This window comes from Denticeps clupeoides, chromosome 15 (genome assembly GCF_900700375.1).
Source record: "Denticeps clupeoides chromosome 15, fDenClu1.1, whole genome shotgun sequence".
In the NCBI taxonomy this organism is placed as follows: Eukaryota; Metazoa; Chordata; class Actinopteri; order Clupeiformes; family Denticipitidae; genus Denticeps; species Denticeps clupeoides.
Genome location: NC_041721.1, coordinates 9,607,257 through 9,678,676, shown reverse-complemented (window position 1 = coordinate 9,678,676; position 71,420 = coordinate 9,607,257). Strand labels below are relative to the sequence as shown.

Below are 71,420 nucleotides of genomic sequence, written 5' to 3'. Positions count from 1 at the left end.
TAAACACGTCAAAATGCATCAATCTGTTTTTTGTCAACAGGGTTTATTCAAATAGGTGAATAACATATTGAGCTATAAAACAAAGTTTTTCATCTGTTTTTTAATCATTTAATTAAACCAAAATAACAGTATAGTAGGATGAATAACATATTGAGCTATAAAAACACAGGTTTTCATCAGTTTATTTTAATCATTTAATGAAACCAAAATAACAGCTGAAATATTGAGATTGACAAGAACTGATTGGTATAAATTGGCATTTCAAAAGCATCAAAAGCATGGTGCATTTACAAAACTAGCTATCACCAGATTCTCATGACCTCATTTCATTTAAAAAGTTGTTGAGCACACAGATGGATGCAGCAAGTCGACAACATCACTTGAGGCCCTGCATGATCCATCTGAACGAGGCCTCACAGAAAGCCAACTGACACACCCCATCACCGTCTCTTTCAACTCCCCTTCCCTTGTTCTGTGCGGAGACGGCAGGTCCCTGGGTGAGAATGCAGGGGAGGAAGGAGAAGGTTGTCCCAGATGTCTACATAGACATCATTGTCTGTGATGTCGGATGGACTGTGCCGCCTAGGGAGCATCCCAAAATCTCCTCTGACTGCCATGAAATCAGGACACAGGAGAAAGTTGTCTGATAACTGGCAACATTCTCTTCTTTTTTACAATTATTTTTCATGAAGGATCTATCTGTATATTACCGGACATTATACAGATCCTGGGAATCCAAGTGTAAAAAAGACTATTTGGCTACCTGCCAAGAGGCCTTATTAATTATTTATAATAATAAAATAAGAAAACAAGGTACAAAAAAATTGAAACAGTAGCATATGTGGCCAAGGGGAATAATCAAGGCAGTCAAAGTTATCTAAAATATATTTAAATTATCCCAAAAAAAAAAAAAGATTTCACACAGAACAATGTGTGATGTAAGTCATAACTTAAACCATGGCTTCAAGTATTTGAATACTTTATTAACAACAGCCTTAAAATAAGATGAATTAAAACTTTTCAGTTGTAAACTTCAATTAGTAATGACTAATTGGAGTTTATAAGTGTTGACAGTCACTTTTTTCTTCCAAACTGGCAGGCCACCACAGATAATGTTCGCAGACAAACTTTGCAATTCATTTCCCCTGAATCCTCCAAGTCCTTTTGCAACCGGATTGACGTTTCTTATTGACTGTCCACCCTCACAGACTCATGGACTCTGATTCAGATTTGGCTAGATCCTGCATGTCTTTATCCAGTCATTTAGTGCCTCGGACCCCAAAAAATGAATCCATCAACGTAGAAAATACAGGACTTACTGGGTATTTAAAGGGACTTGAATTAATGTGTTTCTAATTTAATGTCATAGGTTCTTATATTCTTATATAAATCATAGATACCCTAGATGCCACAGTGAAATTGAAGAGATTGTCTTCGTGATACACAGCATATGGTGCACACAATGAAATGTGTCCTCTGCTTTTAACCCAGCACCCTTGGTGAGCAGGGGGCAGCCATGAAAGGCACTCAGGGGGACGGTACTTTGTGTTCAGTGACGATGTGTGGGGACGGTACATTGTTTAGTGGCACCTTGGCGATTCGGGAATCAAGCCGGCAACCTTCTGATTACGGGTTCGTTTCCTTACCCACTAGACCATGACTGCCCCATTCAGCCCCATTCAGCTCATTCAACCACGCTTCTCTGACAGTACGAGCAAAGATGCTGGACTTTTGCAAAGAGTCAATGCATAACATTTCTTAGGTAAGATTTTATTTTATCATCTTGTGTGTTACAAAATTTTGTGTTCAACAAATAACGTTAGACAGAGCATGCCCCCCCGTCCCCCACCCACCACCCCATAGGTTGCTAATGTTGCTAATATACACCTGTATATTATGCAGTTCATTGTCTATAGTTCTTTACAAAATGTCTCTGTATAAGGACTTGCCCTCTCTATAGTTTTAATTAATTAATTCAATTGCTTGTATGAAAAATTTATTTTGTATAGTTTTTGTCTAGAATTCTCTACAAATTCGCACAATTACATTCTTGTTTCTTTGGATAAAAGTGTAAATATAAATGTATGAGAGGTAACGCTACCCATTCAACGCGTTGTTTATATTTCTGTCTAATCTAGCGATTCAATTTATGCTATGCTTCTTCAAAGCAGAAGATCTAATCTGTGTTGAAAGGTCATCTTTTTGGTCCTTTTTCTTAAGGAGCTGCATGAGACACTGGCCTCACCCATGGACTGTTTCAACAGCCTTCATCTTCCTGCTCTGCTGGAGTCAAAATAGCCTGTGGGCAGAGAGAAGGCATCCTTAACCAATAATCTCTAACATTTCTGTGTGTGTTTGTGTGATCTGGGATCTGTTCGCTGCCCACAGAATGAGAGTCCCCTTCCATTCCATTCTGAAATGAGAAAAAATAAATAATCTGAAACCCTTTACGTGATGAACACCTCAGCCCACAACATGTACCATTCGTCCATCCAGTCGTGTAGTATAATGAGAGGCGAGGTGATGCCATGCTTGATGCTTTAGTGCTCTGCAATAAATACCTGGAGTCTTATCTTATCTTATCTAACTGGTCGATTTGACGTTTGCTTCAGCCCCGCACCTGTTTTGACCTCGAAGTACATCAGCATTCATCTCTGGGCACCAACCATAAAAATGCTAATGGCAGCAGAGAAAGACCAATGATGAACCAGCAGCAGGCAACAAATGGCAGGAAGGCGTGACAAATTGATGGCTCACAGGAAATGCCACCAATACCAGGGCACATTTTCCTTCTCACAGTGACATTTACACTGGAAAACATTTTCCAATAATGCTGCTAATGCCAATGTTAACTATCAAATACTATTATATGCTAGTACTAAGCATCAGTAATGTGAATCAGTAAAATGATGCTGCTAGTCTGATCTCTCAGGTAATGAGCGATCAGATCAAGAACAAAAAATTATTGATATTGATAATCTGCCCATACAAACAGAAGATTCAACTTTTCATTTATTCCAAAATAAATGACTTTTGCTTTGCTTTGTTTACGGCCCACTAAAACAGAATGGCATACATTTTAACCCAGATCTTGAATAATGAGGTCAGGGTAGTAGAGTCCGTTTCGTGTGGAAAATCAGATTTCAGGGAGTTTCCAGTTTAATTTGAACACACCGTGACCCAAGTATATTACATGAATTCCATAGGGAGGTATGCCGTGACTTGCAAAGTAATAAGACCATCAAACAATAAAAAGGTCAGAAATTCTGTAAAACTTTGCAGAAAACATGTATTTTAAGGCCATTGACGTTTAACTGGAACAAACCTCAAAATTGTTGGTCAGTTAATCACACAAACACCAGGGCCAATTTAGCAAACCAGCAGGTTTTGGGCTATGCGTGGAAACCCAGGAAAACAGGAAGAGAACTGTGGTTTGAAAATATCTTCAAATCTGTGATTCAGTAAAAAGAAAAAAAAAATAGATTTAGGGTCTGAAGGCTTTTTGCACGCTATTGCACCATTCCTTCCATGCCATGAGAGTCCCTTTGTCAGGTATAAATGATATTCTACTGATCAAATCAGCATTTCTACTTTATCTTTCGCTCAGGCTGAGTGGAGTGAAGACAGTTGAGGTACTGGGGTCTTATCATTTTTAGCATCATAACTTGTCTCTTCGACATTAGGGGAACATCGCCATTTGTCATTGTTTGTCAGGACTTGATCACTGTCAGAAATGAGCCGTGCACTCACCAGTGCCACCCAGCAAAAGCTTCATTCCAGTCCGTCACCACACATTACTCTTTAGTTTTATTACTTAATCTACTTTCATTACTTTATGTCCCCCACCACAGGAAGTCATCTGAAGGTCTTCTTTAAATCTCTCTGCTTCATTACCTAGTTCCCACGCATGGGTCCATCACTCGATAGATCATTATTAACACTGATAGTGCACCTTACAGCATTTATTACACACTTTGTTCCACTGAATGGGTCCTGCAATCCCACCATTTTGCCGCAAAGCCCAGAAACCATGATGCAAGGGAAACATCTGTGAACCAGACAGACCTGTTGAAGCACCAAGAATGATCAGCGTCCATTGGTGAAATGACCTTGACTTTGAGCACCACAACCACAGATTCTGGAGGCTTACATTTTGTGTGTATTGTGATGAATTGTGCATTGTTTGTCAGTGTTAAGGCTGTGTTTTTTATCATAAATACAAATCCTAAATACCAAAAGTTTTGTGAAACGACTCTTTACACTTGCTTTAGGCAACATGTGAATCAGAACATATATAAAAATATTTTACTATTTATTAGATTTTAATGTCAGGTTTATTATTTGTGTATTTTTAGTGTCCGCGTGTATTATCCTATTATAAGTTTTAGCTTTTAAAACTACCTGTGGACAGGATTAGTTCTATAAATTTAAATGCATGCTATTATATAGAATTCAGTATTTACCTGTATGTATTTTTAAAATGTGCGCAATGGAATACTGCAGTACATCTTACTGAGGTCAACTTGCTTAGCACATTGTTTAATAAATGTAATAAATGTTGAATAAATTGACTATTTGAATGTCCGGCTTGCAATTGTCAGTGCTGTCATGACTCTGCCTGTGAAGTAGACTCAACATTCTTGGCGTCCCACTGAAATGACAATACGTTCCTTCATTAGATGCTTTTATCATAGTTTTGCACCTCACATCCACGTTCTATGCGATTATCAATGCTGTCCACGTGGGAACCAGCTGCAGCGACTGGCGAGAAACATCAATAAACACAAAAGTCTCGGTTCAGGTCTTTTAATCAGCACCGTGCAGACAAAGCCTCATGCCGAGGACTGCAAACAGAGACAAGCTCGGGGCTTTTTGAACACCCCACGCCAGCCTTGTACAGTGAGCACACAGGCTGTGACAGTGCCATCTTCCACTGTACCCTCAAAATGACTCAAACAATTAGGAGCATCTTGCTGGCAGCCCTAGCGTCTGCTGAAATATAAATGGAAACCAACCCCCCCCCCCCCCCCCCCCCCCCCTTTTTTTTTCCCTTGTGTGGCCCAAAGTTTACAAGAACTTCTTTGCCGCTGATGTTTGAAATGTCAGTTCGAAAGGAACAGAGGAAAGGGAATGTAACTGGCTGAATTGAATCCTTGGTTGCTGTGCCCATCTTAGAAACACATCTAGATAAGATTTCAGATTTATGAATTATGATGACAACCTTAATTGTGAAATCATTAAAAAATTCATTGTGATATAAATCAGTGTAATGGGTTTTGAAACAGATGAGAAGTGATACAGAAAAGGTTTCACAGTAATTATAAGTCATTAGCCTGACAAAAATGGCATTAAAAAGGGATGTGGATGGAGGATTAAAAAGCTTGCAAGGCAACGATTCTAAAGCAATTCAGATGACAATGTTATGACGTGTTTAAAATTATTGTTTTATATCAGCTGTTTGAAGCTAAGCCTTTGAGGCAAACCTAAAAGGCTAAAATAAAGACATCCTTTCCAATCACATGATAAGATTTCCATACAAATTTATACACCTTTTAATTCTGTCCCTGCATTGTAATGCAAAATAAATAGAGGTTGATCTGGCATCATTTAGAAACCCCTGCCACTTCACCCCTTCCCCTGGTATGGCCACCAACCATTTCAGTTTTTACTCCTTCACCTACAGCTGTGTTGTTATCCAGGTCACAGCCCAGAGCTCCGCAAGAGTGTCGAGGCAGCCCGAGACATGTGATCTGAGTGGCATTAGTTCCGTTCTGTAGGACAGCGTTGGGAGCAGCCAGCCAGAGGGCAGGAGGTGGCTGCAGCCTGTCAGAGTGCCCCAATATTCAGGCTTGGCTGCTCATCCCACAGAGACACAACTGTCACCCCTGAGAGAGGATAAAAGACCAACGGAGACCTGACCTGTCCTGCCAGCCAAAAAGGCCCTAGAATAGATCATGAGCAAATAGGCAGCCTGACTTTACACTTTTATCCTGGGGTGATGAACCAGATTTGTCATTAGCATGCTTATATCATTTATTTTTAATGTGGGGCATGTTTGTATAAAAATAATAAATACTCGCATATGAGTTGCATATTAGTTCATCCTTTTGTGTGATTTAAATGGCCTCACAGATTAACTGTGAGGGATTAGAGACACACTTCATGACACAAAAATGGGTAATACATGACTGAAATTTTCTTCCATCAATAACAGTTAAGACTGATTACGGCAGCTGGTTTCCATAGCAACGGCAGTCAGAGTAATAAAAAGAATACCAGTCTGTCTGGATGACTTTTTTAAATTTCATTTCTGAAACCTCACTCCTGAATGAAAAAATATATATAATATATAAATATATATAAAATAAAAAATGTAAAAAAATAGTACCACAAACATAAAAGTAGCATGGTGATTATTAATGTAGCATCAGATCTCTAAGGTTGTGAGTTTGAATCCCAAATCGGGCCTTGTTGGTGCGGTTGTCTTGGTCTTCTGGTTTCTCTCACCATCAAAAGGCATGTACACTAGGTGACTCGGTAACTCTGAATTTACCATACCTGCCCCGGGAGAGTCCCCATCCTGTTACATTAAGTGAATTAATATTTTTTTTATTTTTTAAGGTGGTCTAAGATGGACAAAATGTGTCATGCAGATCTGATTCGGAGTAATATGTCAGCCCGTGTTGATGTGTGGGTTGTGAGATATTTCAGACAGCAGCTGTCAGCTCTGTGGTGACAACTTTTCACTTGTGCAGTAATGGCACACTGATACTGCCAAAGTTGGTGGCGACGACATACGTTTCAGTATGATGTGGCCATGGTAACATAGAAATTAAGGCGCAGACACCTTGTAAAATCAAACTGACAATCTGCTGGAATGAAGGACTAGATAGTGGTGGCCTTAGTGCATAAGGAAGTGGACCTGTAATCAAAGGATTGTGCATTCAAATCCCAAACCCCCAATGTGCCACTGAGGTCCCCTTGATCAAGGTACCGTCCCCACACTGCTACCCAGGTGCCTTTCAGTGCTGCTTACTGCTCCCTCATTTTACTGTGTGCATTCTAGGATTCTGTAGGATGCTGCGCTGTGCTGTGCTGTGGTGTGGTGTGTCACATATGGAACTTTATATATACTCTGGATTTGTTTGTCCAGGGTCACCCTGACCACCCGATAGCTATCTTTTTAATTGTATTAATTGGGAACTTTTGTATTTAATTGGGAACTAGGTAATGAAGCAGAGAGATTTAAAGAAGACCTCCAGATGACTTCCTGTGGTGGGGGACTTAAAGTAATGAAAGTAGATTAAGTAATAAAACTAAAGAGTAGGGTGGTAGAAGCCCAGTGGGTAACACACTCGCCTATGAACCAGAAGACCCAGGTTCAAATCTCACTTACTACCAGTCTGTCCCTGAGCAAGACACTTAACCCTAAGTTGCTCCAGGGGGGGACTGTCCCTGTAACTACTAATTGTAAGTCGCTCTGGATAAGGGCATCTGATAAATGCTCTAAATGTAAATTAAATGTAAATGTAATGTGTGGTGACGGGCAGGAATGAAGCTTTTGCTGGGTGGCACTGGTGAGTGCACGGCTCATTTCTGACAGTGATCAAGTCCTGACAAACAATGACAAATGGCGATGTTCCCCTAATGTCGAAGAGACAAGTTATGATGCTAAAAATGATACCAGTACCTCTGTTTTTAATGTGTCACGTTTGTGTTCTGTCATTGATGTTTTTACCACTGCACTGTCCCTGTGTTCACTGTTCCCTGTAAATCCCTTGTTTTGTTAGTTGTGCATTTGCATCCTTTTTTCCTGTTTCCAGTGTTCAGTTTAATAAATAAAATGAATGAATGTATTTGGTTAAAAAAATTAATAACAGTTACTGAAATCTGTTTTATGCATTGTTTAAGCCACCCTGGTGTTTCATTTCAGCAGCAGCCACTGAAAAACCCATCATTGTCTTAATTCCTCTGCTCCCGTTAGGGGTCACCACAGCGGATCAGCCGGTCTGGTTGTTCGCACAATTGAACAATTGTGGCAGAAGTTTAATGTGGCAATGGTGGCAAAAGTTTAATGCCGGATGCCCTTTCTGATGCATTCACCCGGGCTTATACACTGTCCCATTTGTCCCCAGTGGCTGGGTTCTATACTGGCTGAACACAAATGTACTTTATCAGCTGGAACAGTAGATGCGGAGCACTGGTGATGGGTTTCATAGTAATTCCATTTCCATGTGTGCTTTTGGTTGCTCAACCCCTGAAGATAATTTCTGCATATTCTCACAGCAGGAATGCACTCCATCCATTAATGAGTCCAATATTGGAAAATATTTTCTCTCTCATGTAATGACCAAGGTCCATCTGCCTCAAGGCACTAACGTTCCAGTTCTTCGTTTGCTTCAAGTCCCATTCAGGGCGTACTGTTGAGATCTTTATCATAAGGAACTGTGCCATTCTGCTGGACTTTTCCTTTCATAAGCAGGTGCTATTCCACACCATTATTAGACAAATATGCAAATGTAATCACCACTTGCTCTCTCCAATAGCAGAGTTAAAAGCTGTCGTGCATGGTAATAATTATGTGATCATTCTGTCAGCGATGTTCTGTTGAAATTGTACTGTAACATCCGAGGTCTTGGCAAATTACAGAGATTCCCCGCCGGCACCATGAACACACAAACAAAAGGAGTTTCAGGGGCAGACGAACAAAAATTTGACTCAAATATGGGGAGCTGCCTCTGTGATAATATACAGATTTTTCTGCTCTACATCTACAACTGTATGTACAGCATCAGGTCAATGCTCTCATTAACTAAGCTTCCTAAACACTACTGCTGGTGATAATGATGGACATGAAGGATGAGCGTATATTCTCATCTAGACCTACGATATTCAGCCGCAAGTTTAGCTCTCCAGCAGGTTGGATGTAGTACGTCCTTTAGCTCCACCCGTTCACATGTTGTCACGACCGCGAGCTGGCGGGGGAGGGAAGCGCAGAGGCGGGACATTATGGGAAAGGGGTTTTATTATAAAATAAACAATAAACAAAAATGAACATCAGCACGAGGGCTGTAAACATGGAAATAACAAGGGGACAACGTAAACAAACCCGCAGGCATGTGGCGATTGCCAGAAGTCAAAAATACACGTTTAACAAAACCAGGTCAAGTGTCGGAGCTCCAGAAGGGGCGGAGCTCCGGATTTGGCACAGGTGATAAGACCAGGTGCTCTCAATTCTGACACATGTATTTTAATGAGAAGAATTTAGATTTGGGAATTTGGAGGTAATTTGTTTTTGCAAATAACATTTATATATGAGCTATAAAAATTAAGCCACCAAATGTTTACATTTTAGGTATCAGCCACAGCCACTCTAAAACATTCTCAGGGTGTACTTTTTTCTATTTGTCATTTGTTTGTTTGTTTGTTTGTTTTAACATTTCTGAAACAAAATTTGAGATTTTCTGTCATTCTTTGTCAAGTTGTCTGTGTTTTACAAATTAGTTTATGCCTGTAATTAGTTTATATTACTTAAGTTGTAGTGGCCTGTTAGGTAAGACCCCTAGGAATTTTGCAGGTTTGATCCCAACATACGATCTATGTGTCCCAAGTCAGATAAATATCATCCCTTCTATAAGTGGTCAAATTCACTGATAAAATGCATTGATACCTTGTAATAAAACAGAAAGCATTTTTCCACTGGATTAAGCGGTTAAACATGAGGTGCACTTTGTTCTCAGGTCTAGGCTACCAGATGAGTAGACATTAACATTCACTCCTCTGAGTGGACAGGACAGGCTCTGGCTCCAAAATTGCACAATACGGGGGAGGTATTTTTGATTCATTAGTAAACTGTAAGGCAACAGTCTCTTCTCATTATAATTTGCATGCAAAAATATTTTACACCAGGTGTAACATTCATATGTTCATTTCAGTCCAAAAGTCTGCACACTTTCCACCACAGTCATATCGTGGTGGTCCACCGCCACAGAAAGGCAGAAACAACCTGGTGAAGAGAAGCAAGAATGAGAGGTTAAAAAAGAGAAAAGCTCTTTAGATGCTGCCCTTTGTAGTCTAGCCTGGAGTAAAGCGGTCAGTTATCGACTCCATTACTCGCTGCTGCTGGGTAGTGTGTCCCCCAGGGGAAGAGTGTGGGGTCTTCTCAGACAGAACAATCCGGATTCACATTCCCAGAAAATGGATCTGTCACAAAGTCAGCGTTACCCGCCTCAAGCTTGGTGCAGATAAAGGCAGTTCACCAAATCATAAACTGATCAGTTCGTGAATTTTGATCTGCCTAATAATAAAATAATAGTTTTGTTATTAATGTAAATACATGTACATTTACTTCTGAATGCAATTAATGGTGGTGGGGGGCTTATGGGTATCATGATGCACCGAATTCAGATTTCAGTCCAGAAGAAATCAGTGCTTCAAACAATGTGCGTTAGATTTTTGTTTGAAATATTACATAAACACAAATATAAGCAAATCTTATGTATAATGCTGTATATAATGTAATAAAATAACAGCATTATGCAGAATGCATTTAACTTAAATTATCTTATAATTGTAGTAATGAGGCAAATCATTACATGATTAGATTTTGCCCAAATTCTAACTAAGAATTACACATTTTTCCCCTCACTGAATCATCCAGACCCTCTCAGGCTCCTGTGTTAAACTGTCATGGTTTTCAAGCCCATCTCACTGGGCGCCGATGTAGATTGAAAATGTGTCTGCGGATCACCCTGCATGATTTGGATAAATGAATCCAGAAATGCTGTAATGATGTCAGGCGGCATCTCCCCTCAGGCATTTTGTGCCTTAATTACAAGCAACAGTGGCTCCTCATTACTGTCTGCTTTTATGAGGATGGAACTGATGGTCATCTGTGAGTCTGTTCGTCATGTTCTAGCGGCCCTAATATTTCCTCCCGAGGTTCCCTTTAATTGTCTCAGCTAACTGTGGTGTCCTGATTCATGGAGGAAATCATTGGTTTTGTAAATCATTAATTCTTTTCATCAGCTTCATTTGAGAACAGGAAATGATATATTGTTTATACTATATTCATATAATGAGACATCACCCACCTATGTTTAAGCTTTTCTGGGGGTCTGTCCTCCTTTGAGTAAGCGAAACTGTAGATGACAAGCTCAATTCCTGAATCTGACCGCATACACAGGTAGACGGGGGAAAATGTTTGGGTTGGTGCGATGGCAAGATGACGATGAGGAAGACATGAACTGTACCCCGGGGACCTAGAACATGAGCAGGGGATCAGGCAGAAGTTCAAAGGCCTCGACACTGTAACGTCTGATGCATACCGAAGCAGAAGTGGTTTAAGCTTTTTCTAATCAACAGAAATTAGAAGCTAAATATATAGTTGCTCAAGACATTAGTGGTGTGCTGTGTGGCAAATTTTGCCACTGACAATAGAAACCCTATCAGCACATAACCATAATGCAAAAAGTCTTACGTATAACACACCTGCGATGAAGAATAGCTGATCTAAAATGAACAGGTTTGCAGTAAAATTCACATGGCAAAATGATGTATGCTAAAAAAGACAACACTCAAGTAACAAGGCACAACAGGCACTACATCTGAGGTGCAAACAAGAGAAACAGACATGATCCCATGATTCTAATTCACAATGTAGCTTGCTGGGGTTAAAATAGGTCATTTTCGATTTCAAAACTTTGTGTCATTTGTGTTGATGAGCTATGGTCTATATTCATATTTACATGTTCAGCATGTTTACTCTACATCCTACAAACTGCAGTATTCAGTATTCTCTAATATAATGTTAATGACAGCCCAAAGGCCAAAGACAAGAATTCCTGAACTTAATCGCTGACTTTATTCACCTGCAACGCTTTTTAATCATCACTGTACTGAAAATGGTTCACGGACAGAAAGGCAAAGACTAAGAAGATGAGATTAATTTCACCGAAACCGCTCAAGGACACCCAGCTATCTCAGAGTTGAGCTCACCAGAGGCTAGAAATTATGTCGTCTGTCTTCAAAAAATAAGGGAAATTTAGGAGACCCCATACAAATCAGAAGTATCAACATGTCTTTGTTTCTTTGGTAAGATGTCCCCTGAAAACACAGGTTTAACTTTCTAATGCATGCTTAGTAGGGATGAATAGTACATAATTAAATAAAATTGAAAAAGGAATCCCTCTTTCTTATAGTCATATTTCTATTTTATTTTTTTATTCTATTTAAGGCTAGAAGGATTTCTGTTCTGCATTTTTGTTCACGCCATAAGCATGAAATAGATCATTAATTTGCAATCCATACTAAAGAGTTTTTAAAAATATCAAGAAAATGATAATGTTTACATTTCTTAATTTCATTCTGACAGAAAATGTACAGTAGTTCTGTAACATGACACGGTAAACTCTCTCACTCACTCACTTTCCGTTACCACTTAGTCGTGTTACTCAGGGTCTCGGCCCATCCCAGGACACTCACCCAGGATGGGGCACCAGCCCACCGCGGGGTGCGGACCGGCACAATTACTCACCCACTCAATTCAGAGACAATTCAGAGTAGTCAATCTACCCAGCGTACATCTACCTAAGATTATAATGAATGACGAGCAAAACCTGTCAAATAAAAATGATGGATCTGAAATGGATCTGCATTTTTAACTTAAATAAATAAATATTAACTCTCTGGTTCCAAAATGGTGCTATTTTGTTTCTCACCGTGCCCACTTGACTACAATCCTTACACTTATTTCTTGTTCGTTGGCTACCTTTACCTTAAATCTTACACTTGCACAGCTAACGTTTGCACTTTATGTGGCCTGGTTTGTCTGTGTCACACACACGTGCACTTTACGTCATTTTCTTGAACTTGAACATTTACTGTATGTTATAATTTGCAATATAAATGTAAACCTTTCGGGCATGTGAGGTATTGTCAGCTGTGGGTATCGGACAAGATCGAATTTCCCATATGGCTGCAGCTCCTGCTGGTCTGGTGTGTTTCATGTTGTAACACCTGCCCGAGGATATATTTGGAAGGTTGTCTGTGCGCTCATTTATGTCATATATATTTTATGGCAGTGACCTTTTCGAAGGTCATCAATACTATCTCTACTTCTGTCATCCCCGATGTCACCTCTGTTTCAAGTGATGAGTCAGTATTTATTTCCATCATCGCCCTGCTGCTCGCCCCTGTCTGGGGTTACGCGTCTCCTTCCGCTCCCCTTTACGCCAACTGCCCCTCTGTGCAAGTTTTTGTGGTGACGATGGCAATAATGCCGACACAGAGGTCCTGAGACCGCAATGCCTGTGTGACACTTTTAAGGGAAGGAGACAAGATAGAATTCTATCTGCTGGGTCACAGGGTTCAGACGAATCTTCAACTGGAAAAGTCTCTTAATCTATTAATTTATCATCTGCAGACTTGTACTAAAAATAAATTGTCTCGGGTTCAAACCCCAATTACTACCATTGTGTCCCTGAGCAAGTTGCTCTGGGGGTCTGAAAAAGGACGTCAGCTAAATGCCATAAACATAAGGACTGAGGTGTTACCTCCAACATGACGGTTGCATTGTGTGGTGCACAATGATTATTTCACGACAGGACAAGGCAGGGTGGAGCTATCTTGCCAGTGTGCTCACACTCACTCACTTTCCATACCACTCACTTTTCCACTTTCCAGTCCTAGGGGTGACAGATTGCTTCAGTTCTTTTTTAAATTGAGACATTTTTTTTCAGTGTAGAAAGCACAGATATATGTTTTCTTTATAGATTCTTCATGATGGCCAGTCATAATGGCAATTTGAAACTGGGTGGTAGTAGCCTAGTGGGTAACACACTTGCCTATTAACCAGAAGACCCGGGTTCGAATCCCACTTACTACCATTGTGTCCCTGAGCAAGACACTTAACCCTAAGTTGCTCCAGGGAGACTGTCCCTGTTACTGCTGATTGTAAGTCGCTCTGGATAAGGGCGTCTGATAAATGCTGTAAATGTAAATGAAATGACTTTGTATTGTAATTATCTCTACTGGAAACATATGCAGTTGTTCCAGGGCATCTTGCTGAAGGATGACCTGAATATTAGCAGCCACCGTACAGAGCTATCAGTCTACCTTCACGTGGAATGCCTTAACCATGATAATGATGCTTTTTTTATTTCAAGCAAATCTATAGAAAGCACATTTCTTCTCACCTGAAGTAGACAAAGGCAGCACAATCGGCTCATTTTGCTAAAAAAAAAAATATATAAAAAATATATGAAATCATTGTTTATAGCATAATTATTAACCTAATTTGCTAATCAGTATTAAGTGTCATATAAAGAATTGTTGGACTAGCGGTTGAGAAGGTTGCCGGTTTGAATCCCAACCCGCCAAGGTGCCACTGTGATGGTTAAAGGCAGAGGACACATGTGCTGTGCGACAGTGTTTCACAATGACAATCACTTTCACTTAAAGAAGCACCACTAGATGAGCCTGCAAACAAGTGAGCAGGGATTTTTTTTTTTATTGCCCCCCTTGTGGTCTCCAAACACCATTATACCAAATAATAGGGGAATGTTTGCAGTTAGTGTGCACATATTTCGGGATAATGTGCAACTTTACCATTAATGCCATTAATTACTTTGCTACTGATAACTATTAAAATGATCATATATTTACATTTATGACATTTCTCAGATGCCTGATATCCAGAACAACTTACAATCAGTAGTGACAGGGACAGCAACCCTGGAGACACTCAGCATTAAGTGTGTTGCTCAGGGACTGTTGCTTCAGACCGCCTTTAAATTTTTGACAGACAGTCTTTGGAAGCTGAACCAGTGAAAATTGTAGGACAGAATGCTATTACTGAGAGTGAGTTACTAAGCACTCGCCGATAGATTGCCGAGCTACTACTATCTTCGTAGTATAATTGTTTTGGGTGAACATTATATCATATAACAGCTTGAATTGTACAATATTAGCTAAATTTATTAGATGTTACATGTGGTTTTAGGCATTTGAAAAGACTGTAAATATGATCACCTAAATTTTGATCACCTATTTTGACCTGTTAATGCAGCACACGTGAAATATGCGCCTTGCTAAAACTACAGAATCTGTGCGCTTCGCGCAGCGAATTACAGACAGACTTTTGAAAAAAAAAAAAAAGATTATTTATAATCTGTCTGTATGTTTGGTTTGGTGGAGCTGGGTACAAGCACAATTCCACCCCAGTTGCATAAAACTGTGCATAATACTAGATTTGATTTTCCACCATGCAAAGTTAAAATTACGTTTATCAATTTTATTATCACTTTTAATACATCCAAATTAAATTTACCTCTACCTGTTTCCTTAGATTACAATTACATTTACAGTTACTATCCACAAATGTACACAGACTATTTTTCATTCTATCAAAGTGCCATGTATTCAGTGTTGCCCCAAGGAAAGATTTAAAAAGTGTACTTACACTGTTTTGCATTTTCATTAATGAAATTAGTGTTTGAGCTGCCAACAAAGGTTTTGCCACCAAGTACTAAAGCACAGGATTAAATGCTTACTTCATTCATTTTCAGTTGATTTCTAACTATTTTTTTAACACATTCGTATTGTTCTGTTCCTCATTGTACAAATAAAACTTCTATTGAAATTAGAAACTGGAAATTTCTTTGTAAGTGGGCAAACTTACAAAATCAGCAGGGAATCAACTGTATATATGTATATTGAACTAGAACAAAACTGTAGTTTGTAATGCAGACCCAGACACCAGGGCTGCTTCTTTTCTCCCTATCTGTCATTTGTTCAATCTGTTACATTCCACCTTCTGTCCTTGGTCTTATCAGTGGAAGAAGGTGACTCAGAACGCCTTTACCTCGAACAGTCAAGATAAAGAAACTGCTGATGTTACAGCAACATACAAAGCAGGCTGACTCAAACTGAGATGTACCACAACCTCCCAGAGCTCCTTATACACAAGGCAATATGAATACATAACGTAGCGGTCTGTAATTGTTCACCATCTTTTATTGTATTTATATAAGACTTTGTACATGCATCCAGAGTTGCACTATTGCCATAAAGTTTGTGACAGTTCAGTGGGGCCACCTGCTGGTCTTTTGAATGAACTGATTAACCTAATTTATATAGTGATATTTCTTAACTGGCCCATCAGATGCTGGGGGCATATCCCAGTAACAGCAGATGTAGGGGAAAATAAAATTTTTTTAAAAATGTAATGATTGAGGATAAAAAATATATAGATGATATAAAAATATGATTATCATCTCTTTGACCACTTGTAATATTCCAAACCTTTTACTATTATGGATAAAATGAATTTATATTAGATAGACTAAACTACTGAATCTATTGAATGACCAAACAAGCTATATATTTCCGTGAAATAAATGGCACTTAAAGGAACACTGATTGGGACAGCCAGCTTTAGAAAAAAAAAAAAAAAAAATCATACAAAGCAAAAGGATTTTGTTTTTAATTATTTTGCCATGCTACAAAAATAGGGTGTTGGCACTGATGGCATATGTATTTGATGTAAATATCACAAAATACACAATGTTTTTTCTTCCATTGAAAAATACAAACATTTTGGTAAAATAATCAATACCTGAACAATGAAAATATCAAAAATTGCTTTCAATAAAATGTCCATACATTATTGTGGCACGTAACGCCATGAAGAAACCACCCATTCACTGCACAGTCCTTTATGATGTCTGGGAATATAAAAACTATAGGAAAAAATCTGATAGCCCCAAACACACTGAAATCTTTCAAAGACCATACTGATCTAAAAAGGATTTGGCAAATGATCTCCATTTCTTTAACTTTTATTGGCTTAATAAACATTTCTATTAAACTACTTTCATACAATACCTATATTTACGCATTATCTAAAAGTAGGTAGAAAAAAATATATATAATGAGCATCAGAGCATATAATACTTTTTACAGTATGATACAAAAAAAACATTACATACTAGTATCCAGGCTCCTATGTAAGTATTGTAAACACTTTTGTTTATAATCAGGAATGTCATTAAGGACACTTGACCATACTCAAACCAACGGTCCTGGGGTGTCTGTGGGTGCGTGTTTCAGTAAGGTTGGTAATGGTGTGTGTGTTCAAAAGGGCAGTTACTTGAAATATCTATATATTTATAAAGTACACATGCCCAGTCATTTCGAGTACTTTTAGTACAGCCAGCATAAAAGGTAATACAAATTCCAGCTTCTTCTGTGGGTATCTTACTTTGGCGTGTAGTGTACCAGGCTAAAGTGACTAGTGTACCATGTGATCCTTACTCACAGAAAGAGGGGGGAACATTTATAAAAAGGTAGAGTGAAGGAAATTTGGGTTGATTAAAAGACCGCACAGAATCGTACCACAAGAAATAATTAGGAAATTTTGCCAGGTTTGTTTTCAGCCACCATTTGGTGCAAAACAGGAAAGGAACGTACACAGGGAGTAAAACAAGTGTCATCACTCTTTCAAAATGAAAGATCTCAGTAAATGAAGGTCATAAAATAGTGTTCGGTGAAAAGTACCTGGTCTATTCTGTTCCCTTTCAGATAAGCTTTCAGTACACAGTGTAACCCCACAAAGTTTTGAATGTTTAAAGGCTGAAATTTTAAGACAACAAACTGCAGCCATTTGCCTTCAGAAACAAGGATTTCATTCGGTTTTACAAAACATAAAAAGGTGCAACTCGAGACAGTGCTTTACAGGCTCACATCGGCAGGTCAGTACTGTTGTGTCGTGTTTTTCTGGAGGTACCGTCATCGCGTGGCAGTGCTTTTTGCAAGCTGGACATGGCAGCTGTTCGTTCAATGTCTATGACCGCGTACACCTCAGTCCGCCGCGTGGGTGTCTGGGGGAGGGGTGTGGTGGGGGTTTTGGGCGTCTGAGGCCCGCTGGAGTCCGAGCCTTTCTCCATCTCCACCTCGATATAGTTAAGCTGCCTGGGGGACTCGGGCACCCCCACACGCCAGAGGTCAAAGTTAAAGACGGTGGCCTGGGAGCCACAGTCTCGCCGCGGCCGGGCGGAGTCCACTTTGTGTGCGCTTAGGGGTACGGTTACATTCTCTGTGTTGACGTAGTTGTGCGCGGGGTCCAGGCCGTGGTGGAAGTGGGGGAAAAGGGGCGTGTGGAGGGCATGGTGGTGGTAGCCATTTAGCGATGGGGTCTTTGGGGCAAAAGCCTCCTCTTCCTCCTCCTCTGTCTCGGAGTAGGGCTTCCGCATCTCCCAGACAGGCGGCAAGACCGGCAGGTTTTCATAGTTGAGGAGGGCCGTCCGTCGCTGGGCAGAGTTGTTTGCATTCTGGGTGTCGGGAGTAGGGATGGGGGGCCGGGAACGTCTAGGAGCTGGAGCAGGGGCCAAATCGGGGGCCAGGTTCGTACCATTGTGATGCTCGAACGCTGCTTTAGCACCTGACAATGTTGCTGTTGTCTCTTTGCGTTCATCACTATCGTAGCCAGTGTCACAATCTGGGGAGGGGCCCGAGGGGGCCAAACATCCATTGAGGGCCCCACTGGGCTCAGTGTTAACCTCCGATCCTGCAGATTCTCGCTCGACGGCTTCGCGTTGCCTCTGCCGCTGTACGGGGGTGGGAGCCAGCACAAACTTTACACTTGTAGGTTCCAGCAGAACCCGCCCCTCTGATGAGTCACTGGGCGAAGCCGGGACGGCGCTCTCCGGATTGGATAACCGCAGGTCCAGGGGGGCGTGGATGCTGCCACGACTGCGTCGGTCCTCTTGAACACCAGATGTGTTCACGTAAGTGTGTACCTGTGAAATCAATCAAGAAAACAGAACAGGAACAAAACATGGAATTAGATCATTTTTAACATTTTAAATCATATCTTCAATCATGTTACCAACTTCAACCATAACTGAAGAGCATACTTTCCAATACACACAGAGGATAAGTATAACTACTTTTAAACTGCTCAGATATGGAATATGAACGTTGTATTCAACTCGAGGTGGCAGAAAAACATTGTTTCATTACAGAGATCACACAGTCAAACTGTCAGCCTCTCACCGTTTCATCAGCCACCAGAAGAGGGTGTGTGGACTCCTCACCCACAGAGGGCAGACGGGCACTACCAACAGATGGATGCCGACTTGAGGGCCGTGAAGAAGCATCGCCAAATGAAGGGTAACGCCCAATGCCATTGGGTACAGAGGGCACAGAGTAGCCAGGAGCTAAAAGAATCAAGGGAAGAAAATACGCAAGACATGAAGGCAGATATGCTAAAGGGAGAGCCAGGACAAAATTTGGCCCCAGTGGTCTTTAATCATAAAAAGGGGAAGTGGTGGCCTAGCGGCTTAGGAAGCTGACTCTGCTGACCAAGGTGCTACTGAGGTGCCACTAAGCAAAGTATCGTCCCCACACACTGCTCCCCGGGCACCTTCAATGGCTGCCCACTGCTCACTAAGGGTGATGGGTATTTGAAAATAAAATTATAGCTGTCAAAGTTTTTGGTCAAAGCAACCTTGTCATTCTCTGATTAAATAAATAAAACAATTGACAGATTAATCGATTATTAAAATAATCGTTAGCAGCAGCCCTAAAAACCACAGCACTTTTTCCCCCAACTGCCCTCCACCTTTCCTTCCACTCCTCAGTTTTTTTTGCTGATGTTCACAACCCAATTTAACAATTCAGAATGGTCAAACGTGTCTATTGAACTAGTGCTTGGTGTAATATTAACTGTAATGGGCAAGTTCAGTCGGAGCTCACAACTGAAAATGGATGGAGTATTGTATAGTTGTGTGGCGGTGCAGCTGATGTCTTACTGGTAGGGGTTGGAGTATGTGGTGTGCGGGGGACCTCAGTGTCCGTGGGACCAGGATTGGGTTCCAGCACTGGCTCCTCCACCACACTGATACTGTTGTTGTGCATGATGTCCTGCAGCATGTTAAAGATCTCCTCAGCCCGGGCACACTTAAAGGCAAAGATACCTATGAAGTGAGAGAAGAAGAAGAATTCACACCTACTAATCATCCCACAAACATCAAGGTTGAATAAAAAAAAAAGTAGGACAAAACCAAAACTCAAATAGCAACATACACGCATACTCCAACACTATACGGTGCACAGTTTCTACCAAACTAAATGAGGGGAGACACATGTCCACACACAGGGAGGGGGGCGGAGGGACACTTCCGATCTGGTCTACTGAGGACAGCAATACTACGCTCATATGCCGCAATATTGTGTCTGGAAGGGAAACGCAATTGAAAGATGATCTTCCCAGTGGGATAGGCCTGACTTACCAGCCACCAGTCTACACAGCAACCACATCCTTTGGTCAGCATGGAGTTAAAGTGTAAAGGGTGATGTTAACAATGGTGAATGACTGCAGATGTTATCTGTTCATGTTGCGAAGGCCTCAAAGAAGACTGGGGAAATTCATAACTGGGCTAATACCCGATAAAAATAAGTGGAAATAAGAGCAAGATTGCTACGAGATTGCATTGCAAATGCTGAATACTGCAAAGTAAAAGAATCCAACTCAGACATCAATGCAAAAGAAGAAAATAGCTCAAATAAATAATAACCTAAAACATTAAGATAAACAAATGCTATCTGATTTTTTTTTATGACAAAATTATATATATATATACACACACACACACACACACACACACACACACACAGACACACACACACTGTTCATCCAAAAAGTATTCACAGCCCATTACATTTTACATTATTTTATTAAAAATAGAAAAAAAAAAAAAAGAGAGATCACATGTATATTTATTTCACAACCTTTGCTAAATACTTTGTCAATGCACCTTTTATGCAGAAATACTTTGCTCAATACTTTGTCAATGCAGCAATTACAGCCTCTAGTCTAATTGAATATGATGCCAGAAGCTTGGCACACCTTTTCCTTGACCAGTTTGGCCAGTTCCTCTTTGCAGCACCTCTCAAGCACCATCAGGTTGGATGGGAAGCGTTTGTGCAGAGCCATTTTAAACTCTCTCCAGACATGTTCAATCGGATTCAAGTCTGAACTCTGGCTGGGACACTCAAGGACATTCACAGACTTATCCTGAAGCATCCTCTTTGATAACTTGGCTGTGTATTTGTTGTTGTCCTGCTCAAAGACAAACTGTTGCCCCAGTCTGAGTTCAAGAGCGCTCTGGAACAGGTTTTTTTATATACATAAAATTGCTTTATGTATATAATTTCTGTTGTGTATAAGTTGGAGAAAAAGACCTACCCTGGCCTGTTTGGCAGCGCCGGCCGCTCTCGAAGGAGAAGAGGTTGGAGTCGTAGCCGTAGCGGCGCAGGCAGAGGTAGGGCCATTTGACGGCATCACGCTTGCGCGTGTGCAGTATTAGCTCTTCCTCTGTCAGTTCCATCAGACCGGAGCCCAGTTCGTTACCATCATCGTCCACGTTTATGACCTGCACCAGCACAACACACAAACAGATTTGTTTTTTTACTGGTTCCTAAAATTGTTGATTATTTAAAAAAAAAAATAATAATTTTTTTTTTTTTCGTCTAATGAAAGCAGTTTAAAAAAAACAAACAAAAAAAACAATAAAAGACATTTGGAGATTGCCATGTTCCTTGTTTTGCCATGGTGAGTTAATTGTATAACATTTAATAATGATAATAGTTATGTTATATTATGATTAGCATGCGTACTATAGAGCACCTACACAGATGACACCAGTCGAAATTTCAAATGGCAGAACTTTGGTCACAGTAGTATGTGACATTACAGTTTCCTGGCTATAGTAAGAGTGACTTCCAGGCATGCAGCAGGTGGCCCCTGGTACGATCTGTACCACAGTTTCGTTTAATTTTCAGTACGATTAGAGCGTAAAAAGAACAACGTGTTTTTGAAGTGCCACAATATGTCTACTGTCTATCCAAGCATCTTGGAAAGGTTCTGCTGTGCAAGTGCAAAAGTGCAAGAAGGGGTGAGGGCTTGGAGGCACAACAATGGCTGGACATTAAACTGTAAGCGCAAAGCCCTTCTTGAGAGATAATGTAAGTTTATGTCCAATCACTGGACATTTCTGGACTAATTTCAAAATTTATTGCAAAACCGAAACCCTGTGATACCTAATGCCGTATTGGACCATGCAGTTCAATATTTTACTTGGAACTGTTGCACCCCTCCTGACTTCTACTCTTCAGAATAACGGTCTCCTGTTGAGGGCTGTGAGATACAGAAAGAACAGCAGAACCTCACTTAGAACCAAAACAAAAGGAGCTTTATGTTCTACGTTTAGCGAGCAGACTAAGTGGATAATCATTCAGTCCACCCATCTATTAATACATTACACCAATCACATGGCACCCCTTAACTAGCTGCAACAAGTGAAAGCCACACTTGTGCTATCGGAGAGTTCGGGCATAATCCCTTCTCTGTCAAGTGTGCCTGTCACCATAGCCGTTTTAACGAGACTAAAGTTTTTTTTTTAAGAAATCCAAATTCACTAATCCAGGTCAGGTTCATTCTGGGTGGAAGTATAGAGTATATGACACTTATATTGCTTTTTTAACTGGTATTTTCCTTTCAATTTAAAGTTCATCAAATATGTGCTTCTTCTGAATGGACATCTAAATACACCCAGAAAATAATAATTGGCTCATTGTTCAGCCACAAGATGGATTAAATATTTGGTGACTTCTAAAATACTGCTATTTGCCTCTTTAGTTTCAGGCGTCCAAACAATATGTGCACTTTTTAATGCTGCTGCTGCTGTTTTCAACAACACAGTCTAGGTAGAGTTTCTTCATAGTCACGTTGAAGCAGAGACACTAGGCTGCTGGGCCAAGCTGAGCCAAACCACAATAAGCCATTCTTGAGGAAAAACAGCCTCCCGAGAATCAAAACTATGTTTTTGTGAGGCAATAGTGCTTAAAAACACAATGCCACCTAAACTTTAGCAGAAAGACTATTTCTTACTTTATTTCTAACCTAAACCACATTACCAGATGGCACTAAAACATATTCAGCACCTCTTAAAACTGTCCGCTGCTAGCATGAAACAATGCACTGCTCGTTAATAGTGTTGGGTTGGGCAGCAGTTAGCCTCGCTAAAATGCCTTTGAGATTTTAGAAGTGGATTTTTGATCGTCCTTGTTGTATTTTTATTTGTATCTGGAAGGACTATGAGTAAAACACTGAATGTGTATTGTCCTTGTTACAAAAGCAATTTGTAGGCACACAAAACCTTTCAATTCCATAAGAACCTGCTGAGAGACATGGATGTGGGGGGAGGAAGGGATGGATGCGCGCTGTGAGACAGAAGAAATATGAAGGATGAAGACCTACCTTGAATTTGCTTTGATGGTTATCTGGGATGGAATCTTTATCAGGACAGCTACAGCAGCTACCCATGGCTTCTTTAGAAGACCATTTGATCTCTGGAATTGAGAGGAATTATTATTCGAAGTGTAAATGTTCTTAAAATAAATAAATAAACCAGATAAATTGTGGTTAGTAATTTGGATTATTTACACATTTACAGCCAAAGACATGGCGCAAACCCAGATATAAACGGAATTATATTTTAGGATGGACTAAGTTTATACCAGCTTCCTGTTTTTCTGATGGCAGTGCAGATTTTGGCTTTGGAGATAGTTGAGACATACTAGACAATTATTCATGTTGGTGGCATTAATGGACCCAGTGGGGGGTGAAAAAACTCTGATCCAGAGCCTGAAGTCATATTTCATTAACCAGCAGGGGGCAGTCTTACCTAGACGCAGCCATCAACGTTCCTGTTTCCCTCCCCAAACCTCGCCCCCCTCATCCTTCACCATGTCATGATCCACTGGGTTCCCAACCTCAACAGCCTAAAGGGAAAGGAAAAAAAAATGCACAATGAAGGACCCTTCATCTGCAACATGGTCAGAGTTGCTGAGCGCTCAATGATTCTTAAGCTTTTGGGCTCTGCCCTCGCTTGACAAATCAGACCAGTCCTCTCATCAGCACAAAAACAAGGATCCCAACCAGTGGGGAGACAGCGAGGCTGTAATTACAGAAGTGATTTACAACCCGCTGCATTGGCCGGCCCTCTACAGCACCTTCACCACACTCCCACACACTGCAGCCGAAGCAAGGCCACAGAGATCCGAGGCGTAAATATGCACAAACGCATGCACTCCTCAACAAATGTGAAGCAAAACTAAAGGATCTGACGTACCCCAGTGTGTGTTTGTTTACTGGCTAAACCCTAAAGGGGCCCGGCCCCACAAGGTGCAACTGAGAAAAGCACCGTCCCCACACACTGCCACCAGGGTGCCTGTCATGGCTGCCCACTGCTGGTTAAAAAGCAGAGGACACATTTTGTTGTTTCACCGTGTGCTGTTCTGCAGTGTTTCACAGTGACAATCACTTCACTTTCACTTTAAAGAGAAAAGGCTAAGGACAGTGATAGGTAAAGAGCCAGGTATCCTAAAGGATGAGCCAGTAGATGTCACGTGGCAGGTTGCCCCAATCAGACCAAAAGCAAACACAAGACACGGCAGAGGTAAGAGTGAGAGTGTGAAAACAAGAGGAAGTGAGAGAGGGAGGGAATGGTTTAAGGCAATGTCTGCCCACTCAATTTTTCATACTGTGCAGAGAGAGGGAGTGGAAGGGTAAAAAAGAAAAAGCTAAAGAGGCTTCAGTGTAACTCGAACGCAAGGCACAAGAAAACCTACTCCAACAACAGCTAATGCCGGAGAGGGAGAGAGAGAGTCACAGATCTGCAGTCAATATTGTGCCAGATTTAATTATGAATTTATACCAATTTGGGGGATTTGAGTCCTGTAATAGGGTGACTTAGGACTGGGTATCATAAACATCATATTGGAGTTACTCAGTCCAGGACCTTAACGATATTTTTACTAGATGTGGGCCATATCATGTCATTCACAATAATACAGGTAAAAAAAATAATTACACCATATGGTGGAACCATATCGAATCATTCACAATAATACAGGTAAAAATACCGGTGCGTGCGCTGCACTCTACAAAGTGTCTCTGCTACAGAATACTATCTGATTGCTCCTCAACATTATTAATGATGTTAAATGTTAGCGACGTTGACTTACCTGCCTTGAACGTAACTTTTTACGCCGTTACCTTTAAAAATGTGCCATAAACCTGCTGAATATTGGACCTGTTAGTTTGCCATAGTGGAGGGGGAAGCGGAGGTGCATGGCGGTGGCCTCGTAGAAAATTTACACATCATTATTATTATTAATACTTAATAGGCTTCTCTACTCAGGTAAATTTATTTGGTCTTGAAACATTGATAATTGTTCCTTGGTTTGTGGTGTCCTTAACATTTGCCTAGATTGCCTATGTCACAGGCAGGCGCTGCCGTGACCTGCAATGATATGACCTTTTATCCTCCCTCATCTCCAGTACTGGTCATTGAGAAGAAAAAAAAAAAAAAAAAAAAAATCTCCATCTTTGAATGAGTTTTGGGTAATTTACATAATCATGGAAGTGCACCCCGGGCTACTAGCATACATAACATATCTGGGGCAACAACAGCTACAAGCGACAAGCCACAAGCTGCTAGCCAGTTGAAAAATGGGTTTTCTCAACTTGAATGTGATGACAAACACCTATGGTGACGAGCAAATATGCAAAAATGTGGCTCAAAGATCTTACGTAGCAATAATAAATCTAAATACTGGAGGAGATTATCGATACCGCGGTCATTAATAATTTAGCCAGGGGCCTGTTTAATACCAGGTTTTAGAGCACTTGCTAAGTGGGTGTTGGGGGTCCTTTGGTGGCTCTGCCTAGTCCATAAACCCTCCAGGACTACCAGCCCAATCCCACTCAGCCGACTGCAAAATCCACAGTGCCACAAACCCCACCCTACCACTCCCCCGTGTCAGGCCAGTGGGCAGTCACGTCACCTGACTTGCCGCTGCGCGCTCTGGGAAATTCCCAGACTGTGGCAGGGATTGGATTCCAACTCCGTGCCTCCTCTCTTCCTGTCTCTCCATCCTGCGGCTCCCTGCTGTTCCACCTTCCCCCAGATCTAGTGGACGGACCGACCGCAAAAGGTTCTGCGGCCCCTCCACGGTGCCACGGACGCCGAAGAGACAAAACTTCCTAGCTACTGGCGGGCCCACACCCCCCCCGAGCTACTGTACATACTTCCATTATTAATGCAGCCACTGGCAACGCTGCAAGGGGGTGCGTGCACATGCATCCAAACGCAGGCACACACTCGTTATCTATTTTCCACCCGTCCTCCAGCACCATCCAGCATAAACAAGGAGGAGCCTCTCTGTCTGCCACTTCTAAGACATCATGCCGCTCTGGTTTCTTAACCAACAAAGGCAATGGCACTTGTGCTTTCTTCCGACCACGTGTACATCACGACCCAGTGGAGGGCACAGGCTGCGGTGCAGGAGGCGATGGGAAAGGAAGTAGCAGGGTCGATAGCGACGGAGAAAGTGAACGAGGGCGGGGGGGCAGACGTGTGAAGAGGAGCTGATCAGATAAGACCATGCGGTTAGAAGTAGTGGAGGGGGAATTGGGCGAGAGCCAGGGCGGTCTGTGGCAGCGCGCCATCAGACACAAGCGGGCAGCCGAACCGCCGGCTGGCCGGCTGGCGGACCCTCGCCAGCGAAGGATCCTCGCGCCCCTCACATTCCACTCCACATTCCTGGCCTATTCTTAGCCAGGCCCCTGTAGACAAGCCAGCTCCCCTACATCAGATGGGCACTGTGCTTGTGGCCTGATGCCAGCTGCCAGCTGAAGGAGTCGGGGGAGGCCGGAGCCGGGTGGAGACCGGAATGGCCCCTCCCTCTCGGAGTCCGGCGCGGCAGCGAGGCCTGTGGCTGAAAGTGGTGTATTCATGCAACAAGAATTCTCAGAGGAATGCGGACTCTTTCAAACTAGAATTCACAAGCCTGGACCATCACCGGCACTGCAGACTTCATAAACTGCCGGGTCACTTCTCTTTAATGATTTCTCACTACTGCAGGCCTCCTTTCTTCTACAGCAACGAATTAAAAACGATTTTATTCCACATGTAAACAAGGAAACACTGATACCGTAGGACAAAAAAAGATTCTATGTTGTCTGATGTAGTGGGAAAAAAACACAATAAATATGTTAAATGAGCATGTTAAATTAACACACAGATGGGAGGGACTGATTAAGGGACAGATTGCAATTTGGATGTCATGTAGGATAGTCACGGCTAATGTTAACATGTGTGCAAAGTTTATAACACTTCAATGTTGAAATGAGGGGCTTTACTCGGGAGTCTTAAAGATGCTTTGAAGTATTGTTTGAAAGTAAAGTTAAGTGAAAGTGAAGCGATTGTCATTCTGATACACTGCAGCACAGCACACGGTGGACAACGAAATGTGTCCTCTGCTTTTAACCAATCACCTTAGTGTGCAGTGTGTGGGGACAGTACCTTGCTACCCGCAACCTTCAGATTATGAGTCCACTGCCCCACTTGCATACATGCTTAATGATGTATGGAAAATGCGGGTTGCAAACTGCCCTTGAGTTAGCATTCATGTTTTCAGCAATTAGTGGGTCGAGGGGCTGTGTGAAATCGTGTGTCATTTTGACCAGGTGAAGACCGCACTGATGGCATTGATACTGTTGCTAATAAAATAGTAATTGATAATATTGAGTATTTTTTGACTCAATGCGAGTGCTTACATTCATATACATCTGGGAGTCAGCAGACAAACTTCACTTGATCAACAGATGCCTCTGAGATGCAATCTTACTGCTATGAAACACTAGAGTACCTGGGAAAAGGAAATCTGGTATTATGGCACGCATGTTCATTTAAACATGCATTGATTCAGAATACTATACATTTGAAGCATAAAAAAACAGCACAATTATTTTCCACAATTCTACTGAAAGTGATAAAACAGATCAGCGAGAGAGAAGAGTAGAGCGAGCCATACTTGTGATCATTTGGCAAGTCCGGCTGAGATTTGGACCGTACAAAGCAAACCGCCAGAGCAGCCCCAGGACTGGCTGTGTGGTCAGGAACAGTCATGAATATGATTCTGGCTTTAACCAAGGCCTCTGAACAGGCCACACCTTAGCTACTCGCCCACGCACAATCCACACAGATTGGAGGGGAGGGAGGAAAAAAAAAAAAAAAAAAAAAAAAAAAACTGTTGAGGCAAATGTCGACACATCAAGGCGTGCTCAGAAAAACAAATACGTTTCAGCAGAGTGCAAGATCAGAAGAAGGCGCGAGTCAAGAGTTGCCAGGATTATCGGAGCAGCATTTTATCATCTTTACATTCTTGTTAAAAAATATATACCATATATAATAATACAACAATAAAATTCCGTTGCCTGAAGGTCTGAACACTTTAAGCGGACACAAGGGCGCTCAGAAACAGCAAGAAAACCAAATTTCACCAGCGCTGCAGTGTTCCTAGCCACAACTGGGAGATTAATTCATTAAAGCTGTCTCAGTGGATGGTTATAAAAGCATCTGTGTTGACAAAGTGGACTGAAATGGAATACCCAGATCAGGCATAAAAGAAGGGTGAAAAGAACAATATATTCATTTTTTTCAAAAGCTTTTGTTTGAAAAAGACTGGCATTTAAATACCGCCATAAAAAAAAAGTAACATCTTGGCTTGGCACAAACTAAAAAAGCCTCACTCTAATTTAAACAATTCATGCAAGTCTGGGCTAAGCAGACTTTTCTGGTGATTAGGCAAAAATTGCAACACTCCCTTTCCACACACACACACACACACACACACACACACACACACACACACACTCTCTCTCTGAAACACACACAGAGGTAATCTGCAATTAAAAGAAGAGCTGACTCAAGACAGTAAGTTAATTATTAATGTGCATGCCCCTGACACGCTCTCCACATCGCCCACATTAGTGACTTGTCACAGTCCGGTCACAGTGCCCTACGCTGCCGCCGCTGGGGGTGGGAGAGGAAATTACCCACTGCGATGCTGCACTGCACTGTAATACTGTGTGTGTATAATTATCAACTTAGCCATAGAAAGGGTGTGTGTTGAAGCCTCATTAAGACCAATATTGTTCTGAGCTGAATGTATCCACTGTATTCGCTAGTCTCTACTCAGAACTGCCTTTCTTCACTTATGTCTCAGCCCCCATTGGCTACTGCAGAGCTTGTAATAAAAACAGAACACAGAAGATTACTTTTTATAGACAATTTTTTTAATTATACTTCATTTGTTTCATTTAGTTTCGAATTATATGCTAAATAATGTATTTTAGTTGCAGTGTAATAAAATTCTATATGTAGACTAGATCCTGAATGTTAACAATTTATTTCTATTAATATTACCAAGGTATAAATCCCCTTATAGTATTTTGTCTATATCAGTCGATTAGATAAGATATAAGGGTGCGCCATTTTGTCATTGGTTTGCAATGGTGAAGTCTGATGTGACTAAGCGATTCACACCTACTTTTTTACGATGTTCACAATATGCCTGTTTATCTAACAGCATGCTGCTGCATGATCGAGGAAAAACTAGCACTTAATCATGTGACTAATGAATCACCTTCCAGCAAACCCCCATTAGTATCGCTGATTTGGTGTTACGGTGCAACGGCGTCCATTATGTTCACAGTGACAGTGTGTGTCAGGTGATCTCGGCCCCTTCTCCCCATCGTCTGCATTCCAGCAGCCCAGATTCCAACATTTAGATGAACTGATAACCAAAACCTGGGACTAAGGAGCCAACCCTTTGTGCACACACTCACATATAAACAAGTACATACAGACACAGACACTCCCTTCAAGCCACACGAGCAATGTGGAATAGAGGAAGAAACTGTATAGACACACACACACCTCAGGCAGTCCTGAGGTGAGGGAGTTCACCAAAGTAACTTCAGTTGAGAAATACGCTTCAGAGTCTATTGATGAAGTGAGGCTGCGCATGTTAAAGTGGCTCGCATTCATCAGGCCTCGCACATGGTGAATAGAGAGGTAAAGCGACTGGGGTCAAGGGCAGCGGGGGTAAAGTGTATTCTTTTCACCGAGCTATCAATGGTGGAAAATAGAAGTGTCCCTGGGATGAGTGGTTTATCAAGGCATCAGAAGTACAGGAGAGGACCGTCATGGCAGAACTCAGTGGGAACAAAAGACAAAAAAAAAAAAAAAATCAATTAATACATTTATGTGGATTGATTCATTTTCAGGGCTCTTTCATTCATTGATTCATATACATGTACCTCTATCAATGTGTTCTCCCATGAGCTCTTGACTTACCGATCTAGAAGTGCCCTGTGATTAATAGTTATGATGTCCGTGTCTTATTCTGGTTAAGTTGGTAACTTTTTAAGGAGTTGCGTTCTGTCACTTCTGATAATAGTTTATTAGACCTTAAGCAAACCCAGCTGACAGGGAGCATTTGGCACGAGGCTCTGCCTCTAATCGTCTAACAAGTTTAGGAATCTAGAAGGAGGCCAAGGGCACAGAGCAGAATAGGAAAGTAGGGGGGGGTTTCGCAGTGAACGCGTCGAGTGAACAGCCTGAACAGGAGTTCAGCCACGAGGAACAGGCTGGGCGAGATGCTCATTGCACTCCTCCAACTCTCTGCGACTTGCCTCGTCAGTCGGCCTGGCAAAGAAAATGTACTACATTCCCCCGACTCCCCAAAACATGAAACTCTTACGCTGAGAAAATACACCCCTCTTCTACAGCACCTATAATTACTGGTGACTAAAAGCCCTTTTAAAAAATGGCCCAGGTGAGGTCTGTTTGTTTTACCCCACCCCCCTTGCATTTTGAGGGCAGCCACCCAACATTCTGCTTCTATGGCCTGGAGTGCTGCTCACGCTGACAGGCTAGATTAGCCCGTGGCTCTCGTGGATATGAAGTTAAATCCCGAGTGCCGCATACTGAGAGGCTGCTTGCATGTTCGGGCGGTTCCGGGCGAGCGTAACGAAGACAGACGTGACCAGCCTACTTTGTAATAGCTGCAATATGCAGCAGAAAAACCACCAAACTCATCAAGAGGGGGATGATTCAACCTTCCAGAGTCGGGTTGGATTTCTGCACACATTATGAGGAAGAACGAGAAAAAAAAAAAAAGGCAGTCACACGGAATTGCATTGGCTCCTGCAGCCGCTTGACAAGCCAATTAAAATTTCAGATGAAGCAAAATAAGTGAAGAAAATGCAACACACACTGGTTTGGACACAATTGGCTTCTGTAATGTTAATGGAATGGCTCTTTAAAAGTTCAGCCCCAACCTTAAGGCACAGCCAGACATATTGCAGAGAGCCATGTGTCCAGGCCATCGTGGCAACAGGGATTTTTCATACTCTGGGAGACCCAAGCGTCGACTGATCCCAGGCCAGACGTTATCCAGTCGTCACTCATGCCCTGGCCGCCTGGAGTCAGTCTAACAGCGCTGCTTTCATTAATAACGAGCCCTCATTAACAGTGACAGACGAAGGCTAAACAGCCTGAGGAGACGTGGGAGAGAACCAAAGATTGTCAAAAACACAACATAGAACTGCATAGATCAGCGTGGAGTTAAGGCCAAGCTCAGTTTGTATCGATTTCGACATCAATTAGCGCTGAAATCTTGAAATTCCATTTTTGCATCTGGCGGACCACATAATTCTCCAGCAGACTAAGGCAATTTTCAACAGGCATTGCAGCGGGCAGCCCCTCCCCGGCTACCTGGAGGTTGAAAGAAAATGTAAAAAGAAAGACTTTCACTGTCTGAAAGTATTTGGGATATCAACCAGATGAACTGGGAAAGCCAAAAGATGTGGACATGCCCATTTGCAAGAAGTGCTTCAAAGTTGTTGCTATCAAAGCAAGCAGCACAACAAAATTTTGCATTTGAAACATCACGACTCCAGATTATACACGTTTCAAGAGGCCTAACTAGCCCAACCTTTTGCACTAGTTGCACTTTCTTTCTTAGCACCAAATTTTCAATGCCATCGCATTTAACAAAGCAGTTTTAAATGGTTCACTATTTCTCCTTTTTAAAATTGCTGTGCATATAGGCAAAATTAACTTATAAATTCTTTGTAAGTTCTTTGAAGAACAATTCTACAAAAAGGTAACTTTTGGTTTAGGTCCAGACATGTGTGAACCACAGGAAGTTTAGATGTTTTTTTTCCCTTCGAATGGCGGGTCGCACAGGTAGTTTTAGGTCACACTCTAGAGCCCTGAACATGAATATTTTAATTACCACTATCAAGCAAAAACTGCTTAAGTAAATTAACTATAAGAATGACTGCGTCTTCACCTCTCTACACATTGTACAATTATAAATTTTTCACTTTTGCAGCATGAGAAACAGAGTGCTTTTTTTTTGTTTGGCTCAAAGACATTCAAATATATTTCTTTCATTTATTAGTTTATTTATTTATTTGTGTATAAATATTTTTTTGCTGTTTGTCAGTTTATTTATTAATATATTTATGTAGTATATATCTATTTAAACGATCTACCTATATATATGTGTGTGTGTGTGTGTGTGTGTGTGTGTGTGTATTATTTAAAAAATATAACCGTTTTTTCAGTATCATGACAACCCTAACTTCTGTGTGTGTGTGGCGAAGAAGCATAAATCCTCTGATTAGATCAGATATGGTGATTGCTAAGGAAATTATACTGTACTCATGAGATAATAATCTATGGAAAACAATTTGTTTTTGATTTAGAAGATAGTCCTATGCAGATTAATTTAATAATATTGTGGCATAATGCTCTCCAAGTCCCCCTAATAGAACACCACATCTCAGTTGCATGTTAATGCTTGTCTGTCCCAGCCTGCTAACAACCATTACCAATGCACTGAGAGACAGAGTTATTAAGTAAAGCTCCCAGTTGCACAATCACGTTATTACACCTCACCATTTGTATGAACAAAGCAAAAGCCAATTCCAACTGGCTAATTACAAAGCTTTATCAGACCACACACTCTGCTAAAATTATTAATAAAAGAAGCAGTCGTTGCTAAAAGGTATGTGTGTATACCTAGAAGGAAACAGTACAATAAAAAAAATGATCTTCCTCGCTTATTTGCATACTGGGAGTGATGGTGATCACAAGAGGTCACACTAAAACATTACTTTACATGAGAAATGCATATGCATGATATAAATACTCTACTGGAAACAGTGAGTCAACAGTGGGTTTACAATAAAACACTCAAGAGAGCACGGTGCCAATTAGTTAAGTGCTTTAAGGCATCAGAAGCAATTTACTTTAGAGTTTAACTTAACAGAAGTTCAAAACAGTCCAGGTAGGACTGCAAAGCTGATGTACAACAAAGCTGGTATTGCAGATATCATTTCAGGAAGGTTAGAACAATAAAGCTAAATGTGGATTCAAAATCAAAATGGATGCTCAACTAGGAGAAATTTTCTAAACCAAAAATGGTGCAAGTGATCTTTGCATGTTAGCTTGCATTCCCTCTCTTCTAAAAATTATAATCTTATTTCCTCTATTAAATAAATAAATAACTCAGATAATATAGGACTTTAAGAAGAGCCATAATGACTTCATAAGATTAAATGCATTTTGGGTGGCTTGGCGGCTCATGCGTGGCATCTCCAAAAGATTTAAAAATATGAGCAACCTCAACAACTACGTGGAGCCCTAAGGCCAGGATGGCAGGCGACTATCCCTAACCAACATGCAATCAGTATGTAGGCATACACCCACTAATTAGAATAGATTTACTTCAAAATTCACCCGCTGTAATGAACCCTCAGAGCAGATGCAGGAATCTTCACTTTCAGCTGAGCTGGCATATTTGTCTAATATGGAGGAAAATAGGAAAACAAATTTGGTGTATCGATTACAAGCAGGGTCATGTGACTGGACATCCCCCAGAAGAGTGGGCCTGTGAGGCTTAGGACGGGGAAAATTCCATGGAATTCTACATTATTTGCCTGCTGGCATTTACCTCCTCAATTAATTCAAAGTGATCCCCAGACCAAGATGCAGGACTGGGAGCTGGATGACTGCAAGAAAACAGGTCCTGTCGAGGTGGGAGGGGTGTGCCTAGCCCACACAGATCTGTCCTAACACTCACAGTGCTGTATTTATGAAATCAGATTTGTGCCAAAAGATTGAAACAAAAGTTTCCTAATATTAAATCGAAAATTAAAATGTAAAATAATATGTTGGAATTTGGACAACATAAAATTTTGCTTACATTCCGCTCTTTTTCATTTTTGTTTAAAGTTTATGTTTTCGTTAGAAAAGTTTTGTTTCAAAATGTAGGCACACATCTTGATTCCATATGTATTCACCCGTGTCATGCAGGACATTAAAGATAATGTTTATCAGGAGATATGATGTACAGACACAATGGGACACAATTACTTTAATAAATCAGTAAATACATTTCTTTATTATTTAACATAACACTACTGTACGCACACAACTGAAAAGGGTTCCGAAATTCTTTCAATTGTAGCCAGAACTACTGGAACTACTTTATGTTATGCTGTTTTCATTTTTTTATTAACGTGCCACCAAATTATCTTAAGGTTCTTAGATAAAAATCAATAGGTACCACTTTTTTTAAAAAAGTTCTCGACAACTGAGGTCAAGGTTCAGACAAGTCCTTAAGTTTTGAGCTATTTAAGAAAAAAAAAAAATAGCAAAACTATTGAGTAAAGCTAAAAGTGGAATCAGCTGCTTAGTGTGTGTGTGTGTAGATTTGAAAAAAAAAAGAATTTTCATTTGAGCAGGATCTGCACGCTAATACACCATCCTCCCACTACCCCATTCTCTCACACTCACACTGGTTTTCCCTCTTCTCCCAGACAGTTAGTGGTCAGGAGGTCCGTGGTAGGATTGTGCAGCATTCCTCTTCTCTACCCTTGCCCCCACTCTCTCTCTCGCTCTCTCAGCATTCTTCTTCGCACAGGCGCTGTCGCCCAGGCAACACCACTCTCCCATTATGGCCAGCTGGTCTGAACTTTTGTATCACTTCAAACGAGCCAGAGGGAGTTTACTTAAACTCCCACACCATTTTGGGGAGAAGGAAGGGGGGTGATGGGGGTCTGGACCTGGCTGAGTCAAAGCAAGAGAAGCATTCTGCCATGCGACTGCTGCACCGACCGCTGCCCAGGCTCACATTACCGAATGAGAGGTGGACCGATTATTTCAGGTCCTAATATGAGGACCGCCTGAGGACAGATGAATAAGCAACTTACAAATGAAAGCATGTTCTCTGATACACACACACACACACACACACACACATATACATATATATATTCCGTTTTATATATACACATTTCTGAAGTTCAGTGGGAAAAGGCTCCTAAGCTCTTTGATAAGCAAAGAAAGATAATGCACATTATGAAATGTTTCTGGACTGAAGTCAATATAGCCATCACAAAATATTTGGAAAAACAGAATACATATGTGCCAAATGAATCCCTATCACATTTTGTAGGGTGCTATTTATGGACAGGGTGCAGGGTGGATAGACACAGATGTGCTTTATCTCTCCTCATGCTCAGTGGGTGTTTTAATGTGCTTCATTTTTCGTGGGATGTGACAGATCAGAGTCATAAAGGGCAACAGCACAGCTTTTCGCCCACTTACATTTTAGAAATTTTCAGCTATAGAACTGAATTGGAGTGGTAGGCACTGAATTCGTACGCTTAACACACAACACAGATTTGACCAGAAACTGGCTGGCGCAAGGGGAAAAATTATTATATACATTATATACGAATCTGTGTTTTTTTAAAATATATACATATTTTTTCATTTTCAAAGTATGAGCAAGCGATACCCTGATATAAGCCCAATTTGGGGAGCTGTTTGCCAGAGATCGCAATTGCTCATCTACTCCCGGCCAAACACACGGCGGATGTTTATGCTACATGGCCTACATCTCACTCGACACAGGAGACTTCACAGCCCCTCACACAGGGGAGAAAAAAAATAAAAAAAGAGCAAAAGAGTGCAAGGGGAAAGGCGGCAAGGAGGCTATCCATCAATATAAGCAAACATTTAGCCTGTTTTCTGAGGATGACGGACCAACTGGGTCCAAAAAAAAAAAAAAAAAAAAAGACCCCTTCCCTCCACCACCACACATGTTCTCACTTAGAATAAATGTTTGATGCTACCACTGAAATGCTCCTTATTTCAGGACTGGTTGCCCTTGTTTTCTGGCTGCTTTGCTCATTCATTCTGTGTTAATCTCCTACATTCATACATTTTCTATACTTGCCAGGAAATGGCAGACAACATATAGAATAATTAGTCAAAATAGGCAACATTCTGATATGTCCCAGAAAACTGCCACACGTTGCACATTGCTCTTTAGTACTGTAGATTTCTTTGTCATGAAACAGAACTTTGATCTGTTTTGTCGACATGATAACTTTAATATCATAAGAATCTAATGGGCCTTATTGTGGGTGTGTAATTATTGCTAATTGTGACATGATTTGACCTGCATGCTTGTGTCACTCTTAGCACTCTGTTATTGGTATAGTCATCAACAAATTTTTGGATGTTACCCGGTCCTACTCATGATATGACATAAGATAACGCAACAGAGGAGACAAAAGTGTTTGAACTTTTTATTGTTGTGGTGTCCTAACATTCAGCTAAGCTTCAGTATGCCCATCTACACGACATTAATTTATGCAACGTCTTATATGTCGTAAACCACATTTTTACCAATCCAATACACTACTGCAGAGCCATATCCATTCTGATGCACTTTCATGTGGGATCGATCCACTAGCATGCGTGAAAGTGAATAAGCGTGAAGGATGCCATGACATGATTAATGTTTAGGTAGCTCAAAAACACTGTGCAATTCTAAAAGGAAAAAAAAATTGCCAGACCCAAGTACATGACTAGGGAAAAGTGAACCTTTGATAACTTTATGCAAGTCCATCTTGAACATACACACTGCTATAGTCAACATCTCCTCCATCTTGGTTTTAAAGCTGGCTTTGATGCTTAATTTCAAATCAGTTGTGTGACAATATCACAGAGCGTAGAGGTCAGGGTTCAAAACTAAATTCACCTTAGTGTGAGCAGAAGCTTGCGGAATGTCACTTCTGTGCTTCTGCTTGCTGTGCCATTTAAAAAAAATAACGTCATTATTGAGATCAAATCCGATCAGGCCAATCCCCAATAAGAATGCAGACCCCATAGTTAAGTCTACGTTAGGAAACCTCCTTTAGCTCTTAGCATGGCTGCAAACTGCCTCTATAAAATTCAAAACACAGATCAATCAAGTCATAGCCTGGCTGATCCCCCAAGTATGTTCCTGTGGGATACTCGTCACAGCCAGTCCCATATGGTTGGGTGTGATCCCCATTCAAGGCTATGCCTTGAAAATCTCAGCAGACACTCCGGACTACTGACACTCGAGAGCTTCTCTCAGTCGCTCAGGGCCTTAATGAAATCCATGTTTGTGGCATAATGCACAGGAGAACAGGAAAGCTACTGTGTAGCACTGAGACGGAGTAACATACTGAGAATGAATTCATGAAACAAGCTCCTCCCCATCAGACCAAACATACAAGCATAAAGTGAGGCGCAGAAATCTTACATATGAAAATCACAACAAAAATAAAGTCAGTGGCAGAGGTTGTGGAAAAACTACAAAAAGAAAACTACAAGAGAGATTAATCTGCAAAAGAGATGACAAAAGCCACTTAAGCTTGTCAATTGGACATATTTGGTATTTGATTGGGTACAAGTTGTGCATCCAATGCAATTTGTACTGTGTCTGTTGAGTTTTCAAGGTAGCTGAGGCAATACCAAAATGTGAATAACAAAAATCACTTATCGGTGGTCATAGAGAAAATGCTCTTTTTGTGAGTCCATTTATTTTTAAGGAAAAAAATTGAAAACTCAGCAATACAGCGTTTTTGTACAAAATTCATGAAAAATAGTTTGGGTATTGTTCCACTCTAAACTTAGCACTAAGAGTCAAATTCCGTAATTTTCTGAGGACATCGTTGTTCCAGCGAGCCAAGCCTAAATGTTGCGTATGCACGGAACCGATCGGGGAAGTGGTTTGGATTCAACATTCTTCGCCGAATACATGTTTACATTGATTTGGTGTGCGAAAGTCCCGCCTCAAGCGTAAACACACACAGTGAGCTGGCGCGAATTATACACAATTATAATTTGATTAACTGGATTCTGCGATTTTGTCCGCTTTTCCCTGTTTTTGTTACTCTAACAAGACTGTTTTCAGCTTAGAGAAACAGCTTTCAATATATTGGTCTTTAAAGACCTTTCAACAGTACTGACCAAGGTGTGGTCAGTGAGCAAAAAAGATTAAATAATTAACAATTAGCCAATTACATTGAAAACCATTTAGCCGTAAGATGTTCTATGACCTGAGCTGGAGTTTTTGTTCTCTCAGGAGGCAAAGCAGCATGACTCCATCCACAATCTTACAATTCTCCACACGACTCTCCTGAGCACCTGCTACATTTTGACCCAAAGCTGCTTAATACAAAACACATGTTACACAACATGTTGAAGACAAAGTAGTGTAATGGGGGATGTAATGATCATTACATGCAAAGTCAGGGGGTGCTCTGTGTACAGTACAAATACTAAAAAAGGAGGAAGTGCTAATAATGAACTTTTCATGCCCTGGAAGTGAGCACACACTTAACACATAACTGGCACCTGGGCCCATAATAATCCATGGGTATGCTCCTCTGTGACATTTAGTTTTAAAGTAGACCCTTAATTCTTGTGCACATAAATGGACAACATTCAGACCTGAGATGAAAAAAAACACAGTATAAGCCTATATATACACTAACATCTTTGCGCAGAGCACTGCTTTCAACTAGTCACTTACCAGATAGTACAGCCATACCAAGAAGATGGCAATTATGACACCCAGAGAGCTGTCTAAGGAGACTGGGATGAGCGGATCTACAATAGGCAAGCAACTTGCTGAGAAGAGATCTGAAAATGGAAAAATCTCCCCAGACCTGGGCACCACACAAATATGTCTGCTTGTATTGTACAGCACTTTGGTCAGCCTTTTTTGTTTTATAAGTGCTTTATAAATAAAACTGGTAATGTATGGTATTAGTAACACACTATGTTGTCATTAAAATCCTGCAGCTCTAGAAAGGTCCCTCTGCTTAAGCCAGCACATATCCAGGCCAGTCTAAAGTTTGCCAGAGACCATCTGGATGATCCAGAGGATTGGGAGAATGCCATGTGGTCAGATGAGACCAAAATGGAACTTGTGAGCGGAGGGAGAAGTGTCCATCATTAGGACACCCACTGTGGGGTTATGGTGGGTGGTAGTACCCTAGTGGATAACACACTCACCTATGAACCAGAAGACCCAGGTTCAAATTCCACTTAATACCATTGTGTCCCTGAGCAAGAGATTTAACCCTAAGTTGCTGCAGGGGAACTGTCCCTGTGACTACAAATGTTATGTCTCTCTAGATATCAGAGGGATTTGCAGTGGATTTCTAAAGAATTGGGAAGAATCAGAAGGTTGCCGATTCAAATCCCGAACCGATAAGGTACCACCGAGCAATGTCAGGACACAGAAGTGATCTAATGAGGAGAATGTGGAATCCTGGGTATTAACCAGAGGTGGGTCTTTGGTAAATGACTGGCAAAGGTGTTCAATTTTTTTCTTCAGACTTTGCAATAACGTCCTCAGCAATAATTGAGGATTGAGCTTGGAGAATTGGTGGTTTCAGTACAGGAAAAGATTCTGCGTAATTTGAGGGTATCCTTGATGCAAGCGTCCAATTTGTTTTGTTTTTGTAAAAATTGTGATTTCCTCCATTTCCTTTCTGCACCCTATGATTACTACGTTTTGCATTGGAGAGCCAAGGAGTAGGAGAAGTCCTCTTGGGTTTGGATGATAGAGGCGGTCAATTGATGAAGAGATGAGATAAGTGCATCTGTGGCTGATCCAGGCAGTAGGGAGGAGAAAGATTTGGGACAATGGCACACCAATGGCAAAGTGGAGAAACACACTACAAGTAATTACCCACCACTAACAATAAATCTGAGAGAGGTTAGTTGTCTGTTTGGCAAAACGTTGGGCTAAAACGGCAATTTAAAAAACCTGACATGTCTGCAAAATTGCCTAATTGAATAATTATAATAGAAAAAAGCACAGAATGAGAGTACGATTCGAAGACTTGCTTTCTCTCAAAACCAAGAGCCGTCTCCCCCTGCGTTGCTCTAAGAAATCACAGCCTCCATGACTCAGCCCTAATGAAGTCTCCCTGCTTCAGACCCATAACACTGCGACTCTGCAGACCTGTTTGTTTTTTGGGAGGCCAGTATTAGCAAGTAGCGACTATGTCTTCCAATGGAAAGAAACACACACACACACAAAAGTGAAAGAAGGTAGAAGAGCAAATGAAGCGAAGAAAAGAATGTACAGTTGTACCACAAGGAACGTGAAGGGGTTCATTCAATACACTGGGAGAAAAATACATAAAAATAATAAAAACGCCTCCGCACAAAAGAATTCGTACATCTACAAGAGTTTCCTGTTGAGGTGGAAAACACATAACTGCAGTTTTAGAAGCTTGCTGTCGGACTTAAAGCAAAGTTTTGGAACCTCTCATCTAAACAGTTTCTTCCCCCCTCATGCAAAGAAAAACATTTACGGCCAGGTCAAAGAGTCAAAAAATTAAAGCTCTGTGTTCATGGCCTTCTAAAAATGCTTAACAGCCATGCTCCGGGATGCTATCTTGGCTCAGTCGGAGGTGACTATAATACTTAGCTGTTTGACGAAGCCACGTAAACACAATGTGTCAGACAGTGCTACCCTGTGCTGGGAAGGGATCAAATTGTTCGATAAATAAAAGCCCACATTCTCCTCAACTCCTGGGCTGTCTCCAGTTTATGACATTTTAAGCAACCGCCATTCCAGCACTGGGGTGAGGGTGGTGTTGCTGAATCAGATTCAGCATGAATGCACTCTTACTATGAGCCAGTCCATATTGTGTGGGGTATACGCTCAACTCTCTCTCTCTCTCTCTCTCTCTATAAAGGCTCCATCCCTCAGTTACACTCAGCCTGAAAACTGCACACAAACAATACAAACCTCTCAAATCCAACAAAAATAAAGCAGATGTTCAATCAGCATCTGCTGAAAAGACTTTAAAGGTTTTTAATGGTAATTGGCCTAAAAGAATACATAAGAAAAAAAAGGTTTTGCCTTTCAATAGTTCAGTTCCTAATTTTCCTTATGGGGATCTTTCTATCTACGTTTGTAGTAGCAGGTATCCACAGCAATTGTTGACAGCATACTACTGCCTCAATTTAAAGGTCCCCTATTATGAACATTTCACTTTGTGAGATTACATTAGTTCCCCTAGTCTGTCTATGGTCCTGCCAAGTTTTCCATTATAAGCATATTTATTCATGTAAAAACTATGTGATTATGGAATGGGTGGGGGGAAAAATTACCTGCAATATGACAAATCACATTTAATCACTGTTCAACAAAGTTCTTGGGCATTTACTCTTTGCTTGTCTTAACCATTTATGTGTAAATAATATGTGCATATCATGCAAAGAACTATTTCACAATATTACAAATTCTTCCTTCTTTAAAATAAAAGAGCATCACATTTTACCTCAACGTAAAAACGTATCAAATAAATAATCATTAGAGAGACCAGGAATACAAAAAAAAAAAAAAAAAAGTTGTGTCCACTTGCATAATGAACTGGAACCATGATAATAATTTGTTTGCATGAGAGTGACTGGCTCACGCTAGTTTGCTTCTTTTCTCTATTTCTGATACGAGTTGACTAAGTTGTCATCATGTGTTCCGATCCGAGCATAAATGCTGTGTAAGGGGGAAAAAAAATCCTAATAGGTGACCTTTAACAACTGAACCCCTCCTGTTATTAAGCTACAGTGTAGCATATTTCCAGGTAAATTTCACCAAGACAAAAAAAATATATATATATATATATATATATTTTTTTTTTTTCCTTAACCAAATAAACGGAATAAGGGGTGGTAGTAGCATAGTGGGTAACACACTCGCCTATGAACCAGAAGACCCAGGTTCAAATCCCACTTACTACCATTGTTTCCCTGAGCAAGACACTTAAGCCTGAGTGTGTCCGGGGGGACTGTCCCTGTAACTACTGATTGTAAGTTGCTCTGGATAAGGTTGTGTGATAAATGCTGTAAAAGTAAATGAATAATAATTTCATGAAGTACAGAGCTAACTGTGAAATGAAACTGTTGATATGATCAAAAAACAAGATTAAAATAAGGGTAGCAGTGGGATTTGGAGGCTTATCGCAATTCTGTGTTTTGCGACAAAATATTCATGTTAATTTAAAAAAAAATTTAATTTAAAAAAAAATGCGTATGTTGCAGTTAGGGATGCAACTATCGAATATTTTTGGAATCGAGTATTGTCAATTTTTTCCCATCGATTAATCGGATAACCTTTGGGTTACTGGCTCCAGAACTAAGCCCATTTAATCAATCTTTCTGTGAAACATTCATGATGTACATGAAAAAAAGGTTAGCCTATTTGTCCTTAGTTTAATATAAAAAAAGGAAAAAGGGGTGTACCCCCTGCTGTAGCCCATCTGAGAATAAAGAGAAAAAAGTATAAAAGGTACAAAATAGAAAAAAAGAAAATATAAATAAACAATTCAAGTATTACTAATAATCCAACTTAAACAATACAGTTCAGTTTCCAGGTGTATCCAGATGAGGTAGGTAGGTAGAATGTTTGTCTTTGCGCAATGTTATGTGCAAAAGAGAGCGAGAGAGAATTTGTCTTAGTGCATGCGTGTGCAATGCGTGTGCAAGCCTGCGCCACTGTGATGTTCAACAAATGCTTTAAACTCACCCAAAAGTAAATCTATATGCTAATCAATGTAGATTTGTCCATCTGTTGCATTTATTATTACTACCTTCATTATGGGGAAGAGGTGATTTGAGATGTAACCTATCAGTGTGTGCGAGCGGGAAAGATAGATGGGGAGGGATGAATTACATGAGTGAGTTCTCATGCCTCGTCACTATCAACTCATAACACAAATAAATGTACGTTCTAAGAAGCGCTAATGTTAATTGGCAATCATAAAAATACAATACCTTATAGAAGCTCAGAGTCCGCGGTTTACGTGAGGATTTGTTCGGTTCAGGTGCTGTAGCTTTGACAAAGTACTTTTATGGTAAGCCAGGTCCGTTTTACAGTGTGTACACTGCATTACGTTGTCCACGCAGCATAAAATGGTCCCACACTTCAGACATTTTATGCCTTTTACGCACACCGGTATCTTCATTTTCCACCAATAAATCGTGCCTCCTTAAATCTTTGAAATGCGCGTCAGTTAAAACAGTCCGTGTAGAACAATGATACCGGAGCTGCGCAGCTCCACACTGCATAGCTCCGCGGGAGCGATACGATAATAAATGGACTTTGGTGATGAATTAAACTAAACCTCGAGGCAAAGAATTTTCCTCAAATATTTTTGTAATCGAATTATTCGAGTTATTTGAATAATCGTTTCAGCCCTTGTTGCAGTTTGTCTGGTTAACCGACCTTGGCTCTGTATACCGCTATCTCATCAGGCACCAGTCTCACATCACAGCAAAGATGGATGGAGGGTTTTTTTGTGAAGAACACCACAATAACCGCACTGCAAAGAGGCCTATTGAGGCAACAACACAAGAGCTTAACGTGTCCTTGGTGCTGGAGATGTCAGAGGCACAGACAATGGGGGATTTGTGGGGGGTCACGACAGCTTGAACACCACAGAGGTAAATTTTGAGAAAAACATCACGGCTCTGTGCTATGTCAAGGCCAGACAATGTAATAAATAGTGCTGGGTACAACAATACAGCACAGTGGCAAAAATCTGAACCGTATTAGAATACCAGCAAATTGCATAGTGGAATGAAACAAAATGAACAATAACAACATTTCCAAGACTTTTGTTCTTCTGAAGCATCACTGTCGGCTAATACTGATGGACGTAACCATATATCTCTCTCTCAGACAGAGTGAGAAACTGGAAAAGCAACTAAATCTACAGAGATAATATGAAAAAGATGTGAAGACTTGCGATCTGATGCACAGGTGGAGTTCCTTTAGAACATTTCACAACTCAATAAAAGTGGCAATACCTGGAAGAATATCAGCCACAACATTGGCCCACTGCAGTTCACTGGAAGGAGAAGCTACTTCACCTCGTGAGGAGCCCCTCTGAGGAGAGCCTGCTGACGCACATTGAGCACTCCTATTAAACATTAACACAGCTCTGGGAGTACACAAACACACACACACACACAACCTCAACAACCACTGTAACAATATCTTTATTTTACTTGGTGTGCACGGCTGATGCATAACGAAAATGATCAAATGGGAATAAATCTACGGATCGGAGCAAAAGACTACAAAAAGGCAACAATTATGGATTCTGCCTGCAAGAAGTATAAACTGTTTGTAATAAAGGGTACAGCCCTGGATAAGCTGGGAGAGTAACGGAACAAGGATGCAGATGGCGTCAAAGGAGACGTCAGATGCCACACAGCAGCGCTTAGCTGGCTCATAAAGGCTGAACTGACTGACTGGGCAAACGGTAGGACTGAGGTAACTGCCGCACAGCCTAGATTTACCATTCCTCGCTCTTAATTGCAGCGCGAAGATCCAACACGCCCTGTACCAGCCGAATATTACTCATGGTAGGACGGCACTGGGGTAAAAATAAACAGATGAGGTGGGATTTTGGGAGGCTGGGTGTTACTTTGGTCCGTTTTCCTGTGCCAGTGACGAGCTCCCATGTCGGGGGGAAAAATGAGACGCAGCACAAGAGGGACAAGTGCAGCAAGTCAATTAAAATAAGCGACAGGCCCTTGAACTTTAACCATAACGGCCAATAATGACTGGCCTGCCAATACAAATAATAAAGTAAATATTCCCGTCTGTGAATGAGAAAACATTTCCACAACACATGACCGATGCATGTGGTGGTGGGGAAATGTTGCCCATTCACAGTGCACTAGAATGTGGTATAATCAGTACCGTACGTCATAAATTGTTAATAACTTTCTTTATTGCTAGACCAAAAGGTATGTTTGTAGTTTTCTTTTATGTGCCTCGTCATGCACTTGACCTACGCTGCTGTGCTGCACGATGAATAAATATCAGGGGTTGTGACACGTCACTAAACAGAGCTTAGTAATGAACCAGATCTCTAGTTATCTTGTGATCAAATGCTCAAAGAGAACAAATCTTTTGGACGCAGGGTGACTCCGATGCTTGAACTTTGTTCTTGGGAAGCCATGAAGCAAGTCGCAATGGCTCTAAAAACAGGGTTGACGCATTTTCCCGATTACGAGCCAAGATGGTTTTGATGGGACGGTTTAGCAATAAACCATCATGACCCCTGGAATTCTTGTGCACAATATGATCTGTAACTGCCATCAATCTCTGGACATTCCTTGCTTGCAGAGTCATATTTTGCTAAACTCTGATTCAACTTGTTTCCAAGGTTGCAGAGAGAAAATGCGGGGAAAAGCAGCGCCATTTGCTGACCTCACTGTACCTCCGACCAGCAAACAACCAGCCTCGAAATGTCTTCAAGGATCCATTAAATGGACAATTACACGACGATCGGTGTTATTACAACAGAATAAGACGACAACAAAGGGCAGGGCTGTGAGAACGGAGTCGTGTTGTCAGGACGTGAAGGCGGCAGCTGGGAGGTGCCACGGTTCAGGTAATGTTCAAACAGGTATGTTAATGAGTCACTAACTCCAGCATTGAAGCATTTCAAATAAATTCATTCATTCTCTGTGTGGTTTTTTTTTTTTGTTTCGATTCTCCTTGAGATTCTGAAACATCTTGGGTGTCTGAGGAGGGATTAAAATAACGCACAAGATGTTCCACCCACTAAGAACAGCAAAGTAAAGACAGTGTCACAGCGCATCCGTGTCACTTATTCCTGATGACCGGAGAGAGAAGGGGGAGAGAAGAGTAAAAACAAGAGTCTCGGATTATGATCAGAGTAGTTTCATGATAATTCCTCGCAGATTAGCAGAGGAAAGCGGGGGAGCAGATTACCCACACCAAATTAAACCCACATTTCAGATTACCAATTCGGCAATCGTATCAAAAGGGAAATAAGACCCAACTGTCCCAACATCATATATCTGAAAGACCACGAAAAAGACCTCACATGCTCACTAAACTTGCCTAACTGTGTTTGTTGGGTCGCTTTAAAGGCCATAAATATGTTAATATGTTAAAAGCATAAACACACGCATAAAGTGCAACCGTCGCGGACAGACCTACGGCCATCACGCCCACTGTAGGCACCTACAAAACACGCGCATTAAACCCTCTACACGTTCTTATTTTTCACCATTAGACAGCACGCAGGCTGACGCAAGCAGGCAGACCCGTAGTAGTAGTAGTACTGGTACTCGTAGTACTCGTACTACTACTAATACAGAGCGTCGTGGTCTTTGAAGAGTTTTTTTTTTTTTTTTTTTTTTGGTTAAAAGTTCCCGAATTGAAGATCTAAACTCGCTGCGGGACGGGAAAAGTGCAGCTTTTGTCGGGTATCTGCGTGAGTGATGGAACAGGGAGGAAAAGCCTGCGAGGCGACTAGCAACCTCGGCACGTATTTAGCTTCATTAGCTGGGTGGTGATGGTTACAATAATAATAGTAAAAACTACATTTAAAAAGTTTTTTTACACACGGCTACGAAGTACTTACTATGGAGTATCCGCGACGGAAAGTTGAGGTTGAGTAGTAAAAGTATCCCAAATCCACTGTTGCTTTTTTTTTTCGCCACGACTTGATGTTGTTGAAAATTCTCGACCATCAGCCCACACGAAACTCTTCGCTCCGCTCCACGGCGCGAAACGCACACGCGAAAAAAAAAATGAAAACCAAACTTGGGAAAAAACCGGAAAAAGACCCCAAAAAAAGCCCACGGTCCGCCACGCGGCAACCGTGGCTGTTCGTCGCGGCGGCGGCGGCGAGTAAATGTCCGCCAGCGTGCGAGCGGACCAGCGGCGAGCAGGACGAGCCGAAGTCGCTCCGCCACCTCGTCCTGCCTCTCGGCGGGTCCCGCTCCAGCGCGCTGGGCCTCGTTCTGGAGCTGGCCTCGCTCCGACAACCGCTTCCGGGTCGGCGTGCGTCCGCTTTCCCCGATCGCCGGACTGAATCCGGCTGAAATGCACCGAGACGTGTTATATAAGTCAGCGTTCCTCCCAGAGACGAAATATCGATAGGATTTTTTTCGTAGGGCTAGACGGACAATTATAACATTCCAATCCTACTCAATTAATATACTTTTCGTAATGCACCTTTACTTTTACCATTAGACGGCACTTTTATTATCTAATTGGTCTCCTGCGAAACGAGACGATTCGATGTAAAGTTTAGAAGTTTGTGAGAATCTCTTCTAAAACGAGCCAAACGATTCTTCCACCAGGTCCATTGTAAGGGTCTCTCTATGATCTATACTTTTAAGACTCAAGACCTGGCAGAAAAGATGAAGTACGCGCAATTAAAAAAAAAAAAAAAAGACACGTTTCAATAAGCACTGCTAATGGCTCTAGCATAAACATCATACACAAGCGTACACGTAAATATTACTGGCGGAAAACTAAATGATCCCATAAGAATGTTTCCCAGTCGTTTCACCGATTCCATCGAACGTTTCACTTGCACTATTCAATGCGGGTGAAAACGGGTGTAGTCGTCGTTCTTGTTGTTCGTGAGGTTCTTTGGTGACCATGAGGAGGGGGAATAAAAACAACGCTCTATCTACCTCTACTGGTGGAAAGTGGATGGTGCAGCGACTTCAAGACTGGACTGTGGCTTTTGGACGTGAACAGAGAAACCGAAAGCAACGCGTCTTTGTTCCAAGAGGGAGATGGTAACGTTTTTTTTATTATTATTATGATTTGTGTAACAGTTGTTAGTTAAAATAGTTTTCTATCACCGCCAGAGCATGTAATGTTACATGATGTAATGTTATACCTGCACATTATGAATAAACAATTATGAATAAACAAATAGCAAAAACAACAACAAATCAGTAAAATAATTAGTGCAGTTAACTAACTTTCGTTAGTTTTTTTTTAAAAAATCCCTTTAACTAAAACCACTGAGAAAGGGATAGTCTGGAAACTAATGAAATGTACAAAAAGCTGGTGTGGAAATTTTGTTTTTAATACATGCTCATTATAACTCAAGAACTTTGGAACCTCCTACAGGGTAGGTGATTATTCTCAGACTAGGAGTAATTTGTATTTTAAAAGAATTTTATGTAAAAAGTAAAAAAATTCCAATGACAGCATATTCTCACTTGTGGAAATTGCTATATAACGGATTTCAGAAAAAAGGACCTAAATTCAAAACACTGTGTGTGTGGTACATTACTAGTGTGGTTGTTGGGATCTGTCTACTGAAGTCAAAATATGATGTTGGATGTAGACAAATCGGACCATGCGTTCTTCGCATGCATAGCCCGTGGAGTAAAATACACTGCAATCCAAATCTGACCGCTTTTACACACACATACACAGTCCAAATGCCTTCTATTCACATTCCTGAATGTAAAATGACATTACATTTGGACTCAGACTTTCATTCAAAAATTAAGCCTGGTATGAAACGTTTGCATTCTTTCAAAAACTTGCTTTATCCTAACTTAGCGGTTAAATCTACTGGCATCAGTGGTCTTTGACCTGATCCTCTTCTTCAAGCTTTCGGATCTCAACCTTCAGGATGTTAATGGTCTCTCTGCTGGCTTTCAGCTTCTCTTTCAGCTCTGTAATTTCCTGGCTTGTCTTCTTTTTGGCTGCCTCTAACTTCTCCCTCGTCCGGAGTTCCAACTCTACAACTGCATAAAAAGAAAAAGTTACCACAAAACTCCACACATTTTTTTTATTACATAACTGGGGAGTGTCTCAAAACTAGTATAACTTCATCTATTTACAGAAGAAGTAGGGGGAACTGACCGTTTAAATGACCCATATGATAATGACATTGGTGTTAAAATTCACTCAGGGTGATGGGTTAAATGCAGAGGACAAATTTCACTGTGTGCACCGTGTGCTGTGCTGCTGTGTATCACATGTGACAATCACTTCACTTTTCACTTTTAACCCATCACCTTGCCTTTGCTTAGTGCCACCTCAGGGGATCGGGATTCGAACCGGCAACCTTCTGATTACGGGTCCATTTCCTTACCCACTAGGCCACCACTGCCCCAATTTTTTTTATTGTGTCCTACACAACACATCGGCAGCTATGAAAACGTACACTCAGTCTCATGCTTGTACGCCCCCAGGGTGAGCTGGCGGGTTGTGTTGAGCAGCTGCTGCATCATGGCCGTGGGGTCCTGGAAGATCTGTATAGAAAAACAGAGAAAAACATTCTGGCTCAACGAAACAAGCAGAAAAGCTAAAATCCCAATATGATTTAAAGGCTCTGTAACTGCTAAACTATATTGGCCAATGGGCAAGTCAAGGAAAAAAAAAGTTCTGAGACTATCCATTTTTACACAGACAGGATTCTAACCATTTCATCGTAGAATTCAGACACGACCGTCTTTTTTGGCATGGCACTTGAATCAGACTGGAAGAGCTTCAAAAGGTGGTAAAGAGTTACCTGATGAGAAAATAAAACCAACAGCAAACATTTACAAAAACATTTTTAAAAGGCAGAAGCAAATAGGCAGAAGAGTGCCGAACTCACCGGCCTTTCGTTGGGATCGATGAAAAATATTTTGATGATTATTTCAAATTCTCCCCAGCCGGTCTCTGTGATCTCGTATGGTGGCTTAGTGACCACTAAAAGTTAAAGCAAAATTATCTTCAGTTCAGCTATGAACCAGTAACCACCCTTGCCCGTGAGCGAAACATACCTCTCAGAGGGTTTCCATAGCTCTCATGAAGCTTGAACTGTATCTTCTTGACATACGCAGACATATCCTACATACAAACAAAGTCATTTACATCTGTTATAATGTACATAACCAACACAGTTCCTAAAGTTTCTGCAGTGTAGTGGTTATCGCGTTTGCCTGACACGCAAAAGGTTCTCTGTTCGATACCGGTCAGAAACAGGCCCTTTTTGGGGCCCATCTGTGAGGACATACCATGAAACTACTCGGATCATAATCTGAGACTCTTGTTTTTACAGTTCGTTTTGCCCACTGCTCACTAAGGGTGACTGTTAAAAGCAGAGGACACATTTCGTTGTGTCACCGTGTGCTGTGCTGCAGTGTTTCACAATGACAATCACTTCACTTCACCCTGAGAAATTTGGAGAACACACCTCATTTCTATATGGCTTAACATAAACAGTCCACTGGTGAGTGTGTCCATCCTCTTCTCGTTTCTTCCCAAAGTAGCGTGCAACGTTCCCAAAAACGATGGGCTTTACTATAGTCACTCCCTGTGAACACACACACAAAGACAAACACCACAATGTAACTCCGAGTCAATCACACTTCTGTGAAATCAAACCGTCTACTTGGGAAGCAACATTGACCATCAATTTTGCATGCTGTTGGGCAAATGGAATAGACAACAGGTGGAAAGTATAGGCGATTAGCAAGACATCCCCAATAAAGGCGTGGTCCTGCAGGTGGTGACCACAGACCACTTCTCAGTTCCTGTGCTTTCTAGGGGTGTTGAAATTAACCGCATAACCGATGCATCACAATGCAGATGTGGACAATTCTGTCGTTCGGTCTGATTTTCTCCAATGAGCAGAAAGATGATCTGTGGTCAGTCTGTGCTCACTTGATGCCACGGACATCTGAACCAGGCGTTTTTGGCTTCAGGTTCTAATGGGTTTAGGTCGAGCATGCAGAGAAAGGAGGCCCACGGGGAAGGAAGAGAATCTCACGCCGCCGCTGGGGTTTCCATCATGCTCTCTATTTATTATGCTTACAGCACCTCAGTTCTTCGGAAAATGTCAGGATCATTACATGTGCCAAACATTACTGCTTCTATGTAATACAAAATGAAATAATGAAGGGGCCTCAGGAGCTTGGACCAGTCTGCTCGACTCCTCTGCTTGCTGGACAGTTGATCTGCATCAGGAGTGCGGTACATGACTAACCTCGCCCACAGCATTTAAAGGAGTACTACCAGTATAAACGACTGTTACAAGGTGAGTGCGGACTGAACACTGACTTTTTGTTTTTTTTTTTGCTCATTATAGCAAATCAAAGCATTCGAACAACTGTACGAGACCTTAACTCTTGTATTTTGATTTTTGGGATGCAGCCTAATGCACCGATAGCGAAGCATTGATAATCATAACTGAATCGTGAGACCAATTAAGGTTCACACCTCTACTGCTTTCTGGTTGGTTTTTTGGTCACTTTTGAATGATGGCGGTGCTTTAACTCTAGTGGTAGCTAGAGACTGCGTCTACAACCGACAGAAGTGGCTCAGGTATTGCAGCTCATCCAGGATGGCACATCAATGAGAGGTGTGGCAAGAATGTTTGCTGGGTCTGTCTGTGCAGTGTCCAGAGCTTGGCGGTGCTACCAGGAGACAGGCCAGTACATCAGGAGACGTGGAGGAGGCCGTAGGAGGGCAACAACCCAGCAGCAGGACCCACCGCTACCTCCGCCTTTGTACAAGGAGGACCAGGAGGAGCACTGTCAGAACCCTGCACTACGACCTCCAGCAGGCCACAGAAGTGCACGTGTCTGCTAAAACGGTCAGAAACTGACTCCATGAGGGTGTTATGAGGGCCACAGGTGTACGTTGTGCATACAGTCCAATACCGTGCAGCATATTTGGCATTTGCCAGAAAACACCAAGATTAGCAAATTCGCCTCTAGCGCCCTGTGCTCTTCACAGATGAAAGCAGGTTCACATTGAGACGTGACAGAGTTCGCACAGCCCTCCATGTGCTCCTCAGAGGTAGCCTGACTGCCATTAGGTACTGAGATGAGATCCTCAGACCCCTTGTGAGACCATATGTTGGTGCGGTTGGCACATGTGTCTCCGTGTGTGTTTATAGGTAAAATCGCACAATTGAGGTAAGCAATGTTTCATGAAACGCACATGCAAAAATAGAACAAAAACGGGGCTCACGTTAATAAAAGAGATATGTTGTGTTAGCATGTTAGCCTGGTTAGCATTACCTTCACTCTTCCTCCTGAATCTGGACCGAATTCAGCCATCCTCTTGAACATAGTACAGGGATTAACGCGTTAAATCCCAGCACATGCTACAAATCAGTCCAGCTCCGCGGGTTGCGGCCGCGTGGCTGCCATTAAACCAGTAATGTCAAATTCATCCCCTCGCTCAGCGATCAAAACGGCGGGGCTGCCGGAGCGCACTACTTCACTTCCGGGTCATGGTGACGACGGAGCGTTCAAAATACAGGTCGCACCAAAACACGTGCATTCGTTTCATTCATGAAGGGCGTCACACGTTTAGGAGTCAATGATAAAATATGCAAATGACCAAATACTTCATTTTAGACAGCAAAACAACAATAGGGAAACACTGTTTACACTTGTGTTTTCAGTTTTATAGATGCCATATGATTGGTATAGACTTTTTTTTTTACATAAGCCGCTGCTAGTTGAAAATGAATCTATTACCTTGAGCCCTGGTTAACCCGCTATAGACTGTCAAAAGCAGGTCAGTTTCTTCATATCTTTATTAAGTGCTTTCAAAACAGTTTTGAACCATTTTAACAATGACAATATAATTCAAACAACTTCATTAACTCCAAAGCAATTTTATCATTTAGATATACATTTGTATGCTTTCCATATATAAGAATGATATACATGACTTTATTTAAATAACTGAGAAATCTTTCAGAAAAAATAGGAGTAAAGTTTTCAAAACAAACCGAATTAGCAGGGACCCAACATCCTGTACACCGCTCATCATAGTTTTACCGTTCTTCTCTAATATTAATTGTATTGTCGTACAGTATATTTCAGAGTGCAATATTTGGGAAGAGAGAGGCTACTGTGCAATTATCACTAAACATCTTGTAAAGCTTATACTCAGTCAGACTGGGACAGATGGACGAGAGCCCAGCCGGAAGCTCAGATGATGCAGTCCATGATGTGGATCTGCAGGCTGTCCAGATCAGGAAGAACCTCGTTACACTTGGGACATGCATGCTCTGGAATATTTATGTCAACACCTGTGGGGGAATTTTTTTTTTTATTCTAAAACTAACAATGCATATCGGACAATAACATATAATTCTGTAAAAGTGTAATTATTAAATATTATTAAAAACCAAGAAGCAAAAGAATATTTCCTTATCAATATATGGAATTGAATATGCACATAAAACATTTTACAAAAATCACATTGCAAGAATGCAAAAAAAATTTGACCAAAATAATGCAAACATTACCTCTGTTCCCCTGGTAGCTTTGACTTGTGGCGCCTCCTTGTGGTGTGGCTCCACGTGACACATGTCTCCGCTGCATTTCTGAAAGGCTATGTCTACAACACAAATGTCATCAAATGTATCTTTTAAAACATTTTAAAATTAATTAATCTATTTTGCAGCAGACAGACACAACAACAGATATAATGCAGAAAACGTTTTGAACAGGGCAGTGGTGGCCTAGAAGTTAAGGAAGCGGCCTTGTAATCAGAAGGTTGTCTGTTCAAATCACCTTCCCAGTGACTCCATATCTTCCTGTAGTTGGCTGTTCTGCTTCTTCACAAACTCCAGCTGAGCAGCCAAACGCTCCTTCTCCTCGTGGATCTTTTCCCGGGCAGCCCGCTCAGCATAGAAATCTGATGAGTACACCTCCGCCTGAACAAAGAAACACTGGTTACACACTCAAAACATTCCATTGTCAAATGCACAATAAAAAAAAACACACACACACCTGAGCTTTAAACACGCTGATGGTCTCCAGCTCCTTCTCCTTCTGGAAAATCTCTTGTTTCATCTCATCAATATGCTGTTGCTTAGCAGCCAGTGCCTGCTCTGCCATAACCAATCGCGACTGGAGTTCGTTCCGCTCGTCCCGTGACAGGCTAGCCTGAGAAGGTCATATGTTAATGGGAGAATGTTTAAAATAAAATCGAGCCTGACTGGAAATGGTTGGCACGAAAGGACAGACTGTGAGTCTCTCACCATAGCAACATCTCTTTTCCTACGCTCTTCCTTTATCTCATTGTAATCTTCAAACAGCTTAGTGTAGGCATCCTTCAACTGGGCCAGGCTACCCCTTGTTGGTGTGAGGGAGAAAGGATTAGTAAAGTACAAATATAAATGTTCATCTATGAAAAAGATACTAGCGTCTGTGTAAGCGTGCATGTCAGAAAACCCCCACAAAATTTACAGGACCCGTGAGTACGTGTGTAAGAGTGTGAATATGTGTCTAGGGCTAAACAATATATCATTTATATTATACATGTTGCAATTATCCAGAGCAACTTACAATTTGCTTACAGGTTATAATCAATTAAATTGATCAAAATATTGAAATTGGACCGGAATCTGAATAAATGCGTTAATAAAAATGTTTTTTTTTAATCGCAACTGCAATTATTTTGCAACCTCGACTCTGCTCCATCAGAAAATGTCAGGGTTGCTGTGGGAAGATGCATGTGCAGACATGCAGTCAGTGAACAAGAGAGTAGAGCAATGGTGAGCCCCTGGTAGGGATGGACAATATATTGAAAACAAACCAAAATCACGATTTGAATAAATGCCCTGGGGTCTTGTGGAGGCAGGCAGAAGAGATGTAGCTGCAGCGATGTTTATATGAGAAGTGTGTGTTCATGTGTGAAGTAGATGTGTCTATATGTGTTAAGCAATAGATCACATGGGTTGCTATGATATACAGTATACAGTAAATGTGTGTATGTGTCCATGTGATCTCACTTCTCCTCTTGGGCTTTCTTCTGCTCCATCATTTTCTCCGCCTGAAGACTCTCCAGCTGTAGCTTCAGCTTCTCGTTCTCACTCTGCACCTGCTGCCGCTCCCCTAGCTGTACCCGAAGGGTGCCCAACTCCTGCTCCATGTCCCTAGACCTGCACAGAGAGTGGGAGGCAAAAATAATTCCCTTTGACTTTGATGTTCTGATAACAACATTATGTGAAAACACTGACATAATGGCAGTTAGCAGTGTGACCTTAGGGCACAGGGCTGTGAGCTCAAATCTAGATTCCTAATGCTCACTAGGTAGACTGGTGACTCTAAATTGGCCGTAGCTGTGACTGTGTGTGCCCTGCAATGGTTGGTGACCCACCCTGTGCACAGTGCTCTGGTGGCGATTATGGATGGTGGGTGAGTGTCAGTTAGTAAAAATCTGAAGAAACCTCAGCCTGAAAAGGTCCAATTTATTTTCCTCCCCTTTCCTTCTCATTCTCTGCCTCACCTGTCCTGAAGGTTTTTCTTCATGTTTTCTGCTTCATCCAGCTTCTTCTGTGCCTGCTGCAGCTCACTGAACAAAGTTTTCATCTGGGCCTTCAGGTTCTCCACCTCAGAATTTGACTAGGTGAAACACACACACACACACACACACATATAGAAATGTAGTATTTGGACATTAATATTTGGCATGGATAGCTGGCTTTATGTGTCTACACCACCAAAAACAGCCAATGACAGAGGTGTTTTCATAGCCCTGCAGAGACTAAAGCTTTGTACCTTGTCTGTGCTGCTCTGTTTATCCACAACAGATTCCTGCATCTGATGGGATAGAGATGTCTGTGTGCCATTCTCACTTATCATATCTTTCTCTTGAACCTGCAGCTCCAAATACTTCAACCTGTTTAGGGGCAAAAACCAGAAATGGTACTAGGTCCACATCCACATTCTACATTACATCTATGTTTGGTCAGCAGAGGTCATTTGATCATAAACTGACCATTGATGAAAGTGGTAGTTAATAAACCATATGCAATATACTACATGTGCCTAATAATATGGCCACCAAAACTTTCCAATCCTTAAGAGCAGCAAAACAAAATCTGCCCAATGACACCTGTACCTTTCTCTTACACCACTGAGCTCCTGTTCAAGCCTCTCCCCACGTTCAGTCTCCTTCCTCAAAGACTGCAACAGCTGGCTCACAGTCTGTTCCTCTGACTCCATGCGTGGCCTGCTAGTAAAGCAAAAATGCTATCGTAAGTACAATCCTGTGTTGCACAGCAGACCCTTATCTTGCTCATATGCTCAATTCCCAGCATAAACACATCAGATTGCTTACATTTGCGATGCAGAGAGGTCCTTCTGTAGGCAGGGCAGATCCTTCTCCACTTCACCCTCCTATAATGGAGTCAGTAGGTGTCGTATTACATGCTTTGGTTTAATAATCACTTTTACTATTGTAAGTTGTAATCTAACTAATTGAATTGTTCAATATTCACTTTCACTTTATGTCTGCTCAGCAGAAGGCAAGACAAGAGTCTCTGACAATTATTTGCCTACTTGCAACAAGCAGTACAGACATTCGGCTCTTTTAACACTATCACAAAAGCAGATAAGACTCTCTGGAGCCTAACCATTGGAAGTCTCATCATACAAAGTCTGGAAGTTACATCATACAATCTAACAGCAACAGTGCAAAAACAGATATTGTCAGAGAAATCATTCATTTCTCTTTCTTAGTCTGTCTATAGTACTTCTGTTTTCTGTTTCTCTTATGTGGTAACACATAAAGAATTCACAAAGAAGCAAACTGGTTTGGGGAGCTACTCACTGCAAACCTGATCTCTATAAATGAGTCTTCAGGTGAGCCCTGACCCATCTTCAGCTGTAGTTCGGAATTGAGGGCCACCAAGTCATTCTTCTCAGCCTGCAGACGAGCCACGTGAGCCCGCAGGGTCTCCAGCTCACCACCCGGAGTACCCGCCTCTGACTGAATGATAGCACAGCATAAGACTATATAATCAAAATTGATCCTCTGTCCATCTCCACACAGACTTTCATTCATGATATAAAACTCTGTCCTGAATGAAGGTTGCTCACCAATATCCCAAAGCGTTTTTTCAGGGATTCGTTCTCAGTACTCAGGATGCTCATTCGCTGTTTGGCTTCTTCCAACCGTCCCTCCAAGAAGTCTCTTTCTTCTTTTTGTTTCTCCTTCCAGGCAGAAAGTCCCTCAAAACGCTCCTTCATTGAGGTGTTGGTCTGCTTCAAAGCTTCTGTATACATTACAAACCTGAGCATAAGCTAACTAAACAGCCACTTAGGGCTTGAAATATTTCAATTAATATGTTGACTAGACTGACAAGTTGCCACTACTGTTAAATGGGGTGGTGGTGGCCTAACATGTAAGAAAACAGACTTCTAACCGCAATGTTGCAGTTTTCAATACTGAACAGCCAAGGTGCCACTGGTCATGCAAGGTCATGTGTGTGGATGGTACTTTGCTCAGTTCGGGATTCAACACTTCATCATTTTTGCCATTATAAAGCAGCCAAAGTATAATGCACAAATAGTATACATGTACAATGTGGGACCCTAAATCGAATTCTGCTTAAGGCAGCATTAAAACCTTCTGCTATTTGTGTGCAGAATACATATCTGAGGGACCTTTACCCTTTAGCTCTTGGTTCTCCTTGATCAGGATGTTCATCTGCTGAATGGTCTCTTCCAGACTAGCCATCTGCGATGGTCCAGTTCCATTCAGTGGTCCTCGTGTAAGGTCCCCATTCAACATCGGGGTGCCAGAAGCCATGCTGAACGTGAGGTGGGTGTGCATACACCATGCGGTACAGAAAAAAAACAATGCAACCAACTTTACATCACTCAATTAGCCAGTAATATAACAATTATGAACCCTTTTCAAAATTCTTCTATTACCACTGGGGCGGGACTTAACAATGCTACGCACCTACATTTCCTGGTTTAAAGACTTGTGTAGAGGATCTAGGTCTATCTTGGCTTTATTTTTTTTCAAGCAGACAACATGGAATTTTGATAAAAGTCTGTTACATGTTACATGATGATGCAGCGTTGTGGCGCAAGAAGCAACATTCCCACCTATTCCCTAAATAAATAAATAAAAAGTCACATTCCCGTACAGCCCCATGACTCAACAATGACATTTGGATATGTAAACATAATAAAGATAAAACAATATATACATACAAACATACGTGTGTGTAAGTGTGTGTGTGCGCGCGTGTGTGTGTGTGTGTGTATGTATGTGTGTGTATGTGCAAAACATTTTTCTTTTGCTTTCGTTTCTCATGATACGCAGTATCAACCCTATTGTTTTTGATATCCGGACACTTTCAACGCAGAAAACACAGCCAAAAACAATAACGCCGACAACAGAGAAAGCAGAAATGGGTTGATTAGAAAAGTGACAGAAAACTTTAGAATACGTAAACATGACGAGCCGAATACGCTTCTCGGCTGGGTAAAAACAATACGTAGGTTATTTTAATAATAATGACACAAAAATAAAACGTATTAAAATCCCATAAGAATGTGGAAGGGCACTTACAAGTCCCGAGACGTGGGGTTTGTTCTCGGTGCTGCGTTGACACTTTCCACTCCGCTCCTGTGCCGCTTGTTTCCAAGAGCTTCCTGGTAGTGACGTCATGCAGGGCGGCTCATGAGCGCATGCGTAGCGCATCCGCAGACCCGCAACTAATGAAGATGGACGCGGGCCGTGCTGAGGATGCCATCCGTGTGTTTATAAGTCAGATAACGAAGACCGCAGTGTGTATCTGGATGGGGGGAGGCCGGAGGGGGTTTTCCTTGCAGGATGACAGTGCGCTCTGGGGACTGCTGCTCTTTACACAGCAACGCAGTCAGTATCAGAAAACTTTATAAAGGATATTGCTTATGCTACAACTGCGCAGAGGGGAGGATATGCAATGTACATACAATGTACAAGACATACAACAAGTGCACAGAGAGACAGAGACAGACATATGTTTATGAGTATAAATAAAAAAATAAAAATAAGCACTAAAAATAAGTAAACTGTGTGCTGTGCTGCTGTGTATCACATGTGACAATCACTTCACTTTAATTGCACAGTAAAAACAGCAATAGGAGACTGCACTGCAGATGATCATTCATTGTTCTACCCACTTTTTTATTTTTAGACTCATGTTTATACTGATGATTTGCTGATGGAAACATGAATTCCATGAACTTTTACCTCTTTTGTCTTTCTTCATCTCTAAAGAAGCATAAAGCATTTGAGCATACAGATGCAGAAGCATGTAAAACCTGGTGTTAATAAGCGGTTTATGGCGCCAAAACAGAAAAATGCACACAAACACACATTTGGGCTCTGTATGAAGTTTCATTCATAACATCTTTTTATTTTCCAATCCAATTATACAAAACACGGATGAGTTTCTTATTATTACCATATTATTAAATAAAGATAAATACACAAATCCCACCCATATATCCTGAACCATCAAGGAACCACTGAAGTGACACTGAGCAAAGTACCATCCCAACACAGCTCCCCGGGTGCCTATCATGGCTGCCCACTGCTCACCAAGGGTGACGGTTAAAAGCAGAGGACACACTTCATTGTGTCACCATGTGCTGTACTGCAGTGTTCACTTTGCTTTCACTTTAATCTGCAGATTTAGAATTGGCTAACTCTGGTTTATCCAATGGACTTTAGTCCAATGGACTGCACTGAACGGGGAAACGTATCCTTTGGCAGCATTTACCATGCTCACTATGAAATATTTATCTTTTTTTCTGTTCAGATCCACCTGAGATTATTGAGGCTTATCCTGGCACCTGTCAGAGAACTTCACCTGCTATGAATTTCATACTATGTAGGTTACATAAACCTCCTGATGTGTTTAGTCCAAGGCGGTTATATGTGCAGTGATGTAGTGCATAGGGTTGGTTAAGATAATCTGCCAGGAGAGTGCCACCTTAGTTACAATTTACCTTCAAGCCTGTTTGTATAGTATTCCTCCGTTTGAGTTGTGCCATGTCTCATGTCCTCCTTCAAACGTGACACTCACACTGATATTACAGAGTGATTTGCATTGACAGATAGTTTCATTTAGATTACATGTAAAACGTCTCGTAGTATTTTTTCGAATTCAGGACCAGTCCACTCGAAGCTATTTAGGATGGAGGATCATGCACAAACAAAGGTCCAATGAAGAAAGTCAAACAAGAAGGATTGTTGTATCTTTGATTCATGCTGATCAGGACAGTGGGTAAATCCAGGGCAACTCTTGCTCCTCGCATGGTGTTCTTGGGTTCATACTAAGACAAGGTTGATATGGATCACCTGTCTGGTTCCTGTGTACCACCCCTTTGGGCTTGTTAGCTAGAGTTAGAGCTTGAGTTAAAGTAGTATTCTGAACTCAGAAGGGTTGACAGAAATTAATTTAATTAAAAACCGTTGGCTTTCCAATACGGTTCACTAGGTGGCAGTATTTATACATATTTGAATTTATTTTCAGACCAACTTTTCATCTTTGGCTGTTCTCTGCTACACGCACATTTGATTTGGCATATATTATCAACCATGAAAATGCGACCGATATAAAACTATGGATTCGTGGTAATATATGATTAAAATCCCGATACATTCTTATACGTGTGCAGATGTATTTTGTTTATTGCAGCGTGTGAGGATGAAGAGGGCTCCCCATTGGCTGGCGGAACTTTGGCGCGGTCTGATTGGCCGGAGACGGTGATGTTAGGCGGCGATGCTCTTCAGAAGTTTCGAAGGTTAGAGAATGTCCACAGACGGGTCTCCGACTCCGGGACCCCACGGACCCTATTCGTGTAACCCTGTTTTTTTTTAATAAGGTAAATTTACATTTATTTACATTTTACATTTATTTTATTCCGTTTTTTTGCAGTTTAGTATGTTCGTAGTTTCTGGTCGCCCGTTTTGGAACCAAAATTGAAGGGTCGCTCGACACTCGGTCGCACTTGCCGCGTCGCCGCGGGACGCTGCGAGGATGGCGCCTGCGCACTGGGCGACGCTCGGCCTGCTGCTGTGCCACGGCTGCCTGGCGCTGGGCTGCCAGCTGCCCGCCGAGTGGCGCCCGCTGAGCGAGGGCTGCCGCGCCGAGCTGGCGGAGATCATCGTCTACGCCCGGGTGCTGGCCATCCACGAGGAGCCGTACGCGTCGAGCCTCTACAACTACCTGCCCTACCGGTACGAGGAGGAGCGCGCCGCCGACGGGCTCTTCTACGCGGCCGAGGTGGAGCTGCTGTGCGACCAGGCGTGGGGCAGCATGCTGGAGGTGCCCGCCGGCTCCAGGCTGAACCTCACCGGCCTCGGCTACTTCTCCTGCCAGTCGCACACCGTGGTGGAGAACAACTCGTACATTTTCTTCCTGAGGTGAGTTCCACGTGTGGGGGCCTCAGGGGCCACGGGGGCCACAAGTCAGAGCAGGAACACCAAACAAGAGGTGCCGTTTTGGAGATGTCCTTACACGCGTCCTTTGCCAGATAAGGAGGTGCTAGGTCTTTTTTGCTCGTTGTCTGTCTGATTGGTGGAGGTGTACATAATATAAGCAATTTAAATAATTTTGCGCTCAGGATGAACGAAAATTTCAACATCCTCCCACATGGCGTGAACTTCCAGGATGCCATCTTCCCAGACACTCCTGAGAACCGGAGGACTTTCTCCAGCCTCTTCCAGTTTTCCAACTGCTCCCATGACCATCCCCTGCAGAGCTTCAGCCCGGACTGGGAGAGTCAGGAGGACAGCAGGGTAAGACCTTCCCCGGACACCACTGTCTGCGGAATGCCTGGGGGTCAGGACGTTGGACACGTGCCTGTGTGGAATCTGCAGTGGGATGGGTCAGAATTAGTGTTTCAAAAGGACACTGAGCAACCCTCGGTGGTCTTTTAGCCAAGATGTGCAGAACTGTGCAGCAATACTACAAAAACGCTGTCAAAGAAACAGTGATCAAAATTTTACTTTAGAGTTGCAAGAGACCGACCGCCAGTACATCTAGCACATCTCCACATATCAACAGTTTTTTGCTCAAATCAAATAAAACCATTGATTCTTTCACGTTTTAATCATTATTATTGTGTGTTTTACACTTTTAGATGGCGTCTTCCTGAACAATTTCAGGAAGGTTTTTTCCTATTGGGAAAAACCTTTAATTAGTTTCACCGCTGCCTAAAGCACAGTACTGTGTTTGGGGAGGTCATTACAGGCCAGATTAAAGACCCCCTACCTTGAGCTTCTGACCCACCTTACACGCACACCGGCACCTACAAGTCTGTACCATTCATTCTCAACCACGAGACCTGGTGTGAGGGAGGGATGGTGAAAATAGAGGGGGGGACAGGACCGAGATCAAAGGTATGCTGATGGGGGGGTAGGAGGGGGTGTTGCACAGAATGGTTCTGAAAAAGAGCCCTGGCTCCCCAACCCACAGAACGTTGGGGTTTTTTGTTGAGTGTTTTGTACTGAACTCTAAACTCAAAGGTTTTTACACACATATTAATTTATGTGTCTTTCTTTTTCGGAATGTATCTGCTTTATAAAAGTTTGGGAGGTTATGTAAACAAAGAGTTCCTGCTTTTCCTTCACTCACATTAATGAGCATCTCATGAAGCTGCTTATGATGATGCCAACAGCGTTGAAAAGCAGTCATGAAGGTAAAGTGCAGTAACTAGCCACCATCTTTTATATTTATGGAATTTTGCAGACCCAGATGCAGATGTCTTGCTCATGGACACGATGGTAGTAAGTGGGGTTTGAACCTGTGACTGTGTGTGTGCACGTTTACATTAGATCAGTTCCTTGGTGTTACAGTTCCAGTAAAACTTGCCTAAACTGATGATTGATGACAGTCACAGACTTTTACTGCTTCTTCAACTTCCTTCAGCTATTCTTTTTTAAATTGAAAGTGAAGTGATTGTCATTGTGAAACACAATGCAGCACACAGTGCACACCACGAAATGTGTCTTCTGCTTTTAATAGTCACATTTCATCTTCAATGCTTTCATTGATGGATGGAGGGTTTTGCCTAAAATCTCATGATACTTGGCCCCATTCATACTGTCCTTTGCAGAAAATCAACCCAAAAGCATATTGTTTCCACCCCATGCTTCACAGTAGGTGTGGTGTTCTTGGGATGCAGCTCAGTTTTCTTCCCCCTACTAAAGTTCTATTTTGGTCTCATCTGACCACATGACATTCTCCCAATCCTCCTCTGCATCATCCAGATGGTCTCCGGTAAACTTTAGAGGGGCCTGGTCAAGTGCTGGCTTAAGCAAGGGCACCTATCAATCAGGTGATTTACAGTGGTCTTGTGTTTTAAGAGTTGATCTGTTCTCACCAAGCTGCTTGTATTGTAGATTGGTTCATCCCAGTCTCGTGCAGATGTACAATCTTGTCCTTGGTGTCTTTAGACAGCTCTGTGGTCTTGAAGGTGTGGACAGGTGTCTTTTATACAGATAACCAGTTGAAACAGGTGCCATTAATACAAGTAATGAGTGAGGGATAGAAGAGGTTCTTAACGAAGTGAGGTCCAGAATTCTTGCTTGTTTGTAGGTGCTTATTTTCTGCACCATTATACAAATAAATTCTTTTAAAAAACATACAATGTTTTTTTTTTTTTTGTGTACCTGTGATAAAAATGACAGATGTCTCAATTTTTTTCAATCAATGTCTGTCAAATACTTTTCTTGCCCCACTGTATATTGTAAATGTCATTTTTTGTCACGACCGGCACTGAGGTTTGAAACAACAAAAGGGGTTTATTGAAAATAAATGCACTAAAAGAAACCCCCATGCCAAGCGCTGAACAAGTCCCCAGTTCTGGGACGGTACTCCGTCTGTGGACGCCACCGATGCATGTCCCTTTTTAGTCTTCCACTCGAGCTCGTTCCAGCCTGTATGAGGGTTCACAAAAAATACAATGAACAAACAAGACCTTCCAGAACCCACAACCCAGTAGTGAGGGAATGGTTACTTCCAAGTGCTCACTAAGGAATTTGGACTTACCGGGCCATTGGTAGCCACAGACCCTAATAATCAGGGGAGGGGGGTGGTGCCGGCGTGGGTGTGTCAACTGTGTTAATAAAATGTAGTTACTGGATAAGAATGACGATATGACTACGGTCATGATTTATATAATGAAATACAAATCAATTTAGCACTTTCTTGATATTTTACTTTGTCTTAATTCTCCCTTCCTTTTTTTTTTGATTGACAATTGGCAGTAACCAATATTGCCCATGACAATTTGTTTACACCCATCCATTAGACACAACCTTCACACTGTCTCACCTTCATCTGTATCTTCCTGCATTCTTTCACATCTCCCAACCTCTGACTCATTCTTCTCCTTACCACTAGAGACCGCTACTAACTCTCTCCTCACCTCACTTTCCCTTTCCATTGATCAACTCTGTCCTCTATCAACAAAACCCAAAAGGACTTCTCCCCCTGCACCCTGGCTCTCTGATACATTGCACAGCAATCGAAGAGTACTTCAAGCAGCGGAGACAAAATACAAGAAATCTCAACTTGACTCAGACCTACTGTATTACCAGAATCTTCTGTGCAAATTTTCCACTAACCTCACTGCTGCTAAAACTGCTTTCTACAAAGCAAAACTAGAAACCTCTGCCCACAACCCTCAAAAACTCCACAACATTTTCTTATCCCTACTCAACCCTCCGACTCCCCCTGCCCCAACTTCCTTAACAGCTGATGATTTTGCCAACTTCTTCACAGGGAAGATTGAAAAAATCTGTGAGACATTCTCCACCACTAATCCTACTCTTCCTTCTGAAAATTCTACAACTACTCTAAATCAATTTTCTAAGATCACATCTGATGAAATCATTCAGATTATATCTACAGGCAACCCAACCACCTGTCCACTAGATCCAATACCTTCTGCAATGTTTCAAACCATCTCCCCTGACCTCATCCCTTTCATTTCTTATATCATAAACAGCTCAATCTCATCTGGCCATGTACCATTCGCCTTTAAAACAGCCAGGGTTCTTCCAATCCTAAAGAAACCCACTGCTGATCCTACAGACATTAACAATTACAGACCAGTTTCCCTCCTCTCATTTCTATCCAAAATCCTTGAGCACTGTGTCTACAACTAGCTATCACTCCATCTATCACAGAACAACCTCCTGGATCCTAACCAGTCTGGCTTCAGAACAGCTCATTCCACCGAGACTGCCCTTTTGGTGGTTACCGAGCAGCTACATGCAGCCAGATTGGCAAAACTGTCATCGGTTCTTATTCTACTCGACCTATCTGCAGCATTTGACACCGTTAACCACAAGACTCTCTTGTCAATCCTGAAGAGGCTTGGAATTCGGGGCTCAGTGGTTTGCAGTGGTTTGCTTCCTACCTTGATGAGCGATCTTACCAAGTGACTTGGAAAGGATTCACCTCTACCTCACGTAGACTCTCCACTGGTGTCCCTCAAGGCTCGGTGCTAGGTCCTCTCCTTTTCTCCCTCTACACGAGATCACTTGGTGAGGTCATTTCCTCACATGGATTATCCTACCACTGCTATGCTGACAACACACAACTCCTCTTCTCCTTTCCTCCCTCAGATCTACATGCTGCTTCCAAAATCTCTGCATGTCTAACCGACATCTCATATTGGATGGCAGCCCATCACCTCCAACTCAATCCCACCAAAACTGAACTAATATTCATTCCAGCAGATCCTTCACCACATCAGGATCTTGCTATTTACCTAGACAACTCGCACCTCTCTCCTTCTGCAACAGCCTGCAACCTTGGCGTAACAGTAGACAACCAACTCTCCTTCTCAACTCACATCAGCAATCTTTCCCGCTCATGTAGATTCCTTCTCTACAATATCAGATGAATCCGCCCTTATCTGTCAACCCAGGCCACCCAACTACTGGTTCAGTCCTTAGTAATCTCAAGACTGGACTACTGTAACTCCCTTCTAGCTGGTCTACCACTATGTACCATCCGACCTCTACAACTAATACAAAATGCAGCAGCACGACTAATCTACGTTCCCTTCACTGGCTCCCAGTAGCTGCACGCATCAGGTTCAGAATACTGATGCTGGCCTACAAAGCCAAACATGGAGTAGCACCATCCTACCTCACAGCCCTTATTACACCTCGCACTGCACCTCGTATACTCCGAGCCTCCAGTACTGCTCGCCAGTACTGCTTTAACATCTCTGAAGGTAAAAGGAAAACATTCATCTAGACTCTTCTCTGTCTTGGCCCCTCGGTGGTGGAATGAACTTCCCCACGAGCTCAGTCACTGAGCACCTTCAAAGGACAGCTCAAGACCTTCCTCTTAAAATAATATTTAGATTCAATTGTAATTTTCTTGTTGTCGAACTTGTGTACAGAAACTACAACAGAGTGAATAAAATAGATGTATTCATTGTTGGGGTCCTAGTGAACCAGAATTGATCTCTTCATCGATGGTAAATGCCGTAAATGTAAATGGGACTGAAGCGTTTGTGGTTTTGCTGAGGTTTCCATTAATGAATATGAAATTATACCCTGCTCAATTTCATATCTTTGAGTGGAAGTATATGGATAATGGCATAGCTTCTCAACACTACATTTGCATAGTTTCCCAACATTGCATCACTGTCAGTCCCACCCAAATAATGAGGAGCTGTTGCGCATCTTACCCCTGGGGAGACGTACCTTAAGCAAAGATGTGTGTTGCCCATGGCACCCAATCACAACTGCTCCCTTTATGTGGTAGTTTCTCCCTCACCCACTTGTTCTGCCTTGTTGTGGATGTGTACATGTACAGGTACATGACTTAGTATTTTGGGCCATCAATTTCCTGTTAATTAAAATATCACAATGTGTTTTTTTTCCTGAACAAACCTCTATTCAAAATCCACATTTCAAAGTGTGTTGGAAGGTGTGTTTGTGTGTGTGTGTGTGTGTGTGTGTGTGTGTTTGAGAGCAAACTGTCAACTATGTTCAGGTCAGGTCAGAGGTCAGGTCCTTTTCCGCTGTAACAGGTGTTTCGCAGTCTGAACAGATGTCATCGCCAGAGAAAATGTTTGAACACACACACACCTGTACACACACACACACTCACAGGTAATAAATAAACAGATGCTTTCTCAGACAAATAAAAAATACTCACCCTGACATGCACAGTGAAATCACAAAGAGAGATATCGTCCAGCATCCTTTAACTCGGAGAACCCACCGCAGAGTGGAATAAACCTGCCCACAGCCCCCTCGGCTCAGACCATTGCACAAACAAATATATCTGAAGTATTAAAAACATAAAAACTGCTTTTCAGCACTGGGTTTCAACTGCTGTGGTCTGATTACAGTGGTGGTGGGTGTGGAGGTCAATTTATATCCCTCTTCGGTCAAACTCCAGTAAAACTGCACAGGGGTAGCGAGGAAGATACCAGTCATACATATGCATACATACAAAGACACACACAAACAAACACACACAATGACAAAGGCAGACATGAACAGTCAGTTATAAAACTACTCACCGATCTGTATTGGGGGTCCACCGACCTGTAAGCACACACAGCCCTAAATATGCACACACCTAGCTGAACGTAGCTTGCAGCATTTAGTTGTTTTCTTCCTGTAATTTCCCTGAGGTACCAACAGACAAAACCGCTGAGGAAAATCTGAGGAAGATGAGCAGTTGTTATGGGTGTGTGTGTGTGTGTTTTGTTTATATCATAGCAAGGACTAAATGACCTTAGATTTAAGAACATTTAAGTTTAGGTTAAGTAGGTCCCCTATTCAGAGTTTTTTTGCTTTTGTATCAGTCTTAAAGGTCCCCTAATGCTGTATCTGAAGTCTCTTTTAGAAATTTGTCCTCTTTGACCCCAGGATGCGCCGTTTCAGTGTCTGTAGCTTTAAATGATAATGAGGATTGAAGTGAGCAGGCATTCGTGTACATAACATCATCAACACCATTCACCAACCACAATGTTGGGCGCAGACAGGAAGTCGTGTCTGCATTTTTCCCGAAAAACAATTAACCCACTGGCCGTCTGAAAAATGCCGTAAATGAAAATGTATTGCAACTTTTAGCCACTGCAGGACCATAGACAATCTAGGGGAACTCGGATTAATGTTAAATAATCTCACAAAGTGAAATTTTCATTATAGGGGACCTTTAAACTTTTGGATCACACTTCAGGTTACTGATCCTTTGCAGGACTTGCAGGAACATGGAATAATGTACAGTTTAAATGCATGTAAAAATATGAAGCGCTTGTATGTAACGTGCACATGTGCACATGCTATGACCAGAATAAAGTGGCGGTGACATAATGAGCACCCCTTCAAAATACATAGCATGTATAACAACGTAACAATGTATATTATTTAACATATTCACAATATGAACTATACATGGTTATCAAATATACATGGGTATAGTTATGATTCCAAATGTAGAATTTTCCTTGGAATCACTGAACCAGTGCTTTAGTGTTTTCTTGACGTTTTGTGAAGTGGTTCTTTTTCATATTGAATCAAATCAAATTTCAGTTTAATCAAATCCAAGTTATTAAATAAAATACACACAGCTCAGAATCATACACACAAATGGTTTAGGCACACACGCACACAGACCCTCATTACATGGATGGGGCTACAGGCAGGGGGTTCAGAGAAGAAAAGAATCACTGGAGGAGAAGTGATGGAGTTGGCGGGAAATGATGTCAGTAAGGAGCGTATTGACCCGCATTCCTGCAGATTAACAGTAGTGCAACTCAGCCATCACCCAATTATTGAACATGGCTGGAGCTCTGCTTCTTTCTCTTTTTCTTTTTCCCCCTGTGCCATTTTCCGTCCCATCGTATTCGTAAGTCCACCCTAGGTCTCCATTTATGGTGAGGTGAAAATAAAGTTCGCTTTGGCTTTTGACTCACTTTTCCACTTCTGATCCACTTTTGTCTAAATTCACCTCATTTACATTTACATTTACAGCATTTATCAGACGCCCTTATCCAGAGCGACTTACAATCAGTATTTACAGGGACAGTCTCCCTGGAGCTACTCAGGGTTAAGTGTCTTGCTCAGGGACACAATGGTAGTAAGTGGGCTTTAAACCTGGGTCTTCTGGTTCATAGGCGAGCGTGTTACCCACTAGGCTACTACCACCTCCTAGTTAGAAGAGCTTTCATTAATGACTCGGTTGCTTTGTTTAAGCAGTACTACCTATGAGAAAGTTCTACACTACTGCTAGTATCGCATGAGTGTATCATTGTGATGAGTCTACAGTTTATGGCAGATGCGATGATATAAAACTGTGAAACCAGCTTTTGGTTGTGTCGCTAAGTAACGTCATTAAAGAGCCATCTTGATGCTGTGATTTAACTCCTTGGAATGATGTCTCAGAGCGCCATATCACCAATAAAGTAGGATTTCTTTCATTCCATCAAATAGGGCTTGGAGGGGTGCCATGGAGATATGTTGATAGCAATGGACATAACTACTCCCTCTACTCAATCTTTATCTTATTTGTATCTTCTGGTGCAATGTTGGTACGACCAGTAAGTAGTATGGATGGTAGTAGCTTAGTGAGTAACTTGCCTATGGACCAGAAGACCCAGGTTCAAACCCCACTTTACTACCATCGTGTCCCTGAGCAAGACACTTAACCCTGAGTGTCTCCAGGGTGACTGTCCCTGTCACTACTGATAAATGGTGTAAATATTGCATTTTTTATGATGCCGTATCAATTTACAGTGTTCTCTGTCTCAGTTGCTGTGCTCGTCGGTGCAGCAGGTGCTGTTCGAGGAAGAGGAGCGCGTCCGTTCCCTGCAGCGGCGCGTGGCGGAGCTGGAGCACAGGAACGCGCAACTAAAGCAGCGCGTGCGGAAGCTGAAGGGCTCGCTGCGCCACGGCCGCAAAGCCTCCCGGCAGGCGGAGCGAGAGAGGCAGCGGCTGCAGGAGTGCCTGAGCGCCACCCAGAGGCGGACGGGGTCACCAGAGCCCAGCGGCGTCTCACAGCCACCCAACCCGGGCGGGGCGCTCGCACATAGAGAGACACACCGCCGCAAGTACAGAGAGGGACAGTGAGCACACACACACATACACACAACATCAGACATCAGTGGCACTCACAAGTTGACTGCTGGGCAGTCTGTCCGATCCCTTCAGTGTTAAACTGTGCGCATTTGAATCCTAGTTACTCACGTCCCTGCGACTACAAGAACTTCAATCACATCCATTAATGAATGAATGAGTGAATGAATGAATGAATGAGTGCGTTTTATATAAACTTATGTGGGCTTTGTTAAACTATTATAAAAAACATGTATTAAAATAAAAAGATTAGTTTGTTTGTGTGAGTGTGTATGATCTTGTCCTTCACTGGAATATGTTCAACTTCAGAGTGGTTCTGTCCGGGATTCTTTCAGAGCCAGGTACAGTCAAGATGACCGCTTGAAGTCTGACCGCATGAAACGGAACAAATAAGAACTTTGCTACGGTTTGCATCACAGGGTAGCCTGTCAGTTTTCGGATCTAAAGTACACACACACACACACATTGTTTAATTATCAATCACACTGTTTCCCAGTTTATGTAACACGTTTTAACAGCTGGTTAAACTAATGAAAAAAGCAGCTTTTAAAATCTGACCCCTAAATCCATCCCTTTTCGCACAAACACACCAAGAGGTTTATGGTTGCTTTTATCTGTTATTAATAAGATTGTAAATGTAAATTACACCTTGTTTGGATTGCTATTTAAGGGCATTTTTTCAGACACTACTACACAGTGTCCATGTGGGGTCTGTAAGGGGACTGTGTGTATTAACTACTAACCAGGAGGGCACACTTGCCTTTTCTGGACGGTGGGGCTGTGTCGGTATGAAGACATTTGAAAAACATATATTTTTCAAACTTGATTGGTGCACAGACCCTATGGGGAGCCTTGAAGGAAATGGATGACAACTTGAAGGAAAACGTCTTTGTTTCTGTGCCTGAATGATGCCTCCTTCTATGAGATATGAGCTTTGCTAAATGGTTGATGAGTATGAGAAGGGTATGACCTTCAGACACCAGCTTTTGACCAGATTGGATCAACATCCAAACAAAATGACTGGTAAAAATTATGAATGATGTCTCCAGAAGACTAACAGAGACTGGAGCACACCGTGATGTCCTAAAGCGAGCCAATCTTTTGTTGTTTTTCCTCCCTTTAATTTGTCACCCCCTGTCCGGTGTATGTGTATGCCTATGCATCTCAGTCAACCCCTATCTTGACTGTGGCCTCTAATTTGCAGGTTTATCACACACAGCCCCAAGCACATTTATAAATGTGATTGGTGCTGTGAGCTGCGATGAATTAGTCATGAGCTTCGATTTACTATTTGCCACACAGGCATACATTTGTGAAAACCTACTCAGTCTCAATTGGATAGTATTTATAGCTTGTGGAATTCAGCAGAAGATTGCATAATGAGATTTGCCTCATCTTTGAGACTTAGC

General features: G+C 41.8%; 4 protein-coding genes and 1 long non-coding RNA gene across 7 annotated transcripts; 1 reads left to right on the top strand and 4 right to left on the bottom strand.

Annotated features, from left to right (window-relative positions):
- Positions 1-16,459: 16,459 nt before the first annotated feature.
- frs2a (fibroblast growth factor receptor substrate 2a) lies at positions 16,460-47,183 on the bottom strand. Of its 2 annotated transcripts, XM_028954636.1 has the most exons (7): positions 46,748-47,183; positions 23,748-23,844; positions 23,321-23,412; positions 21,248-21,434; positions 19,812-19,976; positions 19,054-19,217; positions 16,460-18,797 (listed from the first exon to the last, which is right to left on the bottom strand). In XM_028954636.1, the coding sequence occupies exons 3-7, from the start codon at positions 23,384-23,386 to the stop codon at positions 17,739-17,741; spliced, it is 1,641 nt and encodes a 546-aa protein (XP_028810469.1). In that variant the 5' UTR covers positions 23,387-23,412; positions 23,748-23,844; positions 46,748-47,183; the 3' UTR covers positions 16,460-17,738. The 2 variants fall into 2 exon arrangements, with proteins under 2 accessions (XP_028810469.1, XP_028810470.1); XM_028954637.1 differs by lacking the exons at positions 23,748-23,844; positions 46,748-47,183 and adding an exon at positions 20,292-20,320.
- A 1,010-nt stretch (positions 47,184-48,193) lies between these two features.
- Positions 48,194-52,370, bottom strand: yeats4 (YEATS domain containing 4). The gene is made up of 7 exons (XM_028955003.1): positions 52,158-52,370; positions 50,327-50,446; positions 49,914-49,980; positions 49,745-49,839; positions 49,568-49,657; positions 49,310-49,397; positions 48,194-48,887 (listed from the first exon to the last, which is right to left on the bottom strand). Exons 1-7 carry the CDS (start codon positions 52,206-52,208, stop codon positions 48,718-48,720), a joined length of 681 nt encoding a protein of 226 aa, XP_028810836.1. The 5' UTR covers positions 52,209-52,370; the 3' UTR covers positions 48,194-48,717.
- A 293-nt stretch (positions 52,371-52,663) lies between these two features.
- optn (optineurin) lies at positions 52,664-58,582 on the bottom strand. Of its 2 annotated transcripts, none has more exons than XM_028954869.1 (14): positions 58,471-58,582; positions 57,558-57,697; positions 56,985-57,160; positions 56,716-56,874; positions 56,224-56,282; positions 56,005-56,118; positions 55,662-55,782; positions 55,390-55,505; positions 54,893-55,042; positions 54,140-54,233; positions 53,889-54,044; positions 53,670-53,812; positions 53,402-53,493; positions 52,664-53,182 (listed from the first exon to the last, which is right to left on the bottom strand). In XM_028954869.1, the coding sequence occupies exons 2-14, from the start codon at positions 57,694-57,696 to the stop codon at positions 53,082-53,084; spliced, it is 1,620 nt and encodes a 539-aa protein (XP_028810702.1). In that variant the 5' UTR covers position 57,697; positions 58,471-58,582; the 3' UTR covers positions 52,664-53,081. The 2 variants fall into 2 exon arrangements, with proteins under 2 accessions (XP_028810702.1, XP_028810703.1); XM_028954870.1 differs by having other exon boundaries at positions 56,005-56,115.
- Positions 58,583-60,700: 2,118 nt separating this feature from the next.
- Positions 60,701-70,277, top strand: ccdc3a (coiled-coil domain containing 3a). The gene is made up of 4 exons (XM_028953707.1): positions 60,701-60,752; positions 60,830-61,317; positions 61,518-61,692; positions 69,688-70,277. The coding sequence occupies exons 2-4, from the start codon at positions 60,932-60,934 to the stop codon at positions 70,003-70,005; spliced, it is 879 nt and encodes a 292-aa protein (XP_028809540.1). The 5' UTR covers positions 60,701-60,752; positions 60,830-60,931; the 3' UTR covers positions 70,006-70,277.
- Positions 63,589-67,701, bottom strand: LOC114764249 (uncharacterized). Its single transcript, XR_003742485.1, has 3 exons — positions 67,452-67,701; positions 66,625-67,210; positions 63,589-63,834 (listed from the first exon to the last, which is right to left on the bottom strand). It is a non-coding gene; the product is annotated as an uncharacterized LOC114764249 (long non-coding RNA).
- Positions 70,278-71,420: the final 1,143 nt, after the last annotated feature.

Excerpts from the sequence above, each read along its gene's own strand:
- yeats4 (XM_028955003.1), bottom strand. The coding sequence starts at position 52,208 with ATGTTCAAGAGGATGGCTGAATTCGGTCCAGATTCAGGAGGAAGAGTG. Across the intron at positions 50,447-52,157 it reads ATTCAGGAGGAAGAGTGAAG|GGAGTGACTATAGTAAAGCC; the intron begins GTAATGCTAACC and ends GTGTGTTCACAG. Across the intron at positions 49,398-49,567 it reads CTGAATTCTACGATGAAATG|ATCTTCCAGGACCCCACGGC; the intron begins GTTAGAATCCTG and ends TTTTCTATACAG.
- optn (XM_028954869.1), bottom strand. The coding sequence starts at position 57,696 with ATGGCTTCTGGCACCCCGATGTTGAATGGGGACCTTACACGAGGACCA. Across the intron at positions 57,161-57,557 it reads GGAGAACCAAGAGCTAAAGG|AAGCTTTGAAGCAGACCAAC; the intron begins GTAAAGGTCCCT and ends TAATGTATACAG. Across the intron at positions 56,119-56,223 it reads GACCTCTCTGCATCGCAAAT|CAGGCCACGCATGGAGTCAG; the intron begins GTAAGCAATCTG and ends TTGCTTTACTAG.
- ccdc3a (XM_028953707.1), top strand. The coding sequence starts at position 60,932 with ATGGCGCCTGCGCACTGGGCGACGCTCGGCCTGCTGCTGTGCCACGGC. Across the intron at positions 61,318-61,517 it reads TCGTACATTTTCTTCCTGAG|GATGAACGAAAATTTCAACA; the intron begins GTGAGTTCCACG and ends TTTTGCGCTCAG. Across the intron at positions 61,693-69,687 it reads AGAGTCAGGAGGACAGCAGG|TTGCTGTGCTCGTCGGTGCA; the intron begins GTAAGACCTTCC and ends TCTCTGTCTCAG.
- frs2a (XM_028954636.1), bottom strand. The coding sequence starts at position 23,386 with ATGGGTAGCTGCTGTAGCTGTCCTGATAAAGATTCCATCCCAGATAAC. Across the intron at positions 21,435-23,320 it reads ACCATCAAAGCAAATTCAAG|GTCATAAACGTGGACGATGA; the intron begins GTAGGTCTTCAT and ends GTGCTGGTGCAG. Across the intron at positions 18,798-19,053 it reads TTCTGGTGGCTGATGAAACG|GTACACACTTACGTGAACAC; the intron begins GTGAGAGGCTGA and ends TTGATTTCACAG.